The sequence below is a fragment of the Globicephala melas genome, chromosome 16 (assembly GCF_963455315.2).
Source record: "Globicephala melas chromosome 16, mGloMel1.2, whole genome shotgun sequence".
Lineage (NCBI taxonomy): Eukaryota > Metazoa > Chordata > Mammalia > Artiodactyla > Delphinidae > Globicephala > Globicephala melas.
In genome coordinates this window covers 40,423,173-40,495,261 of record NC_083329.1, presented here as the reverse complement: position 1 = coordinate 40,495,261, position 72,089 = coordinate 40,423,173, and positions in this window count along the sequence as shown.

The window sequence follows — 72,089 nt, the reverse complement described above, 5'->3', positions numbered from 1 at the left end:
CGTACCGCAAAAAAAAAAAAAAAAAAAAAAAAAAAGAATTAATGATTGAAAGGATGTGAACATATAGTGACAATAACAGCAGTTGGGCCAAGAACGGTTAAGAATTTAAACAGTAAATCAGAGATATGGCAGTCATAGAATCTTTAGTTCCTCCCTAAAGTACCTATATAACAGTATTTGATGTACATTTCCTGAATTGTTTTACGGATGCTAAAACCCCCACCAAATGGAAGAAGTTAACTACATGACTACCATGAGCACACAGCCCCCAGAGCAGCTGGAGTCTGAGGATTGATAATAATGTTAACCCCTGTGACACCACCCTGTTATCTCACCTTCAACCAATCAGATAATTATGCATGAGCTGATCACATACCCTGCAACTCCCCTCCCTCACCTTGCCTTTACAAATGCTTCCCTGAAACCCATCAGGGCATTTGGGTCTTCTGAGCATGAGCCACCCATTCTTTCTTGGCCCTTGCAATAAATATTTCTGTACTCCAAACTCCAATGTTTAGGTTTGCTTGGCCTCACTGTTCATCAGGCACATTAACTTGGGTTCAACAAAAGTGGAGGAATGAAGAGGTTATGTTTATCTGATCTAATTGAAATAAATACTGACTGCATAAAATAACAAGGATAGTATCTTTGGAGTTTTAATTATGGATTCCCAGTCTTTTTTTTTTTCCTATTTTATCTCAAAATCCTCCCTACATTGCCAATCCCCTGGATGTGAAGGGCTGGTTATAACATTTAAGAAATTTTTCCAAGATGTTCACCTAAGTTTCTTATTATATATCACTTTGCCAGTTTAAACTACAATTTAGATTCCACATATTTTTAAAATTAAAAGTTAATATACATTACACATTTTTAAATGCCAATCCCACAAACATTTTCAGATATTGTAGAAAATGTTTACTATTTAACGTTTTTTCTATCTTTATTATGTTCATTCACAACCTGGCCCAGAGTATCATTCGAAGAATACTTGTTGAATGAATGAATGACAAATAAATAAGGACTGATATCAATCCACTAGCAACTGGACACTGAAAAACAAAAATATGTTTGTTGATACCTTAATTTTAAATCAGATAGAATAATTTTTTATTTCATTAGGATATGCATATTTGGACGATTAAAAGGGAAAATTGAGTTGTGCTTTTGTTTAGAGAAATTATACAGGAAAATTATAGTCAATTTGTTGGTTATTTAAATTAGCTAGTTTATGGTCATTAAACTGCCTTAGGTATATTATTGTAAGCAGCTCTTTGAAGAAACTGCCCTCAGCAGGAAGCCCCTTTTCTTGTCACTTTAGCAAAGCTATATTGTAACTAACTTCTAAACAGGCACCCCCATGCTCTACTCATCTCCAGCCCTAGCACACCTTTCAAATCTTTTGATCAAACAATACCTTGCCTAATTTGTCCCTTCTTTCTGTAGGTAGATCAAAGAAGTAGAAATGAAAAATAAGTAATTAACAGATAACCAGATCTCTTCACTAGCTTTCCCTTCAGTAATTTCCTGAACAAACTGTGTGACCAAATTGTGAACAAGATAACATCTAGAGGAAGATCACAAGAAGTCCACAAGCTTGCATGGCAAGCCTGCATGCAGCAGGGGGGACGGCTATGACTCTGACCCCCTATCTCAGTGATTAACTGAGATTACTTCCCTCCTTCCCTTTAAAAGTTTCCTAGCCAAGCAGAATCTTTGGAGGTGGTTTTTGGGGGACTCTGAGTCCACCATCTCCCCAGATTGCCGGCATTCTGATTAAAGGCACCTTTCGTTTCTACCATTTGTGAGTATTGATTTTGTAATTGGCAAGCAGTGGGACCCCCATTTGATATAATTACCTTTCATTTAGAAAGAAATATAAATGTGCTGATCATGATCTAACCTATTTTAGGGTTCAGAATTTCAATTTGAAGGTTTGCAATATGAAATTTTGGCTTTCATGGAACACAGCTTTAAGAAGTTACTTTTTAAGAGATCTTGGATTCACAAATATATAGTGAATCATCACTGTTAGCAAAAGCTTCAAAGTTAACATATCTAATGTCCCCACTCCTATTACAATACCATATTAAAAACAATTCTAACAATTCAATGCATTTAGCTCTAGGTAGAGCCAACTACTAGATTTGACTTTATTAGTGAAAATCAGAGTCATTGGTTTTAAACCGATTTTCTTAATAGCACCAATTATAAAACTCTTACAGTATATCTATGTTTCTAACTGTTTTTTCTTATCTGTGATTATCAGCGGGGTAGTGACAATACAGGATGGAGAGAGTTCACTTTATTTCACTCATGCAAACAACATATGAACTATACATTATCCATTATAGCATATTATATATACAATTTTCATGTATGTAACTTCACATAACTGAGCATTAAATGTAAAGTGGCTACATATACCAACTCACTCATCTCTAATTCTATGAATTACAGCTTCCTGTCAGAGCCCAGAAAAATGTACTTACACTTTCTGATATTCTGGGGAAACAATCTAGACTATGGGAAGGACCAAGATTTTAACTTTCATAAGCTGTATAAAAGGCAAAGCTTTTTTAAAAAAGTCATTCCATATAGCAATTTCTGTATATTATTTGGTGGGCCAAAAGGTTCGTTCGGTTTTTTCCATAAGATGGCTCTAGTAGCACTTAGTTGCCTTTAAGTTCATTTGAAACAATTTGTTAGATTGCATGTGACAGCTGTCATATCAGGGTGCACTTAAAAAAATACATCAAAATTGGTGAGTTTTGTGTAGCCATTTTAATATTGAAGATGGAAGAAAAAAAGCAACATTTTTGGCATGTTAAGCTTCATTATTTCAAGAAAGGTGAAAACATAACTGAAACACAAAAAAAGGTTTGTGCAGTGTGTGGAGAAGGTGCTGTGACTGATCGAACGTGTCAAAGTGGTTTGCGAAGTTTCGTGCTGGAGATTTCTCGCTGGACGATGCTCCACAGTCGGGTAGACCAGGTGAAGTTGATAGCGATCAAATCAAAACAGTAATTGAAATAATCAATGTCATACCACATGGGAGAGAGCCGACATACTCAAAATGTCCAAATCAAGCATTGAAAATCATTTGCACCAGCTTGGTTACGTTCATTACTTTGATGTTTGGGTTCCACATAAGTTAAGTGAAAAAAACTTCTTGACCACGTTTCCACACGTGATTCTCTACTGAAACATAATGAAAACATTCCGTTTTTAAAACAAATTGTGACGGGTGATGAAAACTGGACACTGTACAATAATGTGGAACAAAAGAGATTGCGGGGCAAGTGAAATAAACCACCACACCAAAGGCCGGTCTTCATCCAAAGAAGGTGACGTTGTGCATATGGTGGGATTGGAAGGGAGTCCTCTATTATGAGCTCCTTCCAGAAAACAAAAGGACTAATTCCAACAAGTACTGCTCCCAATTAGACCAACTGAAATCAGCACTCATCCAGAATTAGTCAACAGAAAATGCATAATCTTCCATCAGGATAACACAAGACTGCATGCTTCTTTGATGACCAAACAAAAACTGTTACAGCTTGGCTGGGAAGTTCTGATTCATCCACCTTATTCACCAGACATTGCATCTTCAGATTTCCATTTATTTTGGTCTTTACAAAATTCTCTTAATGGAAAAAATGTCAATTCCCTGGAAGACTGTAAAAGGCACCTGGAACAGTTCTTCGCACAAAAAGATAAAAAGTTTTGGGAGGATGGAATTATGAAGTTGCCTGAAAAATGGCACAAGGTAGTGGAACAAAAGGGTGAATACTTTTTGTTCAATAAAGTTCTTGGTGAAAATGAAAAATGTGTCTTTTATTTTTACCTAAAAAAACGAAGGCACTTTTTGGCCCACCCAATGCAAAGTCAGGGATTAGCTTCCTCTTGATTTACATTTACAAAACATGCAGAGAAGTATATTATACATCAGTTTCCAGATATTCTGTATAGAACATATTCATTCTGCCTGGATGCATTTCATTTCAAAGGTACCAACTTTAGTCAGAAAAGCAAAACACCCTCTTCAACTGGCAAAAGAGGAAACCATATCTTCTACCAAAGAGTAGCAGATGAGCAGGATTTACAGTCTTTCCTGCTATAGCATTGCTTTTTGCCAGGTTTTGCATAGGGTCAAGATTCTTTTGCTTTCATAGGATACAATGGCAAATCTCAAATCTTTGGATGAAGAAGGAGTCTACTAGGAGCACTGCTAAATTCCAACATCCTATTACTCTAAAATAAGATAACAGATATCGTCATCAGGCACATATTGCTACAGTAAGTTTTTCTATTGTATTTGAAATTATCATTAGAAATAATGGGGTTTTAAAAAAAACTTTTAGTATTTATTTATTTTTGGCTGTGTTGGGTCTTAGTTGCGGCACGCGGGATCTTTCATTGTGGTATGCGGGATCTTTCATTGTGGTACGTGGGCTTCTCTCTAGCTGTGGCGCATGGGCTCAGTAGTTGCAGTGCACACAGGTTTAGTTGCCCCGTGGCATGTGGGATCTTGGTTCCCGGCCCAGACCAGGGATCGAGTTCGCGTCCCCTGCATTGGAAGGTGGATTCTCAACCACTGGACCACCAGGGAAGTCCCAGAAATAATGTTGTTAAAAATTTTTGGTTGCAAATTACAGGTACCCACCTTGAACCAGCTTAAGTAATTAATTTAAGGATGCTAAGGTAGCTTAGAAAACTCAAGAAGATGAACAGGGCTGGGCCTCAGCAACAAGCTAGAAAACAGAGCTCAGAACACCATCAGGACTATCTTGCTCTTTTCTATGTACCTAATTCTAAATCTGTTTATCTCCTCATTCATTCCTCTCCCCCACCCACCGGACTCTCATGCCAATTACTATTGTTTTTAAAAATGCAAATCCTTGTGCAGACAACTGACCCTGAAGCCCAAAAAGGGTACACGACCTAAACTGTGTCACTCACTCCCTGACTCTAAAATTTGAAAGCTGGGACAGAGAATGAGAGATCAATATATTTTATGATTGCCAGATAACACAAATAAAAATACATGATTCCCAGTCACACCTGAATTTCAGATAACGAACAAATAATTACTGGCACATATTTATGTAAAATGTAAAAATTATTCATTGTTTACCTGAAATTCAAATGTAACTGAGTGTCCTGTATTTTATCTGGAAACCCTAGTATTTCTTGATGATTCTGGAACATGTAAAATTTAGGAGACCATCAACTGCTAATGTCCATTCACTCTGGTCTTCACCTTATGTTACCTCTGTTCAGGATTTAAGGTGGCAACTAAGATCTAACCTCTTGAAATATTCCACCTCTTTTTTTCAAAAAATCAATTTAACATTTAAAAAATGTGCTCAAAACAAAAAACAGCTGTTTTAACTTTAGTGATCTGCACGTTTAGATTTTTAAAGAAGCAGTAAATGTATGGTATTTCCACATTCCCTAATTTCTATGGGTATTTCCTCTTTGTAACTCTACAGTAAAACATAAAACCACAGAAATCATTTGGAAAAATTCTTAAAGAAATTTATTTCCAAAGTTTATTCCCTAATAATAGGTCAGAGAATCAGGATGATGACACTCATGAAAGGACAACTAACTTAGCCTGCTTAGATAAATAGAAAAAGAAGTTAGTACCAACTGAAAGTTTATTGCAAGATTTCAATATAAAAGTTTAACTAGACTTGAGAATGAATGCTAGCTCTAATATGCAATTGGTCTCACTACCAGTTTGAGTTACTGGCCTTTTCCTGGGTGCCCTTCATAAAAATCCAGTAAGTATACATTAGCTAAAAGCAAATCTCCTAGGATTATCCAATGTTAACAAAAAAAATAAATAAAGGTTAAAATAGGGCTTTTGCTCAGCAATTTCCAAGTTTATTAATTAAAAGTACCACTGAGATAATCCATATAAAAATATCCAGTAATATCATTTAGAAAATGATTGATTCTATATATCAAATATGAGTATTATTTATAATCCAACTTTCACTTAATAATTTGGAAAAATTTTTTGAAATATACAAAACATTTGCCTTAAGTGCATTAATTTGTAAAGCTAAGGGCATAATATTATTGCTTTCAGAAGATTCCTTAAGAAAGATACTGTTTAATTGAGAAAGCACATAATTTTTAAAAATTTTAAGACATTCTAAACATTTACATAACTAATACGGTTTAGAAAAACATGATATTTTGCTAACCAAACTGAAATTTTATTCAGAAAACAAAAGCATTATTAATCTCATGAAAAGCATTAAGAATATTCTACAAAATACTGGGTTAGTAAAATCAATCTTCTTGCCCCCAAAAAATAATGTTAAAATTAGGAATTCCCTGGTGGCACAGTGGTTGGGAATCTGCCTGCTAGTGCAGGGGTCACGGGTTCAATCCCCGGTCCAAGAGGATCCCACATGCCACGGAGCAACTGGGCCCCGTGCACCACAGCTACTGAGCCTGCACTCTAGAGTCCGCAAGCCACAACTACTGAGCCTGTGTGCCACAACTGCTGAGGCCCGCGCGCCTGGAGCCCGTGCTCCGTGGCAGGAGAGGCCACCGCGGTGGGGGGCCCGAGCACCACAGGAAAGAGTGGCCCCCGCTCTCCGCAACTGGAGAAAGCCCACGCGCAGCAGCAAAGATCCAACGCAGCCAAAAATAAATAAATAAATATTTTTTTAAACTGTCATCTTCATAAAAAAAAATGTAATATTAAAGTTTCATTTTGAAAATATTAAAAACATAAGAATTTTCAGTGACTAGCAACTTAGTCACTTGCTAGTCACTGAAAATTGACTAGCAATTGATTTAAGCATGAAACAGTAATCAAGGATTCTAGACAAAGTACCTAAGTGGATATAAAATCAAGTACCTTGGACTTAGGTTCATAGTGCCTGGAAAAAGAATTTTGGTTATGCCCTTGTCAAAATGAGAAACCTTGAGCAATTCACCTATGTCCTCAGTTCCTTCAGCTGTTATATGGGATAACAATACACAGAAAATTAACTGGTATATTATGAGGCTCAAATAAATGACCTGTAACAAGGTTATTCAGATCCTCATATTTCTCTCAGGTGCATCAGCACTTTGCAGTCTCTACTTTGGCCATGGTCTCCAAACTCCATTTCTCTACCCCCATGGGCTCACAGTTTGACTACCTTTCACAGCCTTCACTACAGGGACCACTTCAAGAAGTAATAAATGCTATTCCCAGTCCTGACCTTTTAAGCCCTGCATGATCATCTATGATGTCTTTCCACTCTTTGGAAAGTCAAATGCACAGAACCCAGTGAAGGACTCTAGACCTCAGGGGATTTGAAGCCACCAGACAGGAACATCAGTTCCTGAATGACTATATGAAGGTGAGCCTCCTGCAAACCCACGTTCTAGAAAACAAATTGCACTGTGTTCAATGACTGAGATGTGGATGTTGTAGCAGTAGGTGGCCAATGTGATCAATATAAGGCAAAGAATAATTCACAGATCCAAACTTTTCAAGTAAAAGTATGTAACAGACCCCACTACCTACTACTAGATGATTTTAAGAATAGATTCAACTGCTGTAGGGTCATTAGTATCATTCTCATACACCTCTTAAATAATAGTACAATATTATACAGTGAAATAATAACATTTATTGAACATAGATTATATGCCAAGCACTATGTTAAGCATATCACATGATTGATCTCAGCTAATACTCTCAACAAACCCATGAGGCAGGTGTTACCATTACCTCTATTTTACTGATGTTAATTTGAGGGTAACGGGTGGTTAAATAACTTGACCATATTCATCCAGCTGGTAAGTAGTAGAAAGATTTTAAAACATGTCTGTATAACAACCAAGCCCATGGAGTTAGCCATTTCACTAAGCTATACAGCATGTAGAAAGAGCTGGAATGATAGCCAGGACACTGGGAATCCAAACCCAGCTCCAAGGCTGTGTGATCCCAAGCAAATGATTTCACCAATGTGTGCCTCAGACTTCTATGGTTCCTTCTAGTGGTACATTTTTTTGGGAATTCTTGTCCAGGATTAGAAAAATTTAAACTGCTCAGAGATTAACCGCTTCTAAATCAGCTTTGCTTATGCTTATATGCTTACCTCCTGAAAGAGAGGATATTTCTTAAAATTGTAACCTTGTGACAAGAAAAATGAGATGAAAAATGTAAAGGTGATGTCAATCTGTGTTTGAACATTTTCCTACTCAGAATACTATTATGATGTGTTTTCCTTGGGGAAAAAAGTGAAAGTCACACTCTTTTGTTTAGAATTTTGGATCAAAATCCACTTCTGCTTAAAATGTTGTACAATGTATCAAAGATAACTTCTGCAAGAGAGAAAAAGAGAGAGAGAGAGACCTAATTAGAGAAATGGCATGTTTTGTAAGTAGGGTTGCAAGGTGTCCTGTATATACAGGACATCTCCTATAATTAATGATTGTGTCCAGCAACGTTTGTTGACTTTTTTCAGAATGTCTTAAATGCCCTGTGTTCAGCTTTTTTCAATACTTAAAAAAAAATCAGTTATTTTTAGGCTACAGTTATTAATGCTTAAATTACTTAAATGGTAACAGTAGGTGAGAATCATACCACCACAAATAAAAATCTGGATAATCCTTATGGTTTCTCCTGCAAGTCTGGCTGAGGGAAAGAACAAAATGGGGAAATGAGAATTAAACATATTTTTCATATACAGGAAAGTACAAGACTGTTCTTTGGCTAAAATCTCAGGTGCTGAGCCAGCAGTAGCCATCTTTAGAGAAAACTAGATCTGTATAGTATGCCTTCTCTAAAAGTCAGCCAGTCAGTGACAGCCCCTCACTCTGGATAACAGCCAATTAGCAACTGCCTTGCTCCAGTGCCAAAGTGTCTGAAAGGCAAACGTCCATAGCAGCCTTACTCCCCAAACCACTCTAACACAGATGCAAATCTGTCAATCCCTAAACACTGCTGCTTCTGAAAATTTCACCAGTCCCTAAATACCAGGCTTCCCAAAATTTTATGTAAGACTGGAGAGACAGTGTCTTCCAAATACATCTCTTCCTTGAAGGCAAATGGAAAGTTCACCATTTTTATATCAGAATGAGTTTGACTTATTAATTTGCATGTTCCCCAGTCTTTCAATAGTTCAACACCTATTTACAGTTAGTTATAAGTTCAAACTTGTGAATGACAGATACACCCATTACTATAAGATGATCAAATACAATCTCCAATTCTTCTGGTGATTGCTATTTTTTTTTTTTAGTTTGTATGTATTTGAAACCCAAAATTCTTATATTTCTAGATGAATTTTCTGAACAGTGAACATTTATTAAACAAGGAAAAAGCCCTTTTGAATTAATTTGTACAGTATGCATTTATCCAATATCAAAATTGGTGGAAAGTCAGATATAAACCAACATATACTAATTAATAGCTATGCATGTCAGACTGATTCAACTAGTACCCAAAAAAAGCATTAAAATAAAAATTTTGATAGAGAAATTCAGATGAAGACAATGAAATAATCACAAAGGAAGTTGTAATAACCTTCTGCACTATATATCATCAGTCTTTCAGCTCAAGTGACTATTTGAATATACCCCTACCAAAAGTATTTTCATATTCCAAAACTGCAAGCAAGTTTTCGATTGCCAGGAAGATACCTACTAGAATTAAAAAAAATATTGTAATGGCTCCTTTTACTTTCACTGATATTATCAAACATCTAAATGTCTCATTTTTTTTTATGGCATAGCCAAGGATGCAAGTAATGAAACCGCGTCTCCCTAAAACTGAATTCGTCTACTGAGTTTATGATTAACCTCTCTATCCAAAACTTTACTCCCTTCCTTTTCCTGAACCTGTTCCCCTCAAGATTGAGGAGTATCAAAGAAAAGGAGGGGATAGAAACTGTAAACAAGCCCCTGTGTCCCTGTCCTTTGAAGTAAAAGGCTTTTGGTTTAGTCTCCCTTGAGCCTCAAAAAGCTGACTCAAGGGCTTCCCTGGTGGCGCAGTGGTTGAGAGTCCGCCTGCTGATGCAGGGGACACGGGTTCGTGCCCCGGTCCGGGAAGATCCCACATGCCGCAGAGCGGCTGGGCCCGTGAGCCATAGCCGCTGAGCCTGCGCGTCCGGAGCCTGTGCTCCGCAACGGGAGAAGCCATGACAGTGAGAAGCCCGCGTACCGCATTAAAAAAAAAAAAAAAAAAAAGGCTGACTCAAGAGTTAATGATTAGAAAATGTGAAGATGTAGAAACAAAGAATAGCTGTTGGGCCAGGAAACTGGTAAAAATTTAGACTATAAATCTGCCACATGGCAGAATCACCAAACTCACAGTTCCTTGAAAGATATAGATAAAGGCCTGACACACACTCCTAAATTGTTTTTATAGGAAGCAGACCCCCATCAGATAAAAACTGCTAACTGCAAGTACATAGACGCTAGACTGGTTGAAACCAGAAGGTTGATGATACTTGAAACTTCACCTTGATGCCAACCAATCTGAGAACTGTGCATGAACTGATCACGCACCCAACAACCCCCTCCCTCACACCACCTTTAAAACCCCTTCCCTGAAAACCCTCTGACAGTTCAAGTGTTTTGAGCATGAGCTGCCCATTCTCACTGCTTGGTGCCCTGCAGTAAATACTGTACCTTCCTTCACCACAGCCCAGCATCAGTAGACTGGCTTTACTGCATGTGGGTGAGTGGACCCAACTTTGGTTAGATAACAGTAATAATAATGCAGAAATAATTCTTTCATTTGCTAGTGCAATATTTTTTTCTTGTGAAAAAGGCTCCCTTATAAGGCTATTGTGAGTAAAATCTTATACAGATGAGACTTGAGAAAAAATATTACGCAGAGTCTCATATTAAGTTAGAAGTAAATGAGAAAAATTGTATTGCTTTTGGTGAAGATTATATTTAGGTGAATGTTTGTATAAAGGTTCAGACATGTTATTAGGAAGTTGAAGCAAAGCATGATTGATTCTATAGAAGGAGATGACTACCCTGCCCATATTTTCTAAAATGTTGTTCAAACAGCATCTGATGATCTTTCTATTGACACTGAAGTAATTGCCATGAAATTGTTCAATAATTATACTGTTTGAACCAAGCAATTAAACTGTTTTTATAATTTTGTTACTAATATTTTTCAGTTCTCTTGCTTTTAAAAACCAATTTGCTCTCTTTAACAAATGTAATTGAGAGATACCTGAGTCTACTTGAAGTACTGAAATTATACGTCACTTCTGAAGAAAAAACTCAAAAGTTTCCTGTTGAGTTTATAAAAAGTCTATTGAATGAGCTCTACTTATTTCCTGTTGTTAGTATCCAAAATCTTTTTAGTAACAGAATTATGCAACTTGAGAGAAGTACAACCAGTGTTATTAAAAGTATTTCATTGCTTAAAGAAATTTGTTGAGTAAAGAAAGAACTGATAAACTCTGTATACCTTTAAGTGTCAGGCTGTACTTAAAAGGGACAACATTGCTTATTAATAGGAAAATAAATTCCAATTTAAGGTGGATAATTATTACAAAAGATGGTATTATGTGCTTCAACAAATCGAATTTATAGAGCAATTCTCAGAGTTGTTAACTTCGTCAGTACATATTCAGTATACTGGCTCATGATGCTAATGAGCATTTTCTCACTAATAAATATTCAGTGGGCAAAAGAATAAAATAGGTTGAATGTGACCACTGTAGAAGTTATGCTATAATTAAATGGAACATATAATGTAACTGCATGAAATTTTATACAGCAAATTTTGCAAAACAAGGAATCATTAAGGAGAGACAAATTATCAGAGGCATATAATCAAAAAATTATGTAATTTAGAGATAATTTATTTCACATTAACAATATGTATTTTTTAGTATAAGTGTGGTTCATATAATATTTTTACTTTATCTCAATGAACATATGGATAGACATCCTATACTTTTTTTTTTTTTGCTAAATTTGACAACCCTCTTTGTAAGATTGGTTTTTTTTTTCAAGTTAAATAAAGTAACTGAACCAATCTAACTTTTAAGAAAAACTACCCTTTGAAAAAAATGTCTTCCTCTAATGTAGCAATGTCAAGAAGAATGAATCAAGAAAGGGCTTATATCTCTGCTGGATGGGGTAAGAGTGAAGTGTTACTCCTTGAGTCTTCTTCAGGGAATAGATTGATTTTGAGAGGATGCTTTGAGACAGAGTTCAATCTTGACAATTTTCCCTATGAGAACAAGTCAAACAATGACACAGGTATCCTATGAAAAACTTCCCTTCCTGAGAAATTTCCTACCTGAACAAGAGGTAAATGAACAGGGATATGGGAGACTGATGATACACTATATTCTCCTTGTCCCCATAATATACAATAAATTAGCTTTCTTTCTATTATTAGTAATTTGTATTCTGATTATGCCATGTAGGTGGGGAAACAAAAACTGTAATAGTATGTTTGTAATATACTTAAGATATATGGATCATCTAAGAAATGATCCGTCTGCATTTGGATCCTAGGTATAGTGCTGAGGAAGAGAGAGAGAGAGAGAGACAGAGGGAAAGAGGGAGGGAGGGAGGGAGGGAGAGGGAGAGGGCGAGAGAGGAAGGAAGGAGGGGAAAGGAGAAGGGAGGGAAGCACGGAGAACTACTTAACCTGTGGGTAAGAATACAATGTATGAGGAGACTCTCAGATTCACCCTACACAAATTATTAGGCCATCCAAGTACTTCTGAACTAGGAACAGCTATATCCAACATCTCCCTGGAACTGTCACACATCCCAATACAATTGAGACATCTTCCAATAATGTTACTACCAGGAATATGAGATAAAGAAGCCATCTAAAGGCTGTGCCAAATCTGCCTTGGATCGAGTTATAGTTACTCCTTACAATGGGGGATAAAATGAGAACAGAATTTCTTTCTTAAATTAAATTCAAAGGGTAAAATAGCTCTGCATTACATTTTTCATGAGTGTCAGAGCTATTCAAGCTACAATACTATCATCATCATTCAAGTTCACCCTTCAGCTTCACTAGTATCTGGTCACTGGCTCAGCTACAGTGGTACTGCTTTCTTGCTTACACATATATGAAAATACTTGGAAAGCTCCGGATTTTGCCCAGTGTGAACACTTCACAGTCAATTCCTAATTACACTCAACTACCAGTGTCTTGGCTTCAGGCATGGCTTATTTCTCTCCATTAATATTTTAAAGATCGATTCTGAGGGAGCTGATGGACCAACAATTCTCAAATCCCTGCCACAAACTTCATCAGCCTCATAGTGAATCACTTTTATCTTTAAACACCAATTGTTATGCCTATGTCTTTTCCTCATTAGATAATAGGTATCTTTATTATCTCTGGTAAAATCTAGGCTCTTTTGGGTTTTGCCCTCACTAGGAACTCATCTGCTACTTGATCCTGAACTTCTGGCACTTTTTTTATGCACCTTTAACATCTACCTTTACTCCTTAGTCTACTTATGCACCCATACTCAATATAGCCATTTTCTTGCCTCCCCTTTCTACATTTTTCTTTCTACATCTGCTTAATTTTGAGCTTTTTACAGATGTTCCTCCATCTTCAGGACCTCCTGTTATCCAAGATGAGGAACTTCTCTCCTTTTCACGTGGTCCAACAGAACTTTCATCGTCCTGCTCCTCATCTAATGAACAAGTCAAGACAGCCTCTGCCCAGTCCCTCTTCAAAAAAGTGAGGATGTCAGGATTAGATAATATACTCTTAATTACTGGATTGTGGGCAAACTTTAAGCACCCAACACCATGTTATGACTAAGCCAACATGCACTGTTAACCACAGTTGATTATGTATAACGATGATTTCTCATATTCTTTTTTTTTTGATAAATAGCACTATTTATTAACTAGATTGTATCTTCTCAAGTACTTGATATACATAAATTAAAGAATAGGCAGGCAAAGTAGCTACTAATGCAAGGACTTGCTCTAGTGACACTAATTAAATATGTTCTAATCAGGGCTTCCCTGGTGGCGCAGTGGTTGAGAGTCCGCCTGCCGATGCAGGAGACACGGGTTTGTGCCCCGGTCCGGGAAGATCCCACATGCCGCGGAGCAGCTGGGCCCGTGAGCCATGGCCACTGAGCCTGCGCGTCCGGAGCCTGTGCTCCGCAACGGGAGAGGCCACAACAGTGAGAGGCCCGCGTACCGCAAAAAAAAAAAAAAAAAAAAAAAATATGTTCTAATCAATGAAACTTCTTTAGACATATCTCTATGGCTAATGACCATAAACATAAAATGGTGACCATTTTATGTTTATAAGAGAAAATAAGACGTTTAATATTTCTAACCTTTATAATTTAATACATTTTATATTTTCAGCCCTCTAAATAACATGACACCCAACATCAGGTGAAAGTCCAGTAAACTGGCGCTTATTCCTCAAACACCTTTTGTATGCTGTATGCTATCAACTGAATGTTTTAAGTAGTTGGTCAGTCTTAGCTTGCTGACATGTTCTGTATGAACCACACCTTCTTGGCCTACATAATTTAAAAAATTATTTGCAAGCACTTAAAATTTGGGAAAATTCCAATGTAAATTTTTTTCATAATTTAAATAATTTGACTATCTGGCAATACTGAGCCTCTTTCCTGCATGCCATGATCCACATTACCACAGTCTCTACTACTCCCTGCTTTTCTATCTACACCAAAGCATAGTGTTGATTGTGATGTTATATTTATTTTTATAGTAGAGTCAAATAGAAAATAATTAAATGCTGCTTCTGCCCAACTCTCAGGTAGCAGAAAATAAAGTAGAGATATGTAGGAAAAACAGCAGAGCACATATTCTTCTTACAGAAGTCCCAACTCATTAGTACCCAAAACAAGAGGCTTCAGGTGAAAGAAATGCACGTGGCTTGCTGCATTCATGCTGCCTATCTAGCCACTGTGAGTATTACTAGACTTTTCTTTAGACCAAGGATCTGGAAGGTTGGAACACAACCATGTGCATTCACTTACTTGTCTTTGACTGCTTTCACATGCAATATAGGAGTTGAATAGCTGCACAAGAGAACTATATGACCCCCAAGACATTTATTATCTGACTTTCACAGAAAGTTTGTTGACTCCCACTTCAGACAATATTCAATGAAAGTTAGCAGCCCCAAATCTGATGGATCTTAAAACCAAAAATAGTGACTAGCAATAATATAATAAAGCATATAATCAACTACTAAATTTCCTGAGAAACATTTATAAATATGGTAAAAGTTAAGAAAAGAGGTCAATATTAACTAAACAGTTGTGAAGGAATTCATAAACAATATATCTAAATGTATTTTAAAGATATTTAAAATAACAACTATTGTAAATGTTTCCAATTTGCCTAGGTTAGAAAGCTCCTTTATAAAGCTCTTGCCTAGAAACAAAGAAGAAAACAATATTGTTAATTATAGCTCTAAGGAACATTTATGAAGACAGATGACCTTGGTAAAAGGAAAGATACAGAAGCTAGAAGTCATGTGCCTTGATTTAAGATAATTCATGTGTTTTCATTTTTATATTTCCCAATGGAATGTAAATTAATATATTTTGACTTTTAAAATTTGATGATTGAAAATAAGATATTGTCTCAATGTCAAAATAAGATATTGGCAAAGATGTGAATATATTATCTGTGCACATATTATTGTCAAAATTAAATCATTTTATGACATTTTAAATCAAATTCTTCACTTTTTCTAATAATTTTTAAATATTGTTATGACCAAAAAAGTTTTACCAAAGAGAAGTTATGATTATGTGAATAGCACTTATGAGCATTTCCCATTTATAATATGCCAATGCACTATTATATCTATCAGACATTATATGGAATCAACAAAGTGCTATAAAAACAGATTCTTCATTTTCTCTATGTGGAATAGAAGGAAGATTATTTTTAAAGAAAATGAGATCACTTTGAGAGGGAACTGTGTTAATTATGATTTGGTTTATAAATTTTATAGTGTTGAATTTCAAAAATATACATTAGATTTTGTTCCCTAGAAGACCACTAATTCTACAAGATTCTAAAGCGTTATGACTCTTTTAAATGAAATGAAACAGCAGTAATTGTGTTTGAGTCAACTCCATGGCAAATGGTGCATAAATTAATAAAAGATGACATTTGTACATCATTTATCTCCTTGCATGATATGAAAGAAATTCAATCACATAATTACATTATCTATGAACTGTTGAGCGGGCAGAATAAGTAAAACTTCTAATTTGAGGTTGCAAGGGAGACAAAGAATAATTACATGCCAGGCTGGCAAGGTGCCAGTGCTACACTGGACCTTTGCATAAAAAAATGGTTGAAGGAAAAATATTTCTCTAGAAATTATCATCACCTATGAACGTAAAGAAGCTCAGGTCTTCTTTGTTTCCAACTTTTCTGATTTGTAACTCTTTTCCCTCAGAAATACAGGAACAGGAGGAGTTGCAATTAGCAACAGAAAAATTCAGTGCTGAAAATTAAATATGTAAATAAAAGAATAAAGAAGTCTATACTTTGTGCTTTTCTGTATGTTCGGTTGTTTGGTTTGTCAGGGTCAAGATTTATTTCTTATATAAAATATATACATATAATTTCACAACCATGTGGGAAAGTGAATTAAAGTCCAGTTGTAGATTACCATTTCTAACAATGTCCTTTCTTTTTTCAGAGTGAGTCTAAACCAGATAAAGATGAAAAGAAAGGAGAAATATATTTGAGATTTTAGACCTAAATTGTATTAGTTGTTGTTTGTACTTATTTCAGGTCTTTTCTTAAGCCACTGGGGTATTTTTGGTGCAGTACCTCAGTTAGACCCCAACCAGCCCAAACTTGAGGGAAGGCAGGTGACACTTGTGAAAGGAGAGCCATTAGGAGTAATCTGTAACTATCGTGGGGCTCTTCTGTCTGCCCTGCAGTACTGGTGCACCACTCAAGTAAAAGCCCCTGTCTGACTGCACCAGAAGTGACAGGGAAATCAGTTTACATTCCTACAAGTTTACAAGATTCCAGCTCCTTCCTTTTTTTAAAAAATAAATTTATTTATTGTTTGGCTGTGTTGGGTCTTTGTTGCTGTGCGCGGGCTTTCTCTAGTTGCAGTGAGCAGGGGCTACCCTTTGTTGTGGTGGCTTCTCTTGTTGCAGAGCACAGGCTCTAGGCACACGGGCTGCAGTAGTTGCAGCACACAGGCTCAGTAGTTGTGGCTCGCGGCCTCCAGAGCACAGGCTCAGTAGTTGTGGCACAGGACTTAGTTGCTCCGCGGCATGTGGGATCTTCCCAGACCAGGGCTCAAACAAACCCTGAATTGGCAGGCGGATTCTTAACCACTGTGCTACCAGGGAAGTCCCCTCCTTTTCTCTTAATAGCTCTTCAGATTATCATGGGTAATGTTTTTATCTTGATAGTTAGCAGTTGCCAGTCATTGAGTTTCAACAGACCTTTTATGTTATTTAATAGGATCCTACATTCTAAGTCCAGCTACCACCAAAAATTTTCATTTGCTAAAGTGACATTAGCAAGCCAGCTAATATTTAAAAAAGCAAAAAGAAGAAAGAGACTTTGTAGATCCACTGATGTTTTAACATTAGAAGAGTATTTGAAGAAGACATTTGGGCAGGATTACTGATGTATGGTAAAAATCAGATCATTTTATCTAAAAATTAAGTCAACTGGCTGGTTAGCTCAGTTGGGTAGAGCATGGTGCTAATAAAAATTGAAACTGATTACTTTTTGGATTTTTGTCTTTTACTTCATCCTGCCTCTTGCTTACAACAGGCACACAATTATGTAATGAACAAAGAATCAGCAATTTTTCATTTAGTTTGCATTCCAGCTAAAGTCTTGCTTTTTTTTTCATTTTTTAAATTGAGATATAATTGACAAATATAGAACATGTATTTTTTCATGAACAGTCTGATTCACTCTTTTGTGTGCACTGTACATACCTACTTACTTCTTCCCTCATATTTGATATTTTCTAGGCAGTAGAGAATGTTCCTAAACCAATGGCATCGCTGCTGAGTGATCTATTCATCTTGCTTTCCCCACAGGCCTGCATTAGATAAATTCAGTAAATAGACAGCTCACACAGTCCTTGTATGCAATAATACACTTCCTTGCTTACTAATTCTATTTCCTTAAAATCAATTTCTTCAAATTCTGCAAACAAAATAAAAATTTTTAAATCTTCATATCTTTGGCATGATAATCTTGCTCTCTATTCACTTCCACAATATTCCCAGAGTGGTAGATGTCATTCAGTAGTAAATACCCCTGCTGTCATAAGTGCTCTGCTTTCAAGGCTCACTGTTTATGAGACAGGAGGAGTTTATTGCTTTATACATTGTCTCCAGTGATGGGATTTTCACTTACAGTGTTGACCAGTTTGAAAATGAAAATGAGAGTCGTGGCTCTTCATAACCACGGGTGGGTACTTCTCTCAACAACAGGAGGATATTCATAACATGAAAAGAGGATAAAAGATGCACGTGAAGACATTAACTTGGTTTCATTACTAGCCTCAGAGAAAAAGCTTTTTATTGAAATAGTAAATATGAGATGTAATAAGAAAACACATTTGGATACATGAGTGAAGATTTATAAATATTTTATAGGAACACATATAAAAATACATATTTTAAAACTTTTCCAACATATGCCTATTTAAATGTATTCTATTTCAAGACTTCTTTGTTGTTTAGAAGCTAGTGTATCTCTGTGTGATCAACAGATTTCAATACTTATGCAAGCGAATTTTTTATCAGGCTGAATTTGTGAAGTAAATTGTCTGGGTCAGATTGGGTAATTGTGATAATGTACATAATGTACAGTTTGTATTTGTTTGCTTACAGTTTTATTTAAAGAGTCTGAAATCAGATATTTTATCATTATTTATGGCACATTGGCTAAGAATTATGGAGGAAGGAAGTTTGTTTTTGTTTTTGCTTTTAATTTCCAAGCAGTTGTAAGTTTTTAATTCGACATTTTTTTTTCTAGACTTTTTTTACATGGAATGTTTGGTATCAGTTTTATTGTTAGAAAACATGAATAATTTTTTATTAATATTATTCAAAATCCCACTATCTCTATCTTTTAGTCTGTTTGATCTATCAAAAGATGAGAAAACAAATTTAAAGTCTTATTATTTTGTTTTTCTCTATTTTTCTCATACACTTTGAAGTGTTATTATTTGTTCACTCGTCCACTTATTCCTATAGTCAAGAACTTTTTATTAAACATCAAATTATACCTAGCTCTTTCAAGGAAAAAAAAAACAAACAAACTGGGGATAGAACCAATATAAGTTCCTGCTTCATGGGGTATTTTTTCTTATAGGAGAAACAAGGGTAAACAAATAAATAAACAAGCAAACAAATAACTCTTTCAAGCAATGAGACATGCTATGGAGAAAAATAAAGCAGAGATAGAGACAGGAGAAAAAAGAATTGAATGTTGCTATTTAAAATCAGATGGTCAAGAAAATAGCAGCAAAAATCCTTATATTTCAGTAGATTCTTGAAGAAAGTGGGGAAGCAGAATTCAGCAATTTTGGGAATGAGATTGCAAGCAAAAGGAAAACAATGGCAGAGACCCAAAGAAGAACTTTTACTTGGAGTGTTAAAGAAACAGCAAAAACAATGTGCCCAGAGCACTGTGTTAAAAGTGGACAGTGGTAAGAGAGGATATAGAAAAGAGAACATGGAAGACTTAGGGCAAGGCAAGAAGAACAATGGTTCTAACAGAATACTACACAACCATAAAAAAGAATGAAACCCTGCTATTTGCAACAACATGGATGGACTTTGAAAGTATTATGCTACGTGAAATAAATCAGACAGAGAAAGAAAAATACCATATGATTTCACCTATATGTGGAATCTAAAAAGAAAACAAAACAAATGAACAAACAAAATAAACAAAAAAAAAAACTGATAGACACAGAGAACAGATTAGTGGTCACCAGAGGGGAAGGGAGTTGGGGTGGGCGAAATGGGTGAAGGAGACAATGTATGGCAACCACACTTGTGGTAGTGATCACTCTGTAGTGTAGACAGATGTTGAATCATAATTCTGTACTCCTGAAACGTACATAAAATTTTTTTAAATAAAATTAAAAATAAAAATTGCAAAAACAGTAACAGCTCATAAGAACAATTACAACATAAGCCAATAATTGTTTAAAAGCTTACTGGGTACAAAGAAATATGTATTACATACATTATATTATTTACCTCTTTCAAGCACCTGTTAAGATACTTTAATTTGTCCAACATTACATTATTAGTAATAACTAGCTTGGGGTAACCTCTCACTCTAAAGTTCCTATTTCTGTGTGTTTGCTGCCTGCCTGAGCTTTAGTTTCTCCATTTACAACAGAAGCTATTCAATTATTAGTTAGTATACATCTCCAATAATATTTGACATACTTAGTTAAAGACATCATTACACCAGCATCTCCTGAGTAGTACACATTCCAGGTTCCATCCAAAATCTACTCACTTGGAATTTCCTGAGCTACAAGCTCAGGAAAAGGGTTTAGTAACTTCCCTAGGATATTCTAATGTTGAAACAAATTTGAGAACCACTGAACTAGATCAAAACCTTTTTTCAATAGGAAAACAGCATCAATCTCAGAGAAAATAGATAATAGCATAATACCCAGAGAAGAACTACACAACTAAGTCTTAAAGTGTTTGCAATCAGAAGAGATTCATGAAAGAATTGCAAAGAAATATTTTTCTTTGCAAGCTAGGATTTACAAGATTTGAAGTTTTAAACAAGACTAGTCTGCATATTTGCCCTACAGCTGACCTTTGAACAATATGAGGGTTAGGGGCACCGATCCCTGCACAGTCGAATATCTGCATATAAGTTTACAGTTGGCCCTCAATATTCATGGCTCCACCTCGGTGGATTCAATCAACCACAGATTCGGTAGTACTGTAGTATACATTTATTGAAAAAAAAATCTACTTATAAGTGGAGCCGTGCAGTTCAAAACCATGTTGTTCAAGTATCAACTGCAGTTCGAAGCCTATATCAAATTAACTGGTTCAGTAAACTATGTACGGTTCTCATGATCGACTCTGTGTTTAATGATGCTCAATTAATCCTTTGTGGTCATTAAAGTTCCAAGTTAAAGAATTCCTTCAAGAGTTAGTATTGTTGTCAAAACCAGATTAACCAAATGGGTAACTGTAATAAGACAATGGCATCCAGATTGGACAGATACAGCTGTCAGAACATTTAACAGATGCTGATTTATCAAGAAAAGTTTATTAGTCTATGTATATGATAGTCTTCTTTAGATAAATCTAAATAATTCTTCAATAAAATCAGAGAATATGAAGAATCCAGAATAGAGTCACAAATTCCTCAAAAAGGAGATTTTCTTAAAATATGCATACCAAAATGTATGCATGATTTCTGTGCTGCTCATTAGGACTAATTACAAATATCTGGGTTTTCTCCTTCTGGGCACATAACAGAATTAAACTTTCTTTGTTCACCTGAATTTTGACACAGTCATGCAACTCTCTTTGGCCAGTGAAAACATGAATAGTAGTGTCTTGTGTCACAGCCAGAAAGAAGCCTTAAGAGCCAGTGCATCTATACTACGTTATACTTGGCACCAACACAACTTGAAATGTTTCAGATGATAATTATTATTCCACCCTGTGTCCCGGATTGAGAAGAACATGGAGCACAGCTCCCAGGTAGTCCATGATGGATATGCTATGTGGGCAAGAAATAAACCTTTGTTACTCTAAATCCCTAAGATCTGGGGTTGTTCATCACCACAGCATTGCCTAACTTACCATACCTGACTCACTTGCAGATCAAAAGGTTTCATGTCTGGGACCTCCCTGGCAGTCCAGTGGTTAAGACTCCACGCCTCCACTCCAGGGGGTGCATGTTTGATCTCTGGTCGGAGGAACTAAGATCCCACATGCCACACAGCCCGGCCAAAAAAAAAAAATATTTTTAAAAAAAGAAAGGTCTCATGCCTTTCCTTAAAATATATGTTAACACCAAAATGGTCCTTTCCAAATCCAACTTAATCTGAAACTAATTTTGGAAAAAATAACACCTATTGCAATAACAATCTACTAAGAAAACTCAAATTTCTCTAAATGTGTAATTCCCTAACAACTGTGAGGTGCAATAACAAGAAGAAAAAAATGCAACTTTTTAGTAGTGAATGGCAGTGAGAGTTATGCAAAAAGATAGAGTGGAATTTAGCCTTGTTAACAACACAAAGCAACGGTTTTAAGACTTTTGAAAAGAAAAGGCAAACCCTTCAGGCTACAATCAATAGATAGTGGCAGCAAAAGAGCTGTTAAGTGTATTAAGTTTAAAAGACAAATTGCTCTTTTATCAACAGCCAGTCTATGCTATGACCTGTCTGAAAGACTTAAAGGAACCAGTGGGGCTTCAAAATTAGCAGGAAAGCAAATTCATCTCAGAAGGAAAATCACCAATATTTTTCTTTAAAAAAATAGTTATTAAAAACACCTGATAATCATGACTCTCTTCACAAGTTATTTCCAAAATTATGAACCTCTGTATATATTACTGGCCTGGAAGGGTCACAGCAGCAGTGTTTTCCCTTTTTTCTCCCCAAGAATTCTTTTGACATAAGATTAATTTTCACAGAAACTTGCCTCACCTTTCTTTAAACTTAATTTTATCACCTTTAGAAGCATTTTACTGTTTATTTTAGAAGCTTAGAAGGTGTTGATATATAGAGTTTGCTCATAATGGCATAAAAATTGGGAGTTAAGGTACCCATTTTTAAATTCAGGTCATGTAAATTTACCAATTTCCTCTAAATTGACTATGAAAAATCATACTACAGCACTGTGCACACTGTCTGGTACATAACAGTCACTCTACTGTCTTTCCAAAATATAAACAAAATGCATTCCATCTTAATTCATGATTTCATATTTCAGGCTTTGATATAAAACACAACTGGTCTTTGACATAAATGCTTCCATCAAAAATAACTAAATGTCATCAGAGAACAACAGGATATTATCTGAGGGAAGAGAGAAATGGCTTGTGATGAGCATGGTATCCTGCATTGCTTTGCTCTACAATATCAATACATTTGTCAATTTATAATCAGTATAGACAAAGAAGGTGAGTAAAAAGCAACGAGTAAAAAGCAACAACTAAATAGCACATAAGCTAAGCAGAATTTTAAGTCTCACAGAATTTGGGATAAAAAAATAATAAAGTTCAAGGTACAAAGGAAAATGAAATTAAGAGGCCAAACTTCAAGGAAAAAAGAGTAATGAAATTAAGCCTGTCAACATCACTTTAACCTTATGGAATGTGCAGATTCCTAAGTAGGACGGGGTCAAGAGAGTGAGAAGTCAAGTGGAAAACTGATACTAAAAGGCAGAGTACCCAACACAACTTTCTGTAGTCTTATAGTATGAGTTTGCACCAGGAATCCCAAGATGACCCTCAGGCTCAAAGAATCACTAGAAGGACTCACAGGACTCAGATGTTACACTCACAGTTATGATTTACTACAGCAAAGGACAGAAATTAGAATCAGCAAAGGAAAAAAGGAGAATGAGGACAAGTCCAGAAGAAACAAGCATCCTCTCTAGTGGAGTCACATGGGGAAGTGGTTAATTCTCCAAACAACAATGTGTGATAACACATTCAAAGTGCTGCCAACAAGGAAAGCTCATCTGAGTCTTGAGTCCAGCGTTTTATTTTTACAATTTTATATTATTTTCATTTTAACTGAGGATAGTCACATAGGCATGCAGTGCCTACATGTCTGACCTCAGTTACTTAGACCTCAGCACCCTAGAGCAAACACAGGCATTCACCATAAAATACATTGTTAGGATAATCTTATCTGGTCATACTAGTATGGTGTATGGTCTCATTTTTATGTGTGAAGGAATCAATAAAAACTGAGAACTACATATTTTCTCTTTTTAAACAGAGTACAAAAACACTGCTTGTCTTCCATTTTATTAATATTAAACATCATCATGCAATAGAGATGTACTTAAATCTTATCAGCTTGTTTTCCTTCCTTCTTGACATATTTTGATAGTTATACTAAAGTCAGAGGCAAAATGTGGGTTGTCAAATTAACACTTAACATTCTTATTATTGGAAGGAACCAGAAATACACCTCAAGTGTTTTGGAGTCATCAAGAATCCACTGTAGAGGAAACAGATCTCAGAGATGGGAAGGAAATACTGATATGATTCAGTGAAGGTTATGCTTGGTGAAAAGATGAAATGTATTTGCTGCTTCAATGAGCCAGTTTAAATTTATCAGTCTTAATGGAGGTGAATGAGGTCTAAAAATGTTTCTCAAACTTTTTCCCCTTATATAGTTTTTTGCTGCTTTCTTTTCTGACCATATTCTTACCAGGTACAACGTTCAAGAGTCAGAATTAAAAGCATTTTATAAACATGTAGTATAAATGTCAGACTTCAGAAAAGGTTATATCGCTGCCTTAGATAAATGGGAAAGTATGGATGACCTCAAACCAACCAGTCAATGCATCAAAATTAAACTATACTAGATATAATCAATCCAGAGACTAGACCATTGGACAAAGTAACAGATTTGGGGAACATAACATATCTTTTAGATGAGAAAGAACATTTTTCCATGATACGTAACATTTTTACCTTGCTTAATGGTTATATAAGAATAGGAAATTATTAGTTCTATTTTTCAGAGGATGAGTCACAGAGATATAAGTTGTATATTCTAGTTCTTGGAATATAATTTTTTTTTCAGTTTCTAGTCCTCTGACAATCAATAGTATACCAATGCAGTCTCCAAAGTTCAAGATTCCCATTTTCAAGGCACCACCTAACAATATTTAAGAGGAAACAACAAAAGTCAAGTACATATTAATTAGTTGGATCTTATTCTGAGTAGAACACCAAAGACCTTGATACAAAAATTAGATAATAATTAGAACCACTTTCTACAACAAGAAGTTTTGCCATTTGGATGTAGACTTTTCTTCTTGCTATCCACAAAATAGTCCTGAGTTTTTCATAGGAATAAAAGTTGGAGAAGCAACAGATTGAAAAACAAGACTATGCAGTTGCTATACACAGCTAGGCCTGTACCCAGCTCTGACATGCAGTCTTCTGTTCCTCTATCCAATAAGTATTAATATAATAGATGAGAAAGTGACTAAATCACAGCAAAAGTTTAAACTTTAAGGGTTTTGATGTTGATGCTTTTTACTCTTCTCTTCATTTCTCCCACACCCTAAGTCATTCCCCAAGAAACCAATTTCCTCCTACTATCAGCTATTAGATTTCTTATTGAGGGTCCCTTAAACTTGACCTATCTTACAATGTCACATGCTCCAAAGTTATGTCTCTTCTTTCCTTTTCAAAAAGCTACCATTGCACAAAAGAATATAAATTAGATATTGGGGGAAAATCCGATTAAATTAAGTCACCCTAAACAAAAACTTTCTTATAAGAGAACTCTTTATTTGCCTAAATTTTTTAGACTTTCCAAATACATTCTCTTTTTAACTATAATGATTTTCAGATCATATCAATGTCAACAATGAGATACATATTTTTTCTATTTATCTATTTTTAAATCAGTGGTTTTCAAATTTTTTTTTTAATTAAAGGTTATGGCTGGTTGTGCTATTGTGAGGCTGCAGCTGCAATCACTGTAGTACGTACAGAGACATTTATTTCCAGCCAAGATGGAGTAACAGAGATTACCTTTGCCCTCCTACCATAAACAATCAAATAACCTGGCAAAATATATGAAACATTGTTTTTCAAATCCTTGACATAACACAAAAAAGACAGTGGTGCTTGAATGACAAGAAACAATGAGATAATACTTATAATTGCTCTAGTTTACTGTCTCGAGACATGGTAAAACAAAGGTGAAGGAACGCAGGCAGAGAAACGCAGACTCAAGTTGAGGAGATGTTGCTGAGATTACAGGGTAACTGAGGCAGATAGAATTCCAAAAACAAAGTATCAGAGAGGAAGAAGTTGGAAAGAGGGAGAATGCTGAAGATCTGCAGAGTATTTCCCTTGAGAATTCAATTGAGTACTGAATATAACATATGCATAAGGAAACTATGAGAGATTGGTAAAAAGCCACCCACAGGATTAGAAGGAACAGTACACAGTAGGAGAAGATGGCCAGGCATAGTATTATTCTCACTGGTAAATTTCATAATTCAAAGGAAATTACTCAGAGTATGCAGAAGACTCTTGCTTAGTAATGGGGAATAGTTAGCCCTAGAATAAATATGGTTCTGGCTCCTTCTAGGAAATTTTAAAAGCAAGACTCAAAAGATCAAACCATTTTCAAGTAACTTATCTTCATCCTAGAACAAGTACAAGAATATTTATAGGAAAACAAAAATATCCATATAAAAAGGTAAAAGTAATAATGTCTGGGATCCAATAAAAAATTACCAGGCATGAAAAGAAGCAAGAAAAAATGACCCATAATTATCAGGGGAAAATACATCAATTAATTACAAATAAAAAATAATTGATAAGGATGTTAGAAATTGCAGATGAGGATGCTAAAACAGTTATTATTAAAACTGTATTTCATATGTTCATAAGTTTAAGAAGACAGACATGGAAGATTAAAAAAAACCCAAATCAATATATACAATAGAAAACTACAGTGTCTGAAATGAAAAATACACTGAATGGGAGAACAGCATTAGAGTTTAAAAGAGTAGTGAATTTGAAAGCATAGCAATAGGTTATGCAAAATGAAACAGAATTTTTTTTAAAGAGAAAAAAGAAAAGAGCATCAGTGAGCTGGATAACTTCAAGCAGTGAATAGATGAGGAAACTGAAATCCTTGAAGGAGACAAAAAGGGGGAGAAAGAAAAAAATACTTGAAGAAATAATGACTTAAATGTTCCAAATTTGAGGTAAGCTATATAAATCAACACATCCAATAAATACAACAATATCAAAACAAAAGAAACATTAAAACTTACACAAAGGCACATCATAATCAAATTCCTCAAAAGCAGTGGTAAAGACAAAATCTTAAAAGAAGCCAGAAAATAAAAGACATGCTACTTATGGTAAAATAAAGATATAGATGATGGCAGATTTCTTGTTTGAAAACAAAATGTTAGTGAAGGACAGTAGAACACCTTTAAAGTATTGAAAGAATAAAGCTATCAACCTAGACAACTACTCAGCGAAAATATCTTTGAAAAGAATGTGAGTAAAGACATTTTCACAGTCCTCTGAAGGAATCCTTTCAGAAAGAAAGAAAATAATTCCAGATGGAACTATGGAGATGCTCAAAGAAATAAAGGAAAGTACTAATTACATGGATAAATATATACATTTTATTTTGTTTAAATATATTGAAAAGTTAATTGACTGCTTAAACAAAAATAATAGCAATACAGAGTGGGGGGTTCATAACATATGTGTAAGTAAAATATATGACAAAAATAATATACTGTTATGTATGACCCCCCAAAATAGATAAATAGAACATCAGGAGAAATAAATGGACTGTATAAAAATGAAGTGGTAAAATATCACTTGAATATTGATTGTGAATTTAAACATGTACTTAAATAATAAGCATCCACTAAAAAAATACAACAAAAGCTTATAGAGAATAAGTCAACAACAAAGATAAAATAGGGTAAAAATATTAATGCAAAAGAAGGGAGAATAAGTGAAAAAGAGGAACAAAGAACAAATACAAAATAAATAGTAGAATAAACTTAAACCTAACAATAGTAATGTTAATTAATAATCTAAGCATCCTAATTAAAAAACAGAAATTGTCATATTACATTAAAAAGCAAGAACCAATACTAAGACCACAAGAAACCCAATTTAAACATAAAGACATAAATAAATTAAAAGTAAAAGGATGTACCAATATTTATCATACTAATCCTCCCCTCCCCACACCTGCAAAAAAGGAAGCTGGAATCTCTATATAATAAAAGACAAAACTGAGCTAAAAGCAAAGCATACCAACGGGGATATAAGTAAATAAATGTCATTTTATAATGATGAAAGGTCTATTCATCAAAAGACCATAAAAATCCTAAAAGTTTACATAGCTGTACTAGTAAGGGTTCTCCAACAAAAGAACTAGTTCAAGTGATTGTGGAGGCTGGCAAGTGCAAATCCGCAGGGTAAGCCAGCATGCTGAAGACCCAGGGAAGAGTTGCACTTCAAGTTTGAAGGCAATCTGCTAGTAGAACCCCCTCTACCTTGAGGAGGTCAGTCTTTTTCTTAAGGTCTTCACTGATTAGATAAGGTCCATTCACGTTATGGGAGGCAATCTGCTTTACTTAAAGTCTACTGATTTAAATGTTAATCTCATCCAAAATTACCTTCACAGAAACATACAGAATAATATGTGACCAAATATCTGAGTACCACGGTCTAGTCAAGTTTACACATAAAACTAACTATCACAACTCATCACAGTACTTCAAATACAAGAAGTAAAGCTGATAAACCTTCAAGGAACAATATGTCAATACAAATCAACAATTAAGGGCAGACTTCCATACCTTTCTCTCAATAAAAACAATAGATATGAGACAAAAAATCAGTGATAATATAGAAGACTTGAATAATACAATAAATAAACTTGATCAAACTGACATACAGAGGAAATGCCACACAACAGCAGAATGTACATTTTCTCAAATTAGACATTTATGAAAATATACCTTATTCTGATCCATAAAACAAATCTCAATAAATCTGAAAGGATTCAAGCTTTACAAAGTGTCGTCCCTCATCATCATGGAATTAAATTATCAATTAATTACTGAAAGGTCATGGGAAAACCCAAAAAATTTGGAAAATAAATGACACATCTCTAAACAACCTGTATATCAGATAATTAATCAAAATAGAAATTGAAAAGTATTATGACTTGAACGAAAATTAAAAACATAAAAATTTGTGGGATGCCACAAAAGCCATCCTTTGGGGGATTAAAACTCAGACAATTCATTTCAGGTTCTGTTGTTAACCAGTAAAACACACTGCCTCATAATAAGCACATGTCAATACATATGCTCATACAAGCACTGGATTATATTAATGAATTAAGATGTTGATTAAGGAGGCATGCCAAAATTAGCCCTGCTCTCTGAAGTTCCCTCAACACCAGAGAAATTTTTATTATAATTCATACATGATGTTGATTCCCAAATTAATTTCTGCACTCACACATTTCTCATGAAAGCCAGACCTATATCCAACCGTCCCACTTGACCTCTCCACTTTCTGCTAGGTATGCCAAACTTAACATTTTCAAAACCATGAATTTTCCCCAGCTCACTCCTTGCAAACAAACCTCTCTTGCAGTTTTCTCCAATTAATCAACTTAATAAATAGCATTTCCATCATCCCAGTTGCTTAACATACAGACCTGGATACATTCTTGATTCCTCTCTTTCTCAAATAATCCACATCCAAGTTGTTAGTAAATATTGTTGCTTATTCCTTAAATACATATTCTGAATCTGTCTACCTCTCTATATATAATCCACATATCCTTGTTCCAAGCCACCATAATATATTGCCTGTCTTGTTCTAACATCCTTCTAAATGGTCCTCTGCTTCTACTCTTCCCCTCTTTGCAGTAAGAATGGTTCCTTTAAAAGATAAAGCAGGTAACGTCACTAATCTGCTCAAATCATCAAGGATAATCCCATATCACTCAGAAGAAAGGGCCAAAGTCTGTACAGTGGCCCACAAATCTGTACATGATTCTAGTGCCCCATTATTCCTCTGACACCTTCTCCCCCTGCTCTCTCCTCTGTGCTCACTTCTTTCCAGTCACTCTAGCTTCTTTGCTGTTTATGAAATATTCCAGCTATAATCTGCCTCAGGGTCTTTGACTGGTGCTGCCTCTGCTCAGAAGTCTCTTCTTCCAGATGTTAACAGAGCTATTCCAACATCTCAAGTATGGCCTTCTCAGAAACCAACTTCTTTAAAACCTTTATACCTATTCCTCACCAGGCTATCTCTTTCTCCCTTCCTTGCCTTCTCTTCATAGCACTTCTTATATTTTAAACTAATATTTTATTATTATTAATCAATTTATTTTTTATTGTCTTTCTCCTGCAGAATGTTAGCTCCATGATGACAGTGATCTTTCCCTGCTTTACTTATTTCTAAAACCTAGAACTCAATATAAAGTTATTGAGTAAGTGAATGACTGATGAGCATTGCACCATGCTGGGAAATAAGCACATTTATTCTTGCATACCATGATCTTCCTGGAAAAACAGATGATTAATATTCCTTGTTAGAAGACAGAACACCCAGCTTTCTGAGTTTCCAATAGCACGACTTCCTGCTCTGCCCAGTTGCTTGTTCCCTCCACTGGACCAAAAAATACCTTCCTTTCTACAGCCCATCTCCTCCTCAGCAGGCCCAGTTCTAGCTTTTTTGTCATCGGATAATTCTGGATAGTTAATTTAACGCTTTCTGGGTAGTTACAGTCCCCAGAATTCTATATTTCTGTAGTTCCATAAAGGAATTCTCTAGCCTCAGCTCACCCTGAGGACCCTTTCAGAACAGTCATTTTACCCTCTGGAAGCTGGGGTAGGATGAAGTTATCTGCACTGAGAACTGAAGTCTGAATTATTATTATTATTGTTCTTGTTATTTTAATTCCAACCTTTCTTCTCATGCATGTCTATCTGTTATGGGGCACAATAATGTGCCTATTCAGGTCTTTAACTATTTATCTGTGGGTCAATTGTAGGACATATTGGTAATCACAGTCTTCCATTTCCCTTAAATCAAAGGAAGGCTCTGACACCAAAGAGTGGAATAGACTAGAGAGTTTGTCCCTAGGCCTCAATAAAAGTGGACATTAAAGCCTAATGTACATTTTTATGATTCCTGTGGGTCATGGGAAAGTACAAAAAAGAAATTACAAGCCCCTCAGAGCAATACTGAGGAACCAAATACTCCAAGGGCAGGGTAGAGACATTGTTAATGTAGGAAATATTATTTCTAAATATGAACTAAAAGCATATAATCTCTTAAAATATTCATGTGTGTCCTTGGAAAAGAGGTAAGTATTGAATAGGTCAGTATTTGTTATGTAAAAGACCAACAAGCTTCAGCTCCTACGGGAAGGAATATTGCAAGGAAACTTGAATTGAAAGAAAAGTATTTCTCTGGCCCATAGGAGTGGCACAGGAGCCCACTGACAGCACTTACCAATCCTCCCAGATACTTGCGAAACTAAGACCTAATGAACATTAGTGTAAGGTGTATCTTGTAAAGACGTCACCGACAGTGGAGGCTGGCACAGGGGGAAGATGGAAGAAACCAGGAAACACGCTCTCTCACTGTGGGAAAAGATCTGAGTTTTAGAGGGGCTTGATAAAAGGGTTTCCTAGAAAACCCATGTCAACTTGAAGTCAAGAAATCCAGGTCATGATGAGGGGCTTTCCACTGGAGACTCTTTTCCAGAGGTCGAAGAAAAGACCAAGTTAGGCGGAATTTTAACCTTTAACTTCTTACAATGTAATTTCCTTCATAAATTGCCCTAAGCCTTTGGCAAAGAAATGTACATATTAAAAACTGAACAAATAAACTCTTTGACTACCAGCTAGAGAGCTGTGTTAAAGTCACAATTAATCCCAAGCCAAGGCTGAAGCTGTATATCACTAGCATAGAATGAATATTTGAGATACACAAAAAAAGCTAAAACACATCCCAAAATTGCAGAATTGTATTATAACTCTATAATTTTTAAAAGAGTAGTGTTGAGAACTTTTTGGTTATTATTTTGACTTTACAGAAAAAAATAATGATCAGCACTACCTCTTGCTAATTCCTTCTACAGATACTACTAGACTGAATATTTTTAATACTAAATAGTTGCTTACTTGTAATTTAAATCACTGAAGGAGCAAGATATGTTTTGGTTCAGCTAAACCTCAATAGGTTATAATGAAGCATGATGCTGCCACAAATTCTTAAGTTTTCTTTTATCTATAATAGCCAATTAGAGACAACTCTTCTTTAGACATGAAGATTTAGTTGATGGAGATACTGCAATTTCATTCACTGAAGCAAGCCCCAAAAATGAAGTTTTGTACACAACTTGAGAAGATACTTTCTACTGGGTTGGCCAAAAAGTTCCCTTTTAAGTAAAAATAAAAGACACATTTTTCATTTTCACCAAGAACTTTATTGAACAACATATTCACCATCTTGTTCCTTGTACCTTCTGCCATTTTTCAGACAACTTCATAATTCTATCTTCCCAAAACTTTTTATCTTTTTAAGCAAAGAACTGTTCCAGCTGCCTTTTACAGTCTTCCAGGGAATTAAATTTTTTTCCATTAAGAGAATTTTATAAAGACCGAAATAAATGGAAATCCAAAGGTACAATGTCTGGTGAATATAGCGGATGAATCAGAACTTCCCTGCCAAGCTGTAACAGTTTTTGCCTGGTCATGGAAGAAACATGCAGTTTTGCGTTATCCTGATGGAAGATTATGCGTTTTCTGTTGAGCAATTCCGGACACTTTTCATCGAGTGCTGCTTTCAGTTGGTCTAACTGGAAGCAGTACTTGTTGGAATTAATCGTTTGGTTTTCCAGAAGGAGCTCATAATAGAGGACACCCTTCCAATCCCACCATATACACATCACCTTCTTTGGATGAAGACCGGCTTTTGTTATGGTTGGTGGTGGTTCATTTCACTTGCCCCACAATCTCTTCCATTCCACATTATTGTACAGTATCCACTTTTCATCACCCGTCACAAGTTGTTTTAAAAATGGAATGTTTTTGTTACGTTTCAGTAGAGAATCGCATGCGGAAATAGGTGAAGGTTTTTTTTCACTTAACTTATGTGGAACCCAAACATCAAAGCGATGAACATAACCAAGATGGTGCAAATGATTTTCAGCGCTTGATTTGGATATTTTGAGTATGTTGGCTATCTCCCATGTGGTATAACAATGATTGTTCTCAATTATTGTTTCAATTTGATCGCTATCAACTTCAACTGATCTACCCGACTGTGGAGCATCGTCCAGCGAGAAATCTCCAGCACGAAACTTTGCAAACCACTTTTGACACGTTCAATCAGCACCGTCTCAGTATACTGCACGAAATCTTTTTTTTTTTTTTGCGTTTTTACCTTTCTTGAAATAATAAAGCATAATACATCAAAAATGTTGCTTTTTTTCTTCCATCTTCAATATTAAAATGGCTACACAAAAATTCACCAATTTTGATAAGTTCTTTTTTTTTTTTTTTTTTTTTTTTTGCGGTACGCGGGCCTCTCACTGTTGTGGCCTCTCCCATTGCGGAGCACAGGCTCCGGACGCGCAGGCTCAGCGGCCATGGCTCACGGACCCAACCGCTCCGCAGCATGCGGGATCTTCCCGGAGCAGGGCACGAACCCGTATCCCTTGCATCGGCAGACGGACTCTCAACCACTGCGCCACCAGGGAAGCCCGATAAGTTCTTTTTTTAAAAAATGCACACTGATATGACAGCTGTCACAATACAATCTAACAAAATTGTTTCGATTGAAGTTAAAGACAACTAAGCACTACTAGAGCCATCTTTACAGAAAAAAAAACGAACTCTTTGGCCAACCCAATATTTACAGAAGTAGATATATTGTTCTTCACTCTAATTTTTACTTCTGAGTTTTTAAAATGTATCTAGGCTGCATAACACAATCATTAGAGGAAAATGCCCTTAAATCTCTCATGTATGAATGTCGCAATGGAGCTATATAATTGACTTTCATGATAATAAAACTGCTCCTGAATTCCCAACTGCATCTCAGATTTAATTGCATGTCTACAACTTTTAGCAATTTTTTTCCCAGGCAGAGGACACAATCATCACATAAGAAATACCTGAGGAGGACGAGGGGAAGATGGCGGAAGAGTAAGACGCAAAGATCACCTTCCTCCCCACAGATACACCAGAAATACATTGACACGTGGAACAACTCTTACAGAACACCTACTGAACGCTGGCAGAAGACCTCAGACCTCCCAAAGGGCAAGAAACTACCCACGTACCTGGGTAGAGCAAAAGAAAAAAGAATAAACAGAGACAAAAGGATAGGGACAGGACCTGCACCAGTGGGAGGGAGCTGTGAAGGAGGAAAGGTTTCTACACACTAGGAAGCCCCTTTGCGGGCGGAGACTGCGGGTGGCGGAGGGGGAAAGCTTCAGAGCCGCGAAGAAGAGCACAGCAACAGGGGTGCGGAGGGCAAAGCGGAGAGATTCCCGCACAGAGGATCAGTGCCAACCGGCACTCACCAGCCCGAGAGGCTTGTCTGCTCACCCGCTGGGGCGGGTGGGGCTGGGAGCTGAGGCTCGGGCTTCGGTCAGAGTGCAAGGAGAGGACTGGGGTTGGCAGCGTGAACACAGTTCAGACTCGGAAGGTTGTGCTTTTCTAAGAATCTGTCCATTTCTTCCAGGTTGTCCATTTTATTGGCATATAGTTGCTTGTAGTAATCTCTCATGATCCTTTGTATTTCTGCAGAGTCAGTTGTTACTTCTCCTTTTTCAGTCCTAATTCTATTGATTTGTGTTTTCTCCCTTTTATTCTTGATGAGTCTGGCTAATGGCTTATCAATTTTATGTTCTCAAAGAACGAGCTTTTAGTTTTATTCATCTTTGCTATCGATTCCTTCATTTCTTTTTCATTTATTTCTGATTTGATCTTTATGATTTCTTTCGTTCTGCTCACTTTGGGGTATTTTTGTTCTTCTTTCTCTAATTGCTTTAGGTGTAAGGTTAGGTCATTTATTTGAGATGTTTCTTGTTTCTTGGGGTAGGATTGTATTGCTATAAACTTCCCTCTTAGAACTGCTTTTGCTGCTTCCCGTAGGTTTTTTGTCATGGTGTTTTCATTGTCATTTGTCTCTAGGTATTTTTTGATTTCCTCTTTGATTTCTTCAGCGATCTCTTGGTTATTAAGTAGTGTATTGTTTAGCTTCCATGTGTTATTTTTTTTTTTTACAGTTTTCCTGTAATTGATATCTAGTCTCATAGCATTGTGGTCAGAAAATGTACTTGATATGATTTCAATTTTCTTAAATTTACTGAGGCTTGATTTGTGACCCAAGATATGATCTATCCTGGAGAATGTTCCATGAGCACTTGAGAAGAAAGTGTATTCTGTTGTTTTTGGATGGAGTGTCCTATAAATATCAATTAAGTCCATCTTGTTTAATGTATCATTTAAAGCTTATGTTTCCTTATTTTCATTTTGGATGATCTGTCCATTGGTGAAAGTGGGGTGTTAAAGTCCCCTACTATGATTGTGTTACTGTCGATTTCCCCTTTTATGGCTGTTAGCATTTGCCTTATGTATTGAGGTGCTCCTATGTTGGGTGCATAAATACTTAAAATTGTTATATTTTCTTCTTGGATTGATCCCTTCATCATTATGTAGTGTCCTTCTTTGTCTCTCATAATAGTCTTTATTTTAAAGTCTACTTTGTCTGATATGAGAATTGCTACTCCAGCTTTCTTTTGATTTCCATTTGCATGGAATATCTTTTTCCATCCCCTCACCTTCAGTCTGTATGTGTCCCTAGGTCTGAAGTGGGTCTCTTGTAGACAGCATATATATGGGTCTTGTTTTTGTATCCATTCAGCCAGTCTATGTCTTTTGGTGGGAGCATTTAATCCATTTACATTTCAGGTAATTATCAATATGTTTGTTCCTATTACCATTTTCTTAATTGTTTTGGGTTTGTTACTGTAGGTCTTTTCCTTCTCTTGTGTTTCCTGCCTAGAGAAGTTCCTTTAGCATTTGTTGTAAAGCTGGTTTAGTGGTGCTGAATTCTCTTAGCTTTTGTTTGTCTGTAAAGTTTTTAATTTCTCCATCGAATGTGAATGAGATCCTTGCTGGGTAGAGTAACCTTTGTTCGAGGTTTTTCCCTTTCATCACTTTAAGTATGTCTTGCCATCCTTTCTGGCTTGCAGAGTTTCTGCTGAAAGATCAGCTGTTAACCTTATGGGGATTCCCTTGTATCTTATTTGTTGTTTTTTCCTGGTTGCTTTTAATATTTTTTCTTTGTATTTAATTTTAATATGTGTCTTGGCATGTTCCTACTTGGATTTATCCTGTATGGGACTCTCTGTGCTTCCTGGAGTTGACTATTTCCTTTCCCATATTAGGGAAGTTTTCAACTATAATCTCTTCAAATATTTTCTCAGTCCCTTTCTTTTTCTCTTCTTCTTCTGGGACCCCTATAATTCGAATGTTGGTGCATTTAATGTTTTCCCAGAGGTCTCTGAGACTGTCCTCCATTCTTTTCATTCTTTTTACTTTATTCTGCTCTGCAGTAGTTATTTCCACTATTTTCTCTTCCAGGTCACTTATCCGTTCTTCTGCCTCAGTTATTCTGCTATTGATTCCTTCTAGAGAATTTTTAATTTCATCTCTTGTGCTGTTCATCAGTTTGTTTGCTCTTTAGATCGTCTAGGCCCTTGTTAAACGTTTCTTGTATTTTCTCCATTCTATTTCCAAGATTTTGGATCATCTTTACTATCATTACTCTGAATTATTTTTCAGGTAGCCTGCCTATTTCCTCTTCATTTGTTTTGTCTGGTAGGTTTTTACCTTGCTGCTTCATCTGCTGTGTGTTTCTCTGTCTTCTCATTTTGCTTAACTTACTGTGTTTGGGGTCTCCTTTTCACAGGCTGCAGGTTCGCAGTTCCTGTTGATTTTGGTGTCTGCCCCCAGTGGCTTAGGTTGGTTCCTTGGGTTGTGCAGGCTTCCTGGTGGAGGGGACTAGTGCCTGTGTTCTGGTGGATGAGGCTGGATCTTGTCTTTCTGGTGGGCAGGACCAGGTCTGGTGGTGTGTTCTGGGGTGTCTGTGACCATATTATGATTTTAGGCATCCTCTCTGCTAATAGGTGTGGTTGTGTTCCTGTCTTGTTAGTTGTTTGGCATAGGGTGTCCAGCACTGTAGCTTGCTGGTTGTTGAGTGGAGCTGGGTCTTAGAGTTGAGATGGAGATCTCTGGGAGAGCTTTTGCCATTTGATATTACGTAGAGCTGGGAGGTCTCTGGTGGACCAATGTCCTGAACTCGGCTCTCCCACCTCAGAAGCACAGGTCTGACACCCGGTTGGAGCCCCAAAACACTGTCAGCCACACGGCCAGGTATGTGGCGAATTTCTTGCTTTTTGGAAGTCTGAGGTCTTCTGCCAGTGTTCAGTAGGTGTTGTGTAGGAGTTGTTCCACATGTAGATGTATTTCTGATGCATTTGTGGGGAGGAACGTAATCTCCATGTCTTACCCCTCCGCCATCTTGAAGGTCTGCTCCTTCCTCTTTATATGACAGCAGTGTACAGTCCAAACATCAGCCCATTTGAGCATTATAGAGTTCATGCATTCTTACAGCTGAGGATTTATCTGATATCCTTTGATTTCAATCCTTATGGTCCAAAAGCTCCCAAAATGCACTAGTGTATTTTCTTAGTTTGCAATTAGGATCCTTAATTTGGGTCAACATTCTATCCAGTGTGTCATCACTTTCAAGAAGAAATATATTGCAATAACTCCAGGAACAATAATTTCAAATCTGCTAGTGTTGGAGGGTCTCCTGCAGAGGTGGGGCGGTGGCTGTGGCTCACTGCAGGGACAAGGACACTGGCAACAGAAGTTCTGGGAAGTACTCCTTAGCATGAGCCCTCCTGGAGTCCGCCATCAGGCCCACCAAAGAGCCCAAATTTTTTCTGACGCTACTAAAATATGACAAAACAAGGCAATACTCATCCTCTATCCAATAGAAACCCCTTGTACCCAGCTAATTTCTCAGCTCTATTATTGATGTCAGAGAATTTTTCACACCGTCATATGACTTTGTTACTCAAAGAAACTTTTCAATCATGGAGTTAACTTTCTGCTTTATATGAATGCAGAAATGAATGCTAGCGTAGTCAGAAAATTTGTCCAACATCACAAAGGTAACTTTTCACAAAACTAGGATCAGAATTCAGAAATCCTATTCCTAACTAATTATGCTTTCATTTTCCCTAAAATGTGAGTATGGAAAAGAGAAAGGAATTCTACTCCAACAATTCTAACCCTGAATTAATTACCTTTCCTATCATCTTTTATGTCTAACATATTCCAATGCATACAACTCATTCCATTCACCCAAGCTAAATTTTAACTGTTCATTCTTTCCACAAACATTTATTACACACCAAGAATACATCGATTACTGTGCCAAGTGCTAAGAATAAACGGTTAGCAGGATATAGTTCCTGTCCTAAAAGAGATCACAGTTGGTAAAAAGCCAATTTACAGATGTACTTTGTATGATAGGGATAAATATGGGGTGTTATGTACTTGGATGGTTCAAACGCCCTACAGAATCTTAAAGGTTAGAAGAGCTTCCTGGAAAAAAAAATGATATTAAAGGTAAAAGAGTCAAATAAAAGGGAATAGAGAGGATGGGGAAAATCATAACCTTCAGGTTTAATGAAACTTTGGAGAAATACTAGTCTTCAACCTGTCCGTAACTCCTCAGGCCCCCTGCCTAGTCTTAACCTTTCTCATATGCTCTTTCTCCTATTCCAATCCCTGTTCCAAGCAGGGATTATGATAATGCTTGTTTACAGCAACTGTAAACATTAAAATCTTATTCAAAGAAAATAACTCGATAAACCTTTGTTTTACCCTGCATTTACATCTCTGCTTTACCATAGCATTATTATTCTCTAAAAAATGTAATTGTATAACACTTAAAATATTTAGGCTTCGGGCTTCCCTGGTGGTGCACTGGTTGAGAGTCCGCCTGCCGATGCAGGGGACAAGGGTTCGTGCCCCGGTCCGGGAAGATCCCACATGCCGCGGAGCGGCTGGGCCCGTGAGCCACGGCTGCTGGGCCTGCGCATCCGGAGCCTGTGCTCCGCAGCGGGAGAGGCCGCAGCAGTGAGAGGCCCGCGTACCGCAAAAAAAAAAAAAAAAAAAAAAAAAAAAAAAAAATTTAGGCTTCTTGTGCATGAAGGACTATGATTTTAAAACATTCCTGGGTAAATTCTTAAAGATTAATAAGGCATTCGATAATTTGTATAAATTTGAGTATGAGAAAACTGAGGAAGCAAAGAGGCCCACAGTGTGGTCTCTAGGTCATGAATAATCTCTTCTAGTGTCAACAGTTAAATAAGGAATGTCTCTGATTGAGAGTATAAGGGCAAATTATTTCACATACTGCTACACTTTGGGGGAAAAATCTCTTAAATATAGGTGTTTAGGTCTATTGCATTTTATTAAACAAAACACACATATTTTATGTGCCTTAAAATAGTTCCATAAAATGTAAAATAATTTTCCATAAATTAGAAGCCAACATAGTATGCATATTTAAAATCTGTATATTATGAATATAAAATGATGATTTACAAAATACCTAATATGTTATAAAATGCAATCTTTCTTTAAAAGATATACAAGTATAATATTGAAACGTCACTAACCAAATGCACTATTTTTAATATATTTCAAAATGGCTTAACAAAGTTTCAACCAAAGATTATTAGGAACAAAATATGAACATATCTACTTATTTTCTGCCTAGTCTTACATTAAGAAAAAATTTATTATTAATGAAGTTAAAGGACTTGTGCTGTAAACAGATATGGAGCAAATTAGTTTAAAAAAAAAAGCTTTATTCTTATTGGGAGAAAATTCCTATTCTAAATAATTTAAAATTTAACATTAGATCAAGTGGTCATACTTAGGAAGTTCAGTTTTAGCATAAAAATTACAAAATGCCAAAGTCCCATTAAAAATGCTTTGAGCTTAAAAACCAATATGTAGTGAACACAATGAAATATATGCTAGTCTTTTAAATAGGACAATATTGATTTTCAGAGTAATGATGTATTTAAAGATGCAGTTATTAAAAAGACTTCTTAAACATTAAACTCATATGGAAGAAAAAGCACTAAAGATTTGCTGTTTCCACTGTTATAAAACATTAAAGCTTATGGTATTATACACAAGGGATAGTTTCAATTCTTCATTGGGCTTTGGTTTTCTGTCAGCTTTGTGTTACCAGCAGACTGGTAACTGGTATCTAGATTGATAAACTTAGTAAATATACAAATTTAAGTACAGAAAGTTAATCAAGAACAACATTCCTATTCTCAGTGTTTTTATATAATTTCATATAATATATGTAAAACAAAGTTATTAACTTTTAAATATAATATGGTAAAATAAAGAGTAAAGAAAAGAAAAATAAAAACTTCTGATTACAGATATGAACTGTAAAATGTCTGGACTGAAATAACTACTATAGAAAGCATTCTCAACTATTACAGAATTCAAATTCAAGTGTTCCAATTTAATATTAAAATTATGATACTTCTCTGAGATAAATGTATTCACTCAATTCCTAGCTCTGCCCAACTAAATCTCTCACCTTCATCCTAGTGATGTGTTTACAAGCATATACTGTCTCAGGAAATACTCCCAGGCATGTGAAGAGCTCAACTCCTATTTAGTCCACAAAGAAGTTCCTTATAAATACCAAAGTGGTGTTTCTACCTCATAAACTAAATTCAGAGAGTTCCAGAAACAAACAAGTCATATCTTTTGTCAGTATCAATTAATCCTTAATGGATTAGACTCTTAAAAGGCTGGGATATCCTGCCCCATAGTGATGTTTTTTGGTTGCACTTTGTATACCCTCTTTAAAAGTCATATTTGAGCCAAAAACCTTTCAATGATGTATTCTAACACACGAGAAACTATGCAATTTACTGTCAAGTAGGCTGCAACTACAGTGTGATTTATATCCTTTCCTTCTGAAACAATCCAGTACCTGTGCCCTTGCCTATACCAATATCAGCTCTTTTTTAACCTGCTCCCATCTCATCGATCCTGGTCAAGATCCCTGTCTGGATCCTTTCTCCTACTAGCCAGTCGGCACCTCTGGCCAGTCTGTTTATTCTGATTACCCTAGAACCATCCCCTCCTTTCCTGATTTTACTCAAATTTCTTATTCCAAGTGCTCAAACCAAATTTAACTGCACTCTTAGCTTAGGCACCTACCCAGATTCTTTTATTAGACCATTCAAGAATATGTGTATTCCTTACTGAAGAAGTCCTGTGCATCTAATCTGCTTGTTATGATCCCATTACATTTCGGCCATTTTACTTGGAGCTCAATAATATCACTGGATCCAAGTGACCTCTATAATATGACAGCATCTTGAGTTGTTAAAGGAATTACCATTATTTGCATATATTCAGATGTATGTTAAAGTTAATCCTTCAATTCTCAAAAAAATTTGGCACATGTTCTTTAGCTTTTGACACTAATCAAACATATCTAGGATTATCCAACAATGACCTAGAGATTAGATTCAGCATGTTTTTTCATTAATTCTGTTTGCTAAATACTTCTGGTTCTCTGCTTTCTGAGCACATAATGAGATTTCATGTCTCTGCAACTCTGAAGTTAGGCGTGGCCATGTGACCTTTCTTTGGCCAGTAAAATGTTAGCAAAAATGTCAATTCCAGGCAGTAGCTAAAGCAGCCAGTGCTAGACTAAATATTCTTTCTTCCTGCAGCCAGATGAGTATGAAAAGAAGGGCTAAGAATCCCTGTCAGATGATGTGGCACATATATACAATGGAATATTACTCAGCCATAAAAAGACACGAAATTGAGTTATTTGTAGTGAGGTGGATGGACCTAGAGACTTTCATACAGAGTGAAATAAGTCGGAAAGAGAAAAACAAATACCATATGCTCACACATATATGGAATCTAAAAAAAAAAAAAAGGTTCTGAAGAACCCAGGGGCAGGACAGGAATAAAAACGTAGACGTAGAGAATGGATCTGAGGATGTGGGGAGGGGGAAGGGTAAGCTGGGACAAAGTGAGAGAGTCGCATGGACATATATACACCACCAAATGTAAAATAGATAGCTAGTGGGAAGCAGCTGCAGAGCACAGGGAGACCAGCTCGGTGCTTTGTGACCACCTAGAGGGGTGGGATAGGGAGGGTGGGAGGGAGATGCAAGAGGGAGGAGATATGGGGATATATGTATATGTATAGCTGATTCACTTTGTCATAAAGCAGAAACTAACACACCATTGTAAAGCAATTATACTCCAATAAAGATGTTAAAAATATTATTAAATAAAATGACACTAAAATTTGAAAAAAAAAACAAAACGAAGAATCCCTTTTCAACCTGGGTAACATGTGAAAGGAGGCCCTGCTGACATGTTGGACATATAGCATTAATAAGAAATAGCCTTTCATTGAATTAAACTACTGAGATTTTAAGGATTTTTAATACTACAGCATTATGTAGCCTATTCTGACTAACACAACTACTAAAGAGAGCCTGAATGAATTAGTCACATATATACTTGGTAGGCTTTATAATCTAATTAGTACCTAGGGACTACTTTTAGCATGAGACAAAGTTCAAAGTTGCCACCTATTTAATTTCATATAGAAAAACAGGCATTCTCTCCTTATTTTTTCTGAAAGAAATTACGTAAACTTACTCTCCAAAATATTATTATCCTTCCTTCTAAACTAATAACATTATTATCCTTCCTTCTAAAGTCAAGGTCAGCCTTTTCATTTCATGACATCCATTAAAAACTGAAACTCTCTTTGGACAAAATTAAAAACATCACTTGATTTACACATCACACAAATCACATCATTTATTAATTATCTGTAAATTGATTCATCTGTAGATTAGGTATATGTTCATTTGAAGACTATTATAATTTATTATATTTTATTAACATATAAGCATTCTATCCTTACCTATATTCAAATAGCATGATATCCCAAGTGGCCATAATGATTACCAATAAAATGCCAACACATTTCATTTGTTCACATATTCTGTGGTAAACGACTGACAACTTCATGATTAAACCATCCAATGTTCAAATTTCTTATAACAACACATGTCATTTTTGACGAAAAACAGTTTTATGAAATCCCCTCCAAAGCAAATTTATGTTAAATCTGTACTCATGACTTGTTAATGGTTTTCTAAATTTCAACTTAGGAAACTATCATCTTTTGAAAATTAAAATCTTATCTGTCCAGAAGGAATAGAGGGACATAAATACAAGGAACATATTCAAATTAATGTCTGTGTTTGTAACTATAGCATTTTTTCTGGTACATTTTTCTAATTCATTTTAAAATTTTCATTTATATTTGAAGCTACATAAATTCATGAAGGAATTTCTTCTACAATGTCTGCCCCATTATACCTAATAATGTCCTATTACAACTGCAGGTAGAAAATTCAAGGAACATAAAATGTGAAAATCCCCAATTACAGCAAGATGGAAAATAAATAATTCAAATGCCTATAACAGAACTTCTTAGATCCCTGGATGAATTGCAGTGCATTATTTTAATTGTAAAGGCAGGATTCACAAACAAAACAAACTTTCTTGAGAATTTCTTGCTGAAATACATTTTATAATAGTAAGTATCCCGTAAATCTGATTACAAACACCTAAGTACAGAACTATTACAGAATACTGGCTTCTTATCCTTAAATATTTACAGAGATCCTATTTTCTCTTATTGATCTAAATGCAGTTTAAGTGTGTCTACTCCTAAACTAAGGGAGAAATTAACCATTTTAATTAAACATTAAATATTTGTATAAGTGTCAGGAAAACACAACTTTTTAAAAAAAAGTTTCTAGCATTCTGCCTAATTAGGTACATTTCAAATACTGTGTTTTTACTAAACAAAACAAAAAAAAGTTTAGTGAATCACAATCTGTAGAATCACAATTTAAATTGTGAGGTTCTTGCATTCTTTTCATTATTACCAAAATTGATCATCTAGTGCCCCCAATTTTTCTTATTATATCCTAATTCCCTTTAGAGTTTCTACCTACTTGCTGCTTTAAAACTATACATTTCAAACTTTCCCCCATTTATACTGCTGATCTTTTACTGCTTTTTAATTCTTCTTAGAGATCTTCAGTGCAGAGATAGCCCTCATTTATATTCTTGACTTTAAAAGTGCATGAAAGTATGCTTGACCTTGTGATCTGGGTCTGCAGCTTATAAACATTTATTCATTGTTTTATTTGTTTTCATTTGTGTTACTGTTCATCTTGTTGCTTCTAGAAACTTCTACCTTTAGTTGGTGTAGAGATAAAGTCAAAATATCTGAAAACTTTTGTGCTAGTAAACATTTTATTTTTATCTTTGTTGCTTGATATGTCAGAGGAAGGATCACATTTTCAAATGTGTTGAAAATACATGAAGTCAAGCTCCAATGAAACAATTCTACATCTAAGCAAAGATGAGAAGATGCAAGATTTATGGGTACCTAAACATCCCTTAAATCACAACTGTGGCCCATTAGACTATAAAGGAAAAAGAATTCTAACTCAGTGTCAAGTGAACTCTTAGTCTACAACAGGCTGTCATTAATCTCATACATCCTTGCATCCTTCCCTATAGCATGTACCATAATGCTAGGTGCTAGTCCACTTCTCTCCATTCTGTCTGCTACTGTCCCCTTCAGACCAGCATCATCTCTCACCTTGATTAATACAGAAGCCTCCAACTGCCTTCTGTGCAATGTAAACATTTCTATGTTCATCTTGCCTGATCATCTATCATTGCAGACACCTCCTCTGGCATTCCTTTAAAAGGTCTCAGCTTTGTTCACGTATCTCCAGGAAAAGGGATCTCAGTACTACACATTTGGCTGCATTTCTTTTTCACTCAACTAAACTTGTTTCAAAAATTAATGAAATCTGCCTCCCAGTAATTCTGTGTATTAGTTTTAGTTCTGCTCAGTGGAGTTACACAGATTAAAGTTATCTTTACCATTTTAAGTCTATGAAGACCCTGCTTCCTAGCATCTCTTCTGTATTTTAGTTCTCCGAGATACTGCTGATATGGCCTGATTTTCAGACCCATTCACAATCCTTTCTCTTTTTCTAAGCACACTTCACTTGCCAACATCTCTATTAACAAATGACAACTAAAGAGATACCTTTGGAATGACAGTGTGAGAAGCTCTCAGTGAAACAATCATAACTAGCGAAAAGTATTAAAACAACACATGCAACTAAAGTGCCTGTAAATTGTCCTAAGGGCACATAGACATATTTATTCAAGAAAATCCACTAAATCTCAGTAGAAATTGCAAAAGTCTGTGACATTTAACCCACAATCCACTCCCTCTCCCTCTCTCCAGCTTGGAATTATAAGAAACTCTGCCCCTAAGGGTGCAGCCAAGAACATGGTTCCTCCATCTCTAGCTCCCAGTCTACGGTTATGGTTCCTCCCTGGGAAGGTGAGGCCACAAACATTTATGACATAGACCCAGCTTTGTGTTGCAGAAATTCTACTCTGAACAAGAGCAGCTGAGAAGCCTGTGGCTCTCTCTCTTTACCTAGCTCCCTCTTGTAGGGCAGAAGGACTACACCAACTATGACAACCCAAGACTACTGGAGCCCTTAATGTCTTTGCCCAGGATCCTGCTTGTAAAGGTAAGGTGGTATTCTAAGAGAAGAGGGTAACTGTCCTTCTGTTACTTCCTTGAAATTTCATGGCTATTACTATTATCCTGGAATATGATTCATCTGAATCTGTTGATGCAAATTCATTTAACAGTTAAAATTAAAAATCAATCTCTTGTGCTTTAAGTTGCTCCTGAATATTTCTTTCTACTTTTCTAGTTTACACATTATATTTTACCCTAACCAAGTAACATTTTACTCTGCCTCTCCCATATTTTTCATGTATATTTAATCAACCTAAGTGATATTTCTCATCTGCGCCTCTCTCCTCTCCATTCTCAATGTAGGCATCATTGCTCAGATGCTCATTGTCTCTTACCAGGACAATTAAAATAAACTCCTAACTTCAGTTTATGGTCTAATAGATTGTAGATATCTTTGCCAAATTAATCTTGCAGAGTTCATAAGAAATCACTTTCCTACTAAGAAATCTTCAAAGATTCTTCACTGCCCACAGAACAAAATTCTTACCTTCACTTTCTTCCTCCTCATCCCGTGGCCTAAACTTTCTTCTCCGATCTAATTTCCCACTGCTTCCTGAATTATATCCTAGGAATTAACAAAGAACCACTTCAGGAAATGATGACTGACAAAACACACTTAAATGAGTTATAAAAGACTTTTTTAAAAAAGCCCAGCATGACATGGTTAAATGCTTAATCAATTAAAAGAAGTCACATAATTAGATTGTTATTATTTATCCAATTTATAGAAATTCCTGTTTAAACAAGTGCTAAGGAGAAAAATCCTTTTGTTTGTTTTTGCTTAATTCAACCCTTGTTACTAAAACCATTTATTTAATGTTGAGGACACTTAACAACATATTCCTAAAAAGCTTTCCTACATAGCAATGTTCTGTAAATCCTTTTTGTCACAGTGCATTTTGTTACAAATTGGAATGGGAGGGGGGACAAGAAAGGTTAATTGCAAAATGACTTAAATATTTTTAAACCTGAAGAAATTTTAAGACTCAAATGTTTAAGGGGAGAAAATTATAGCTTTCAGGTATAATAAAAATACTTTGAGTCATAAAAGATCACTACAAATGAACAGGGTTTTTTTAATACTGAGGACAGTATCTTAAACGTGTAAAAAAGAAAAAAATCATAGTTTAGCTCAACCAACCTGTGTTGAATATCCATCATCCCATTATTTCAGTAAATAGATAAACAATTAAGTCATAATTGTTAGGCAGGAAGTTAGCCATGAGTAACGAGAGGGGGCCCTGTAGGCTGAATGTCCAACAGCCGCCTAAACCTGCCAAGCTATTTGCCAACCCCGTCCCAAACACGCCCCCACCAGTACTCCAAAATGGTCAGGGGACCGGAAAAATCCCCCACTTGCCGACTGGACGGACTTTCCCCACTCTGGCATATGCACACACCTCAAGCTACCATGTCCATAGGTAACCTTTGGCGGCCATTAGGCTCATTAAAAGTTTATAAATATTCTATGTAGAATATACATCTGATTATAACAGACTGAATTATGGGTAGGACATGTGCAGCAGAGCCTCTTGTTATATAACCTACAGCTGTCAATCAAGACAGTCAATCAACGATCTTGCCTGAAAAACCCTACACTCCAGCACTCAAGGGACACTGCCTTCCTTGGCCTGGCCTACTTCTCTCTTGACGTGTTCTCTCTGTTCTCTCCTTAGCTTCAATAAACTCTCTTGCAACGGGTAAGACCTCAGATTCTTCTTTGCGTCCTTACCAAGAACCGAGGCCCACAGGAGGAGGGTTTTCCAGACTCTTCCACCAACAATAACCATACTGCTGCTGTAAATAAACAGAAGTTATAATAAGCTAATTTAATTTACAAAATAAAAGTAAAATATATTAAAAAAAACAACAGATCTTTGAGCTCATTCAATTTGATTTGGTGTAATTTCAGGGCCTTAATTTCTTCTGCTGTAACATGAAAGGTGTGGTCATGAAAACTTCAGCCATCCCTCAATCTGTCTATTACTCAAAGTAGTTGCATGATCAAATAAAATAATTAATATAACAATAATAGTATTATGAATAGCTAATATATATTGACTCCTAAAAATATGCCAAGGCCTATACTAAATGCTATGTGTGCTGCATCTAATTTAATCCTCCCAACAAATTTATGAGGTACTTTTATTTCCATTCATGATGTGAAGGGAGGAAAAAGCACAGGAATTTAAATAACTTTTCTTTAAAGGCCCTATCTCCAAACACAGTCACATTCTAAGGTACTGAGGGTGAGAGCTTCAAGTTCTGAATTTTGAGAGGGAGACAGAATTCAGCCCATTAATTTACCTTTTAGAGTTACAAGATTAAGAAATGTAATTGCTTGCCTGTAATTAAGAAACCTCTATTCTAATATCTCTGTTACACATCAGTAAAGCCAGTAATTCAGATAGCTATTACCTTTTCCTACATGTATAAATTGGTAGAAATATACATATATTCCAAAGTGCTGATGTGACAAAAAAGGGTTAACACGTGAAAAAGTTCTGATTCTTAGAAAAACCAGTACTATTTAAATTCAACAACTTAAAGTTACCTTTGTTAAAGGACATCTAAGGAAAGAAATAGAAAATAAACATCCTTACTGATGGTAAGTGCTTAATTCTACATACAATTCAAATCGCAGTATATGCAGCTCAATGGGACTTTAGAAACTGTTGCAAACACACTTACTTCACAGATGAGGAAGATGAACCTGACACTGGTAAAGTGACTTGTCCAAGGTCACGGATATAGTTAGTTCCTGCTAGAGCAAGTGCTGATTCCTAGTTCACTGTTCTTTTCCCTATTCTGTACTGTCTCCTGTGGTTTTCCCAGGATCACGGGCTTAACAGTTTCCTGGAGTGATTATTTGTTTTAGAAATAACACTTACTTCATGTCTGGAGAGATTCACAAGTAGTTGCCTTCTTTTTTCAACCTAAGTTCAATTTAAGCTAAAGCTGAATTTTTAAAAATCTGTGAATTCATCATGTAATTTTTAAGTCCTCATAAGACCTGCTGCAGACAAAAATCTCACCCTTCAAATAATATACATTTTCTTAATTGAAACATATATTAAAATATGTATTAACCTAATAACCAAAATTCATTATATCACAAACAATCTATTACATGCACACATTTTTCTACTACTGTGTGTTTCTCAAGTGTTGCCTGATCCAACAGCAGGTCTCAAATCACCTTCCAAAATGCTTCAAAATCATTTGCATATTTGTTCTTACAGTACTAAGCAAAATGAAAAGCAATTCAATTACAATTATTTAGGGCTACTTATATCTAAGGAAAATACCTTCAAAGAGTCATGCACTGTAATAAATGTCTTCCAAAGTTCTCCCAATAAGGAATTAACCCAGAAGTAATGCCATAATTCTGGAGAATTTATTAATACTATCCAGTCAATTTCCTCCCTTACAGGCTCTCCTCCAACAGAGTCAGGCCTTGAAATGGGAATGCAAGCATGAAACTTTGATCTAAGCTGACTTGGAGGAAGCAGGAGCACCAGGAGGAACAGACATTTTTGTGTTTTTTTAAATTAATTAATTTATTTTTATACAATTTTAAAAAGTTACACTCCATTTACAGTTATTACAAAATATTAGCTATATTCCCCATGTTGTATAATACATCCTTGTAGCCTATGTTACACCCAATAGTTTGTACCTCCCACTCCCCCACCTCTATACTGTCCTTCCCCTCCTCCCCACTGGTAACCACTAGTTTGTTCTCTTTATCTGTGAGTCTGCTTCTTTTTTTGTTGTATTCACTAGTTTCTTGTATTTTTTAGATTCCACATGTAAGTGATATTATACAGTATGTCTTTCTCTGTCTGACTTATTTCAATTAGCATAATGCCCTCCAAGTCCACCCATGTTGCTGCAAATGTCAAAATTCCATTCTTTTTTTATGGCTGAGTAGTATTCCATTGTGTATATGTACCACATATTCTTTATCCATTCATCTGTTGATAGACACTTAGGTTGTTTCAATATCTTGACAATGGTAAATAATGCTACTATGAACGCTGGGGTGCATGTGTCTTTTCAAATTAGTGTTTTTGGTTTTTTTTGGATGTATACCCAGGAGTGGAACTGCTAGGTCATACGGTAATTCTATTTTTAGTTTTTGAGAAACTTCCACATTGTTTTCCACCGTGGCTACACCAATTTACATTCCCACCATTAGTGTAAGAGGGTTCCCTTTTTTCCACATCCTCGCCAACATTTGTTATTTATGTTCTTTTTTGATGATAGCCATTCTGACAGTTGGATGGTATCTTACTGTGGTTCTGATTTGTATTTCCCTGATGATTAGCAATGTTGAGCATCTTTTCATGCAACTGTTAGCCATCTGCATTTCCTCTTTGGAAAAATGTATTTTCAGTTCTTCTGCCCATTTTTCATTTCGTTGTTTTTTGTTTTTTTGATGTTGAGTTGTATGAGCTCTTGATGTACGTGGGATATTAATCCCTTATCAGTCATATCATTTGCAAATATTTTCTCCCATTCAGTAGGTTGTTTTCATTTTGTCAATGGTTTCCTCTGCTCTGCGAAAGACTGGATTTAAAGAGAACAGCATTCAAATAGAGACTCTACCATAGACTCAATATACACAAGGAAACATAACTTCAAGGTAATATTGGGATTCATCAGCATGAATTTGTTTACACTTAACATCAAATGTTTTCTTCCTTTTTCTTTCTGAAGATAGAGTTTCAAAACCATGAGTTTATTATTATGAGTATAAAAAATTCAATGCCAGAAAACTCTAACAAAGTTATCCAATTTGGAATAAATTTTATCTTGAAATTACAAAGGAAATTCAAGGACTTCAATTCATTACAAACGGAAATTCTTCACATTTGTGAGGAAAAGCATGATTTTATTTCTATGTAGAGCCAAAGAATGAATAGTGGCAGAAAGTAACAATCTGATTATTTGCCTTATTTTGGCCTCCAAAACCGTATCTTACTGGGGGGTTGTTAAGGTTAGTTTGGGGAGAGAGGCAAGATGATCTGCTGGAAGAAAGAGGACTCTATCTTTTGATCCAAGTCAATCCCTCTCATTGTTGATCAGCAACAAGTTATCCAGGTCCAAATGAGAAAATACCAAGTACCAGGCTACCTCACCCAGGAAAAAAAGCAATAGTAAAACACACAATTGTAAAGAGAAAATAACAGAGGATTTACCACATGCTGCTTTTTAAAACAAGATTTTACATAAAAATTCAAATTTATGTAATTTATTTATGTATATGTGTGTTATATAAATTTATTCAGTAAATTTTATTATATTAATAAATAATCATTTTATGTATTTATAGTTATTTTGTAAATGTTTATGCAGGCTATAAAATTTTATGCATTTATATATCCTATTAATTTCTACATATTAATATGTACTCTTTAAAGTTATGTAGGTGCATATGTATATAAATGAACAGGATGTCCCACAGCCTTCTGAAGATGTCTCAGCTCTTCTTTGAGACATTTTTTAGTACATAGCCATTACTATGGACATTTGGGATTAAAGGGATCAAAGCTTCACACACATTTTTTGTCATTTAACTTTCCCTTTGAATGCTTTATAGGACCCTTTCTATACTCTAACAGAGTTTCCTACCAAAAGGCCATCAGCTACCTTCAGCCTGAAAGTCCAGCCCATCATCCTTCTCCAGGCTCATTTATGTCTCCTTTCTCCCTCTCTCTTTTTGACTTGAAAGGCTGAGTGAAAGGGAAAGGATCATTGTTACTGATCATATTGATCAGTAACAATAGACTAATATTTATCAAGCGCTTACTATATACTAGGCAATCTATTCCATGTTTTGCATTTATGTATTTCCTCATGTAATCATATAATTAGTACATGCAAGGTACAAGTATCCCCATTTTACTGATGAGGAAACTTCCACTGAGAAAGGTTAAAAATTTACTCACAGTGAACACACCAAGAAAATGCCAGTTAACTGTGCCTCTGACCATTGTATTACCATTGTCCTTCCTGATGAAAATATTCTCTTTTTATGTTTCATCTGCAGTAGCTAATATACCCACTGTCAGAATATATCTTAATTGCTTCTCAAGAATTACATTGTTTCAACCAGCAAATAATATCCTGATTCCTGTGGAATCATTTCCAAATGTAAACCACAGAAAATTTAAAGTCATATAAACCAACTCTGTTAAGTTTTTCCTTATTTGAACACATTATTTAAATGCCCAGACAAAGGAATTCAGTGTTGTGTCACAAAAGGTATTTGCCATACCAGAAACAAAGATACAAACTGTTTCAGAAAGCAGTGATGTATGTTTTATTATATTTGATCCTGAAACAAGAATTAGTTCCCCTAAAGGTCATAACAATGACAGTAACAATATCCAGTAATGCTAATCTCATTTCCTTAGGAATGCCATTCAATAGAGTGAGATTCATTTTCTAGAGGTTATGAATTCACATTTATTTTAAGACAAATAAAACAAGCCACAAAATGGAGAGAGGCAGAAGACTGCAGCAACTCCTCCAGGTTATTGTGGGATAAGCTGCAAAATTACTCATTGATGCTTAAGGTCATTAGTGAGGAATTAGTCTTCTGAATATTATGAGACATACACTAGTGTTCTGGACATAAAAATTTTATGTTGTGATCCTTGAACTGGTGTTTACTCTCACCACTTAAAGAAGGCTGCTCATTATGTGCTACCTGACATTTTCTTGAATCATTCAATTCTACTCTATCTTTGTATAGTCTAGTTATAAGCCAGTGTGGTTGTTACCTTTAAAATTTGGACTTTTACACTTACAGCCTATATTAAAAAGTAGTATCTTATAAAGCCTTCAAAAATTATTCATAAATATTCATTTAAATGCATTAAATAAAAATATGTATGGTCTATTGCTCATGAGAAAAAGTGCCTGAGAAAATAAAGGGAACTGAAGACATTTAGGCAAAAACCACAACACTCTCTAGGCTTTTGACTGTAATTTAGAGGTCACTGAGTCTAATCCCCTACCTGGTGCCTGATCCCTTTCATATAAACACTGTTTGAATATTTCTAGCTATGGGAAAACACCTGATTCTTTTAATTTTCCATTAGGTCTAATTATTAGAAAGTTATTCCTCATTATTGTGGAGAATCATGGGAAAATCCTCTTCATGAGGCCTGAGACATCTGGTAGCAAGTAACTGTTTTCTGTTCTCATGGCAGCCAGACTAAGATTATTATCTATGGGTTTTTAAAAAGCCCCAAAGATGTATGTGCCCCTTCTCAGTGTGTAGACTACATATATGAAACTAGGGAGAGGAAGGCAGAATGTCTGAAAATCTCATGCTTTCAAGCCCCTTTGTTTAGATATCATGTGTGCTTTACTTTTAATTTCAGTGTCCCAAATGATGAATGGGAATTGGGCTTAGATGTGGCCATACGGGCATAATTTCTGCCCACAGAGAAGCAATTCAAGGTTTCAGTGCCTTCCACTCCCACCCCTCCTGGAATGACTGATTGACCAATGCTGGCAAAGGCCCAGCTGTAGTTAGTGGTCCCACAGTAAGTCATCTATCTATCCATTGACCATGCCAGCTTTGGGGGCCAGGACAGGATAGCCAGGTGAAGAGTGTCACCCTCATGCAGTGAGCACAATAGAGTATACGATTAACTATTTTTTTTGCTGGGCACAGATTCAATATAAATGAAAACAATGAAATAGTCTGGCCAATCTCTAATTTTTAGTGTCTTGAAATTTCCATTACAGTTCTTTATATATCAATTATGCCTCAATAAGCTTATTTCTGAAAAAAAATTGGAAGCAGTCATCTGAAAAAGATAAATTATGCTGCAAAAGCAAATTAACCCCAAAACCCCAGTTGCTTAGCTCAACCAAGACTAATTTCACAATGCATGTATACTATGCATTAGCACAGTTACTAAGAGACCCAAGCTGGTGGAAAATTCCCCAACATTAACCTCACTATCTTGAATATGTTGCTTCTTTAATGCAAATAGAAGGGGGAAAGAGCACTGATGCATCTCACAGCAGTAATGAGGTGTCATAGCTCAGAAATAATACACACCCCTTCTCTGGTCATGTCCCATTGGCCAGAAATAATCTCATGGAAATGCAATCTTCTGAGTGCCAGGAGAAGAAGCAAACTTGATATTGGTAAGCACTGGTAAAGTCTATCACATTATAACCGAGGTCTCCTGAGACCTTTTATTCTCCAATCTAAACATTCCTAATTCTTTCACATGTTCTTCAAATGGCATGGTTTCCTCTACCCTTCTTCTCCTGGCATCCTTATAATTGCTACTTTACTTTAAAGATGTTTTCACATTAGTTTGTGAACCCCTTGATTTCACAGGCAGGATTTTGTGACTATGTTAATTTTGTAAAGGAAGAGGAATATCACTTTTAATAGACTCTCCAAGAAGTAATGCTGAGAAAGTTTAGGGATCACTACTCAGGTATCTTATCATTTCCTTTCTAATATAATACCCCATGGGTGCAACATTCTGGCAAATTTCTGAACAGCACTGCTCTACTACCTAGTCTGGATATATTAAACGGTCATTATTTTTTTTTAATATTTATTTATTTGGTTGTGCCAGGTCTTAGTTGTGGCAGGTGGGTTCCTTAGTTGCAGCTCACCAGCTCCTTAGTTGCAGCACACGGGCTCCTTAGTTGTGGCACATGAACTCTTAGTTGCGGCATGCATGTGGGATCTAGTTCCCTGGCCAGGGATCAAACCCATGCCCCCTGCATTGGGAGTGCCAAGTCTTAACCACTGTGCCACCAGGGAAGTCCCAAACAGCCATTATAACATAAAATTTGCATCCAATTTTTTTATAGACTGTTGTCCTATACTGAGTTTACGGACCAAAAAACAAAAAAATGTAAACCACTTGCACTGCTAACAAATGCTGCTGCTTCTTAGTCAAATGATTTAGAGTGGCTTTTGTTTTTACTGATCTTTTAGACTACATGCGGAACTATCCACTTTGTATTCACAAGCTCAAGGTTCACATCATTTTGAATATTGATTCTAACATAAAGCACACTATCAATCTTTCCCATGTACCTTTGAGTCTTCTGCATGTAGTTGATATATTCATGTAAATCACTGACACAAGCATTGGTCCAGTTCAGTGCAAATTGCCAAGGCAAAGAACACACACATGAAAGTTCCCTCTGCTCTTCCCAGCATTCCTCCATACTGTCTCCTCTGCTACATTTCCAAAGTTGTATACTATAGACTATTAATTTCAATAGATGTCACAAAGGTAAAAGGGATGGACCAAGGATGTGGTCAATTAAGTTTGTAAAATACTATATACTGGATCCTGCCCTCAAAGAGAGGCTTGCTAGCTGTGCAAACTTGGCAAGTTCAGAACTTCTCTGGTGTCAGTTTCCTCGTGTGGATAATGAGGATAATATTAGCACCCATCTGACCATAGAGCTGTCATATTAAACAAGTTAACTCAGGCAAGTTAATTCAAATAGTGCCTGACACACAGTAGGCACTCAAAACATTTTGGTTCTTATTTTCATGGTGGTTATATCGGCATTGAAAGGTTTTGAAAAACTTTGCAGTAAATAAATCTGTTTGGCTTTGTCCAGCCAGTTTTCTTCATATAATTTGACACCAGAACAATTACTTTTTCATCCAATGATGAAAAAGCACTTCGGGAAATGCTATATGATTTATAGCATTTACTTAAGTCCAGGATCAGCAATTGGTCAGAATCAGGAACAGGGTGAGAAAATGACCATGTTTCAGGTTGGTAAGAGAATCATGCTGTTTTCTTACTTCAACTTCTCCCACAAGTGTCAGCCTGACTCTTGTACTGGATCTCACCAGAAACACTTAATTCATCCTGTCCAAATACAGCATCAAACATTATAATTATCTCTGTCTGATATGAGGGATTAGATGGAAAAAATAAAACACTCTGTTTCTTATCTTCTATGTTCCTCTTATTATATCAAGACAATTTTTCTATGCACACTGCACACTTCTGAATAACAAATAAACCTGTTAGAAGATTTCAAGGAGAGGAAGTCAATGTTTTCCTCTTGTTTTCCTCTCCATGATAAATAAAGCACAGATTTCTATTCTCCAAGGGTAGAGTCCAACTTCCCTATATTTAGAATCAAGGGTAGGATTAAACCTAACATGTATTTACGAGATATTAATAAACTACGTCATGGGAATTCTTGTGTGAGATACAGAATTGGTTTCCCCAGTGCTATGGAGGATATGACTTACCAGTATTAGTTTAATAAAGAGCAAACAAGGTCTGTCCTTAATAAAAAGAAGAGCATCTCAGAAACCCCTCAGAAGGAGCAGCCTGTGAAACTCTAGTACTTTCTGTCTAACAAAGCCAACCTGATACTTAGAAGCCTCCCCACATCTCACCAAAATGGAGATTATTAGATACCTGGCACTTTGGGACAACTCTGTTACCCAGAGTAGATAAACAGAAAAACAGCATTTTGTATTTTATCAGAAAGCACATGAAATGTAAATTAATTTAACAAAGGATTTTAATCTATCCACATTTTAAAAATATCTGCCAACTGAATTTTTTAACCTGAAAATTTAATAGTAAGTGAAGATTCAAGTCACATTAAGTCACTGCAGCCCAGAAAGCTATCTGCTTAACAGCTCTCAACATTCCTCAAAGGTAAAGATGCCCTGGTTGTAACAGTGATAATTGTCTACTTCAAAAACATGAATTGGATTAGTATTAATTTGAAGGTAGAGAATGTGCACCGCTTTGATAGTTGACAAATCAACTTGCTTCAGTTTTTTAGAGTATTAATAGAAAAGGCCATGTTTTCTGAATAGTCTGCATCCCGTCATTTCTGCTTCCTTAATACCTGGAATCCTTTTTCGCTTCTGCATGCTGACACCACTGCCTGAGTTCAGGCACGCCTCATGTCTCACCTCACTCGCTGTAGCAGCCCCCTAACTGGTCTCTGTTCTTCTGCCTGCCCTCCTTCCCCACCATCCCTTCAGTCCAGCTTCTCTCTGACTCCCAGAATGAGCTTTCTAAAGTAAAACAGACTACTTAAAACCGCTCAATATTTCTCCATTACATTCTGGGTAAAATTCAAACTGCTCAGTTGCCATACAAGGTCTTTTGTGACCACCTGTCCCCTTCCTACCTCCCAGCCTCATCTCTCAGTACTTTCTTCTAGCATCTCCTTTCCCTGCCTCTTTGCTTCTCCTGGATTGTTCTCTCTCCTACTTCTTCCTATGGCTAATTCCTACTTACCCTCCAAAATTCAGGTCAGATGACCTCCTCCAGAATGGTCTCTCATACACACTCACACACACTCACAATCACCCTAGATTGGGTGCCCTTCCTTGACGTCCCTTAGTGCCACATACCGATGTGAATTTTGGTAATTATCATTGTGCATGGCAATTGTCTACCCTTCCTTCCTTCCTCCCTTCTTTACCTCCTTCCTCCCTTGCCTCCTGCCCTCCCTATTAGATTGTCAGCTTTTACACTGAATTACTTTAGATGGGAGACCATTTTTTTATGCCCTAACTTCTGGAACAGATTTAGTCAGTAATGGTTTCCTATGTGAAATAAGAATATCATTCTGAATAATGATCCAGTCAATATTTGCTTAACACTTTTGTGACTAACGTGATGTACAGTATTTAAAATAACAAAATATATAATAAATAATGATAGGCAAGAAATAAACTAGCCTTTAAACGAATAAGCCTTTCTTGCTTTGCAACTATTCAGCCAAGCAGCCCTCCAGATCACTGAAATAAGCAACGATCCTATGTGCTAATGAGCCAAAATACCACAAACTATAAATTACATCTTGCCACTCACAGCTACTATAATCTTACAACTATTCTGAGGGTCAAATCTGGGCTGCCTCAGCATTGCACTACTGGTGGCTCTTGAAGTCACATAGAAAGGACATGTGCTGCTTTCGCCACAAGATTCCCACGAATCCCCAGAAGGTAATGTTGATAAACCAAGGTTTGATAGGCTTCTAATGTTTTCAGTGTTGACTGAGCCACACTGTTGGAAACCTTTTCAGAGATCACTCTCCTGGAGATTCATAGCACCATCTGTAATACAGATCTTATCTCCCATAAGTTCTGCAATTTTACATGTTTTTCTTTCAGCAGTGGCCATAATACTGAAATTTCAGTATTATAATCACATTAGAGGGGACAATAAAAAAATATTCTTATGGTGGCAGTCTATCAGAGAAGAAAGGTAGCATATAGCTCATGTCAAAGAAATCAGCAATTAATTTACTAAAATCTGGAAGAATGGATGAACAAAAAGACCACCAGAACAAACAAAAGACACAGATGGGATATATTTCTAGGTGTTAGTGGAAGAGAGTGTTAATGCTTACTAAAAGAAAAGATCCTTTGAGCATGAAGACCTTTTCTTTCTGACTCTTTTAACCCAATGCCCAGAAAACTGTTGGCACATAGTCAGAACCCAAAACATATTTAATAAGTAAATCAATGCATGAAGAAATGAGAATATGATTTTACTGAGTAGCTAAAATGTCGACTGGATAATAAAAGAGGAATAGAGAGCCTATATTTTTCTTTTAATTTATTTATTTTTGGCTGCATTGGGTCTTCATTGCTGCATGCAGGCTTTCTCTAGTTGCAGCGAGCGGGGACTACTCTTTGTTGCAGTGCATGGGCTTCTCATTGAGGTGGCTTCTCTTGTTGCACAGCACGGGCTCTAGGAGGATGGGCTTCAGTAGTTGTGGCACACGGGCTCAGTAGTTGTAGCTCATGGGCTCTAGAGCACAGGCTCAGTAGTTGTGGTGCACGGGCTTAGTTGCTCCGCGGCATGTGGGATCTTCCCGGACCAGGGCTCAAATCCATGTCCCCTGCATTGGCAGGTGGATTCTTAACCACTGTGCCACCAGGGAAGTCCCGAGAGCCTACATTTTTATAAGCAATATTAAATTTTGCTAAGAAGAAACAACAGGTCTGACAGAGTCCTCAACTTTAACCCTTTTGTAAAATGGGCACCTAAGACTACTCCTTATCAGAATTATTTCAAAGAGTTTCATTTATTAACATTTACACTATGATGAACTGAACTTCCTCCACTTTTCTGGAAACGCTTTTTACCTGGAAGCAAAGAGGAGAGGAGACTCTTTTGAAGTCTTGTCCATATGTTTTCACAGAGCCTAGCTGAGATCCAGGGCAGAACCATGGCCCTCCTTGTACTAATTGCTGGCTAGGAGCCCCCAAAGCATCTTCTCTACCACACAGCCACCCAAATCAAGTTGGGAGGGAATGGCCATGAAAAGAGAGCTGAGTTCTGCCTCCCCATACCCCATAGATCTTCAGAACATTGCAGAGCCTTCAAAGAGCCTTCAAAGTTTGGGCATATGGACAACAGCACTTTCAAAGCACAAGGCTTTGAGGTCAAACTATCTCAGATTTGCATATAAATATACACCAGGCCAACTGTGGAACCTTAAGCAAGCTACTTAAACCTTTCCAATGTCATCAGTATTTACATAGATAAAATGGAGAAGACTACTAACACGTACCTCATCATATTATTGAAGAATTTATATAAATATTTAGATAATGCAGCATTGGTGGTATAGTGGTGAGCATATCAGCCTTCCAAATTGAATTGAGATTCACTTGTATAAGAGGCATCATTTCAAGCCAGAATGGTTCCCAGTGTCCTCCTTATGAAAAAAAATGAGGTACTTCCATTTATAACATCATTCCTCTTCCTATCTTGATGGCAAAAGTGAATTTCCTGGCACATCCCATTTTGAAGCCTATGATAAACCTAATATGAGGCTTCTGCTGACAACATTCCAAATGCATTTCAGTTACTGTTCTCCAATAAAATCTACTTTTCCCCCTCCTTATAAACTGCTTTAGGCACCAGAAACAATAAGGTAGTTCTTGGATCCTCTCAGCTGAAAACATTCTTGAGGAATGACTAAGAACTGGCCCCGATTCAGAGGTAACATCTTACTTTGGGCAAGGCAGCGCCCAATGTGGAGAATCCAAAGGCAGAAAAAAGTCTTTGGTTTCCTCTATGGTAACTCAGAAAAGTATGAAAGTAGGGACATCTCCAACTCCAGTTAAAAAGAATGTAATTCTCCAAAAAAAAAGAATGTCATTTTCAAAAAGAATTCACTTCAAGCTAATGGTCTATTTAAAATGGACCTGAGGTTAGTAAAGAAAATAAAATATGCTTAATGAACTTATTTCTTTAAGAATTATCTTATTTCCTTAAGATGGTTTGAAGTGAGCAAAATTAAACAACATTAATAGCCATGATACAGAAACGGACAGAAGTATGCCCACAAATCATATTAATCTCTTTATTAAACTAGGTGCAATTGCATAAATTAGTTACTAAATGACTAGAGAGCAATAGTGAAATCCCAGGGATTAAGAATGTTAAAATTAACCAAATAACCACACCACGTCTCCCTTCCTCCACAGTCATCCTCACGCCAATCAATCCTCACAGAAAAGCAGCATCTTCTTCCTTCATCTGTCAAGTTTGCCACTCTCCTTCTCGGAACACCCCTGTATGTCTTATTCTTCTGCACAGCAGAACTGCAGATTAAGATCGACTCCGTCAATTTAGTTAGGGTCTCTCTCTCCCAGGTTTGTGTCTGCAGCATTTAATTTACTACTCAAACCCAGCTGAAAAAATGTTGTGTCCAATTTAAATAAATAAATAAAAGTCCTAGAGAAATGTTGGTTCATCTATGTGATTACTTAGAGATGTTACTATAGGGCCTCTTAAATACAGTTTTGAGCTTGGTGTTGACTTGGGATTGGCAGAGTTCAGATTTATATAGAAGGCCTTACCTATGTGTGTCCTTTAAATCTAACCAGGTTCCTGAGAGCAGGGATGGGCTACACTAACTTGTTTACTTCTTGTTCATGCTAGTAGGCCCTAATATTGCCCAGAAATGCCCTGCCTGAGGAGAAGGAAGTTGCTCTGCTCTGGACCCTCACCACTCCTGCCCATTCCCCAGGCCCAGTATTGATCTCCTCAGAGGTCAACTCAGCTCCTCGTTTCTCCTCTTTAATTCTGCAAGAGCAAGCACTGCTGCTTACCTTAGAACAGTCCTCCATCTTCTCAACAAGATAGAACATTGATGGAACACTGACATGACCTATAAGGATATTTATAAATTGTGGTCTGCACAGAGTGGGTTCTTCATTAAAGTCTGCTATTTTGAATTGAATTAATCAAACTGTAACACCAAATAATTACTCCCAGGTTCAAACTAAAAAATTAGATCTATCAAGAAGACAATCCTGGGCTTCCCTGGTGGCGCAGTAGTTGAGAGTCCACCTGCCGCTGCAGGGGACATGGGTTCATGCCCCGGTCCGGGAAGGTCCCACATGCCGTGGAGCGGCTGCGCCCGTGAGCCATGGCCGCTGAGCCTGCGTGTCCGGAGCCTGTGCTCCGCAGCGGGAGAGGCCACAACAGTGAGAGGCCCGTGTACCGCAAAAAAAAAAAAAAAAAAAAGAAGACAATCCCTTGAATAACTGATATAAGAGAACCCAATGAACATTGAAGCTAATTAATTTATTTTATATGTTTTTTATAAAAGAATGCCAGTGAGGTCATATGACTTGTCTAATATTAAACAGGCAGTTATTAGCCAGCCTACAAAGGACCTTCTATCCCCAAATATCTATGAATACTGAATGATTACTCATTAGACAATGTGATAAATTCTGTACAAAATGGTAAAATAATAGACCCCTTCCCACTTCTATACCAGTCCTAACATGACAATTCTTCATTAAATTGTGTTTTTAATAGAGCTTTAATAAAGATATGATTGGATTACAGGATGTAGGGGGGGGGCTTGTGAAGTGCCAAGGTTAGACAGATTTCAGGCCCCTCCAAATAACACTGAAAGCATAAAAGTCAACCTTGAGCAATCAAGAAGGACCCTTAAATAAGAGATATTTGTCATGTGTCATAATGAGTTATAGCAAGACACAAAATAACCCTAAAATTTAACCATGTTATATACAATCCCCAACATGTTTATTGCAGTTGATGAGCCAAAGGCAAATGAACGGCCTATAAATTATGTTGTTATCCAAATTACTAATGAAATCTGAAATTTCCTTCACCTTACAGAAAATGTTTATTACTCTTTTACCCATTCCCCCAGGAAACAATTCAGTCAGCAGAGAATCTGTGAGCACAGAAAATACATACATATTACGGGAAACGAATGGGAATTAAGTTTCAGCCACAAGTTCTTTGATGCTCTCTATCACCCACATGAGTGAACCGGCCAAAAAAGAAATCACTTGGCAAGAGATTTTTCAGCCCTAAGATGTTCCACATGCTAATTAAGGGCTCTGTTAGGAACCTGACCTTCAATGACAAGGTGCTTATTAAACCCCTTCGGTTTCTGCCTCTGACTCTGACAGGATTAGATAAAAATCTTACTTAAAAGTTAATAAGAAATTATTTTAGCTCAGAACTTTGATGTCTCATGTGCACTGTGGATATGAAATTCTAACTTAATACATAATTGAAAGATTGCCCCTCCCCCCTTCTCTAAGAAGTAGATTAAAACTTTTTAAAAACCTTTTCTTAATAAAATTTCCTATCTTGGCTTTAAGAAGATTTAGCTCAATTTATTATAACTAAGTAGATTTTCTTTTTTGCACATAATTTAGGTAAACATAAGAATTATTAGGATCTAAGCTGGATGACAAAGAGACTTTAAAAAAAAAAGTATGACTAACAAACCAAGGATCAAATGATCAGATTTAACGAAAGCACAAAAAGCTGTTAAACCCAGAAAATAAGAAAAAAAGGAAACATTAGCAAATTTGCAATAATTCCACTATTAGGTAATAAAAGTACAGGCATGACATTTCTCTAATAGACTTCCGAAAATCATGTACATCAGAATGACCTGTGCTTATTTTCCCCACTACTACAGATATTTGGATCCCACCCTTCATGTCCTGCATCTCTGTCTTGGTAGCCTGCATTTTAATAAACTGCCCCCAAATTAAAAACCACTGTTTCTGACAACCACTATTACAAAGAGACACAGAAAATTATTTCCCTATCTACCCAAGTATATTCGATCTTAAGAGCTAATAAAGTGTTTTGCCCTTGAAAGAAAAAATTTACTTTATCCAATCACTTTACAGTATCTTCTTGTACAAAGTAAATCAATAAATATTTTAACAAGAAAAAATTTTTACTACTTTTCCCATAATTTCTAATGCATCACCTTGTTCATTTTTTATTTAGCAATATAAAACACTGAAAGCGAAGGGGCCAAGACGGGAAACTACCTTTATTCACACTTGTACCTATACCAAATTTACAGGGCTCCTGTGGGAGTGGATGATCCCTATTCTATAACACAGGAAAAAAAACAGATGGATGAAGTTAAGTGTTCTAAGTAGTTTGGAGTAATTGTAAACCATTTATCCTAATACTTAATATGACAAAGGTTTATTATGGGGGGATATGGAGAAGTCAGCGGTGGAATAAGTGGAGAGGTCCAATGGGTAAGACACCATCTCTCCTCTGGAATACTACAGAATTCAAGCTTAACTGCACCTGTGAATGGTGTGCTCTACTAATGTCCTTCCAGTAAATGTTTGTTCTACAAGGTATCAAGTTTGAAACATACTCTGTGAAAGAGAAGATTTTAAATAAGGTGTTATGCTTCAAAAGGATGATTTAAGTTCTCAATAGATCATTACACTCATCATCCTGGTCTGGACAAATATATCTGCTCTTACTGTATAAAGGGGGAATCTTTGCAATGAACATTTATAAAACAGTTGTAGAACAGTTATAGTAAAGTTAAGGATTCCTATGGTTGTATCAGCACAGTTTATTTTTTCCTTATTGAGAAAATTGTTAACAAAATTAATTTTGCATTCATGCCAAGAGGTAATGAATAAACATGTTATATTAATGTTATAATGTGATTATTATAGTCAGATTGTCAGTAGCAATGCATTATAAAATACGTGACTCATCGACTTCAGTCCCCAAATAACAAGTTATTACTTCTGTTCATTACGTGCACATAAGTGTATCAGGCAAAATTAGATTATCTTACAGCAATCTATTTAATAGTAAATATTGAAGCATAATTCCTCGAGTCAAACACACTTTGTAATTGATCATTCATTCATTCATTCATTCATTTATTAACTTCTTCACTGGAGTATAATTGCTTTACAATGGTGTGTTAGTTTCTGCTGTATAACAAAGTGAATCAGCTATACATATACATATATCCCCATATCCCCTCCCTCTTGCGTCTCCCTCCTACCCTCCCTATCCCACCCCTCTAGGTGGTCACAAAGCACTGAGCTGATCTCCCTGTGCTATGCGGCTGCTTCCCACTAGCTATCTATTTTATATTTGGTAGTATATATTAGAAAGGGACACACAACAAAGAGTTACCAATTTAAATGGATGATTCTTGATATTACCATAACTGCAAATTACTGTGACTTATCACCACTGGAAAACTTTCATGAGAGGAAAATATGTGCAGAAACTTGCTTCTCTCAAAGGCTGTTTTTCTGTTTTTTTTTTAATTTTTTGTGTTTTTTTGTGTTTGTTTTTTTTTTGAGGGGTAGGGGCACTGAGTTAAGAATGGAAAAAGATACAAATGGAAAAAGTCTATCATCATAACACTGCCTGCCAAATTTTCTAATAGTGAAAATTTAGTCCTTTGAGACACCCAGCAGGCAGATCAAAAAGCAAAAATCCAGAATTCAAAATCTTACTAAGGGTGCCTCTGTATGAAAAGATCTACCTAATAGCCTGCTCTTTTGTGATAGAAAAAAAAAAAAATCAACTTGCAGTGAGTTAACCCTTGGTGTCTCAGTACAGTTTTGCTAACACTACAAGACCTGATTTTCTGTTTTAAAACTTCCCACCATGTCAGAGTCCACTGAGCTTTTGGAACAATTTTAATTGGTTTTAGTAACTTCAGAGTCACTCTCCCAACTGTGGAAGAATTGAATATTAGTGTATCTACAGAACTTTGCACCCCACTCAGAAGCCAGTCAGCTCATGACAAATGGGCAGAGCAGTCACACTCCTTTAGACAATTCGTTTTGCTTCCATGGGACTAGATTTCATTTTTTATTATGTGTTTTTAATTTATATCTTATTGAAATATATTTAACATATAACATTGTGCAAATTTAAGGTGTACAACACGTTGATTTGATACATTTTATATTGTTATATGATTCACATTTGTAGCATGAGCTAACATTTCCAGAGTGTTACATAATTATCATTTATTTTTTATGGTGGGAATAATTGAGATCTAGTCTCTTAACAAGTTTGATGGTTATAATAAATACTGCTCTCTGTATTCACTATACTGTGCATTAGATCTCTAGGACTTATTTATCTACTTGTTGCAAGTCTGTACCCTTAAATAACATCTCTCCTATTCCCCTACCCTCCAGCCCCTGGTAACCACCATTTTACTCTGTTTTTATGAGTTTGGTTTTTTTAGATTCTACTTATAAGTGATATCATACAGTATTTGTGTGACTTACCTCACTTAGCGTAATGCCCTCAAGTTTTATTGATGTTGCTGAAAATGGCAGGATTTCTTTCTTTCTCATGGCTGAATAATAGATAGATAGATAGATAGATAGATAGATAGATAGATAGATAGATAGGTAGATCCTGGCTACTGTGAATAATGCTGTAATAAATATGTGAGTGCATATATCTCTTTGATATCCTGTTTTCATTTCCTTTGAGTATATACCCAAAAGTGGAATTGCTGGATCATATGATAGTTATATTTTTAATTTTTTGAGGAACTTCCATACTGTTTTCCACAGTGGCTGAACCAATTTACATTCCCACCAAAAGTGTACAAAGATTCCCTTTTCTCCAAATCTTCTCCAACACTTGTTATTTCTTGTCTTTTTGATAATAGCCATTCTAACAGGTATGAGGTGATATTTTGTGCATTTCCCTGATGATTATTGATGTTGAACATCTTTTCATGTACCTGTTGACCATATGGATGCCTTTTTTGGATAAATGTTTATTCAGATCCTCTGCCCATTTTTAAATCAGATTATTTGTTTTTGGTTGTTGTTATCAAGTTAAGTTTTTTTTTTTTATATATTTTGGATGTTAACCTCTTATCTGATACATGGTTTGCAAAAATGTTCTCCCATTATGTTGGGTGCCTTTTCGTTTTGTTGACTGTTTCTTTTACTGTGAAGAAGCTTTTAAGGTTGATGTAGTCCCACTTATTGATTTTTACTTTTGTTGTTTATGCTTTTGCTGTATATCCAAAAAATCACTGCCAAGTAAAACTGTCATTATTTGCAGATGATATGATTTTACATATAGAAAATTCCAAAGACTCAACAAAAAAATAGAACTAATCAACAAATTCAGTAAAGATGCAAGATATAAAATAAGCATACGGGAATTAGTTGCATTTCTATACACTAGTAATGAAACATCTGAAAAATAAAGAAAACTATGCCATTCACAGTAACACCAAAAACAATGAAATACTGAGGAAAAAATTTAACCAAGCAAGTGAAAGATACATACAACAAAAAACACAAGACATTGCTGAAGGAATCAAATTAGATATAAACAAATGGAAAGACATCCTATATTCATGGATCAGCAGAATTAATATTGCTAAAATATGCATACTACTCAAAGCCATCTATATATTCAATGCAACCCCTATCAAAAGTCAAATGGCATTCGCCACAGAAATGGAAAACCAATCCCAAACTTGTACTGAACCACAAAAAAATCCTGAATAGCTAAAGCAATCCTGAGAGAGAACAAAGCCTTTATGCATCACACTTCCTGATTTCAAACTATACTACAAATCTATAGTAATTAAAACAGTATTAGTATTTCTTTAGGGGAATTTAAGAATATTCATACTAAGTGGAATAAGCTAAGTTCTTATGTAAGTTAGGTCATATTTTGCTGTCAAGCACAATTTGAAAAAAAGTTTTGTTTCCCAGAACTTTTCATATTTTGGAGTTGTGGATAAGGGATTATGGAACTCTATGAAGTATCATTAACAGTGGGTATATAAAAAGCTTCTTTCATTCTCATGGGATCTTTTTATCTCTCTGATCCCTCTTGACTGTTCTGGAGACTCTGTCTAGATGCCTACCTACTACCAGGTTCAAATAATCAATTTTATATCATGTAACTGCATTACTGAGGGTTTCTTACCAGGCTGAGTGAATTAAGTCTCTTTCCCAGACACAGCATTTCTGAGCAGCAACATACTTCAGGCTTGCCTGAACTCTACTCATAAGTGGCAATTCTAAAACAAAAAAAAAGTGGTAGAATTGGAGAAGAGAAAGGACAGTGAACTGCAGGGTATTTTTAGACTTAGTTCCATTTTTACTTCCCACCATTAACACATTGTTCCTGCTCTAGTTAGAAATCCACATAGATTCAATGCTTACTGTGTGCCAGACACCCAGTTCTTACAGATATATTACTGCATTTATCCACCACAGCAACTCAGAGAAGATGTGCTATTGCCCTACACAGTTTAGGTTAGGAGACTAAGGTTCAATGAGAAGAAATAATTTAGATAAGGTTGAACAGCTGAGAGTTAAGTAACTGATTTGCTTCCATGTAATAAGCAAAGTAATTTAGTGCAATTGTTCCTAGTCACAGGCTTTCTGCCTCCAAATCAAAATTCAACAATTATTAAAATGTGTCGGATTTCAAACAGTTTATATATTTTCAGCACAATCTATTTAAACTGTCAAAGAAGTTAGGACCTGCTCCCCATGTCCACTCTCAGCCGGCATTCTAAAGTTCCAGGATCAATATTTCTTTAAGCATCAAATGGCCCAGAGCCAACTGGTGCGACAACAATCTTCCTTCTCCAAATCCAGCTCATCAGCATTAAGCTGTGCCAACAGGGCACAAATGTACCTTGCATGTAAAGTAAAACATTCAGTCCAAACCCATAGGGTTCTGGCCAACATAGCTTGTGTGATTAGCCAAATCGCTTGTGTGATTTTCTCCTTACACACATGCCGACCCCCTACAGAACTGTCTAGCTCCTTGTGACCTCAAATAAATGAGTCCTTGTGAGTTTGGATATTTACTTTAGGTGAAAACAAGCTCTGTAGACCATAAAACATGTTGCCATCCCTCTGTGGAATAAATGACACATTAACAAATACCTTCCCCTCATAAATCTCTCGTCTAATAAGCCATATTATTCCCAATAGACTCCATTGTGGTCTGTATATCCTTCTGTATATATTCTAGGTGAATATCCTGTCTTCTCAAATATGTGCATTTCCCAGAGTCAGCAGTTGTTTGGGTTCTAAACAACTGACCCCTTCATTGGTCTCAAGCCAGTGACAACAGAATCAGTATATTCCAGATCAATTTAACCTGAACTTACACAATTTTTAAAATGCAGGAATGCAAGCAAGCTACTGTCTTTACTTTTAATCCTGTTTCAACTTTTCTGTTTTTATTTTTTTAAAAGCCTCTTAAATAATTACAGCTCTTTCATTTGCATTATATAGGTATTTCATTTGCTAACACAGGTATTTCTTTTATAACTGTATCTTATTTCTCATAAGAATCATATCTCATATCTGATAAGAACCCTATGAAAAATGCATCATTAAGTAGACAGAAACTGAGTACCAAGTGGCTTCTCCAGGTTCTCTCAGCTTGTAGGTGACAGAGCCAGGACCTGAATCGAATTTTCTACCACCGAATCTTCTGCTCTTCCTATCCAGGCTCAGTGACCCAAAGACTATCAGGCTCAGTGACCCAAAGACTATATATCTGGGATATAAGGAAAAGAGGACTAAATTGAGAAAGGTTCACTTGGCTGCTCCCTGAATGTATGAGCTTGGGAAAGTCACTGACCATCTCTGTACCTCAGTCTCTTCCATCAAAAATGGGAATAGCCAGCAGCTTCCCCTGCAGAATCCTCAACTTGGCTTCCTGTTTTTACTCTTGCCATCCACAATTCATTCTCCAGGTTGTAGCCAGAACAATATTTTTTAAACATAAATGCCCTCTGTTTTCCTACACATACCCTCCAATACTTTGTACATTGAATCGAATAATGACAAACTTCTTACTATTATTTACAAGGTCCTACATGATCTAGTCTATGCTGCCTCTTCAATTTTATCATACCACTCCCTACTTAGTCACTGCACTACAGCCACCCTAGCCTTTTTCACATTCCTCAAACAAACCAAGTTCATTTTTGCTTCACAGTTTTTACTCTTATAGCTGCCTCTGCCTGGAATATTCTCCCCATGGTCATCCCATTCTCCTTGTTCAGGTCTCATCTTGAAAGCCACCTCCACAGAAAAGCCTTCCCTGTTCTATCTAAATCTCTCTACGTAATATCTTCCTGTGCCCTTCACCTCAATCTTGACCCATCACCCCATTTCTTTATTTTCATAGCACTTCTCATAAATTATCTGGTGGGTTTTTTTTTGCTTTTCATTCATTTTCCCTCTTCCCATTCTCCACTCCTTAAACTACAATACATGCTCCATGAAAGCAGAGACTGTCATATTTACCACTCCATCTCTCCTGTATTGCGTCCCTAGTGCCTAATAACAGTGTTTGGCATATGGTAGGAGCTCAAAGGAAACTTTGTTAAATGGCAAGCCACCTATAAAAAGCCATAGAAATAAAAGATTATAAACTCAGATCTCAAATTTGTGACCATTTGCTTTGAATCCAGGTCAAAGCTTATTGTCCCACTGTCTAAAAAATAGTATTATTAAGCAGGGATTTTTTTTTAAAAAAAAAGAAGAAATTTTGGAGAAAACCCTTTTTAAGTATTAAAACAGCAACTGAGATCAAATGTACCATCTGTGGAAAACCGGGTCTTGACACTGAAGTAAAACCTACAGGACCATTGATCGGTCACACTGCTTAGTTAATAGATTACAATTTTATATTTACTTTAAGGAAATGAAAAAATATTTAAATTTTATTCCCATTACTCTAATTCAGACTTTATTAATTTAGAACACCTACAGATGTACAGAAATTCCTTACTATAATCTCCTCATCTTACCCACCTCCTCCTTTGCCTTCTCCTCCTAAAACTCTTCAGGATTCTGAATAACTACTCTCCTGTCTTAGGCAAGAGATGAAGAGAAGACTTAGCCCTAGAAAGGAAAGGTCTCCTTACCTTCTGGAAGTGAAAGAGAAACCACTGATAACAACATATTGAGCTACACAAGACTACTCCAACTCAAGATTCTTCCCTTCTTTAAACTCCACATAGACTTGCAGTCAGGGCCAACCACCTTGTTTTCAGTGATTCTCTATGTCCATTGAACCTTAAGTTTATAATCATAACTAAGTGGTTGATACCTTTGAACAAGAGCTATATCTTATATTTTATTCCCAAAGCATATGACTTAGTAGATGTCCAATAAACACTTATAATTAACTCCTATCAATTAATATAAATTAAGCATATCTTCTTACATTCACCTTCTTTGATATTTCCTGTGTCTCTCATAACTGCATTATTAGGCCTACAAAGAGAAAACCAAGTACTAGCACATAAAATACTAAAATGCAGAAAAGGTTCTTAAAAAAAACTGCTTTACTGCAGAGCTTGCAAAACTGAACATTAATTGATGCAAACGTGCTTACATACATTTAACTTTTTATTTTGAAGTTAATTTTTAAAATATTGATATTACTTTATTTTTCAGAAGAGACATTTTCTTCATGCCCGTGTTAATTTGTTTACCCTTCTAATATTGCTATTCACTTAATACTTTTCCATAAGGAGTTTCTGGACTTTATACCCACTAAACAGCTCAGAAGCAACCTTGCCAGAAAGAAAAGGATGTAAGAATAAAGCAATGGGGAGAAAGGAAAGAATCATTCATTAACAGTACTTAGGAAATATAATGTTTTATAATATTCTAAATATTAATTCCTTGTGGTTCTTACTAATCAAATCATAGAAGTTGAAGGAATGATAACAAGAGATTACTTCAACCCTCCTCCTACTTCCCAGTGCTAGTCACTTAGAAATGTGATATATTCCTTTTCATCTCCACCTACCAGGTTCCCTGAGGAATTTTCCCATGTGACGAATTCTCTCTCATTTTGAAAACATGCCCTCTCTCACCTAACTTTGTCATCTTTAGGGAAACTCTTGAAAAAATCATTCCTATTAGCCTGACAAAATGGTTTTTGCCCTCAAATGCTATACTTCCCTAGCACCAGCTGCGAGCTAGGAAATAGCAAGAAGCTATAAAAGATCCCTTTAACAGTAGAAGGCAGGAACAGGTAGTCATGCTTCACTGTTTTCGTAGCTACTTCTATCAATATTTCTACTGCTACACCGAGCTTTGGAATTGACAACAACTATAGACAGAAAGCATAAAAACCGGATGGAGGAAACTAACCAACTATAATTTAAATATAGCTTTGGCCTTCTTTTTAAAAATAAAACACTTAAATTAACTTGATTTCAAAACATGCTCTTCAATGATATTTCCTTTTTTGAATATTCACAGAAAAAATTATCTTCTTTTTCTCAACTAGCTGACCTATCCAGTTATATTCAAAGAACTATTACCTATTATTTATCATTAAAAATTATCCCTTTGATACTTAACTTGAATGAAAACACAAAGTTGCCCATGCATCTCAAGCGCAAATCACACCTTCATTTTTCCACTGTAACCTTGTGCACTTTTAACTTGGAGTCTTAAATTTAAATTTTGTTTTATTAAAATACCATCCCATACCAGTCAGTTAGACTGCTACCTTTTGTTCACTATTTTTGTTTCAGTGACAGCTTTTTCAGATTTTCAGATGTACCCCAGATGTCATAAGCAACCGATTCAGATCTCATCTTTCAAGCCATATAAAAGTAGAGTCCCTGTTTAACTTGAGTTCTCTAGATTTCACAGTCAGCAAAGCCGAAAAGAATAAAAGCAATCAGAACATTTTAATGGAGAACCGTATCTAAAACCTGCTGAACTGCTTGTGAATACCAAGGTGTTCAATCCCATCTTGTGGAGAGGCACAAGACTGTGTGTTAGAACAGGTTCATGCAGCCATGAATACTTGTCTCTAAGGACAAATTTGGGGAGCTTTTAATATCAAAAATATTATAAAACAAGTAACTATGTAAAGATCAATAACTTGAGAGAAAGATGTTGCTATGCAAGGTTCAATAAAGTAAACCTGTTAACACAAACAATCTGAGTTGAAAGCTCTACCCTGTACAGGCCGGTCCCTGAGAGCCCCATTTCAAGTTGAACTTGATCTCTACAACTGGTTGTATTATTCAGACTCCAGGAGGCCCTCTCCATAAAGTCACCTGCTCCTCTTCTCCATGCTATTAGCTCCTACCTTGCCATTTCGGTTTCATATTGTAAATTCCAAATCCAT